This window comes from Lissotriton helveticus, chromosome 5_1, assembly GCF_964261635.1.
Source record: "Lissotriton helveticus chromosome 5_1, aLisHel1.1, whole genome shotgun sequence".
NCBI lineage: Eukaryota > Metazoa > Chordata > Amphibia > Caudata > Salamandridae > Lissotriton > Lissotriton helveticus.
The window spans coordinates 933,124,079-933,185,026 of NC_136065.1; the positions used below are offsets into that span (position 1 = coordinate 933,124,079).

Here is a 60,948-nt window from a genome sequence, read left to right on the forward strand (position 1 = left end):
AGAACAAAAATTGTCCTTACTTTCAATTTAAACAAAATTTGGTCCAGCACACAAATTTCTCTTTTCAATTATTCAACAGTAACCATAATTATTATGCACAGTAGTAAATCATTTGATGGCAGAATCAGTAACGTAGTTTTGAAGTTCATTCTTTATTCAATCTTCATAAAAACACTGTAGCCATAGCCAACGCGTTTTGTCCTCCACAGACTTCTTCAGGGCAAACAAAAGAACTGGCACTACGGAAGACGCCACGCGATTGAGCCGGCTGAAACCTACTCATAATGATTCATCAATAGCTTAACCTTCAAACGGGAGCGATTGGTAATTGTTAATACAGTGCTCTTTCCACTATATGAGAATAAAACTTAATGAAAAGAAAGGAAGTATATCGTCAAGACACTTTTAATATAAACTGGACTGGACAGAGGACACATCTCCGCAGGTTAACGTTAGAAGAAGAGTTCTTTTGTTTGCCCTGAAGAAGTCTGTGGAGGACGAAATGCGTTGGCTATGGCTACAGTGTTTTTATGAAGATTGAATAACGAATGAACTTCAAAACTACGTTACTGATTCTGCCATCAAATGATTTACTACTGTGCATAATAATTATGGTTACGGTTGAATAATTAAAAAGAGAAATTTGTGTGATGGACCAAATTTTGTTTAAAATGATTATAGGTTCTTTTATTTTTGAATTTGGGAGGTTTGAACAGTAGGGTGTTACAGCTTCTTAGGGTCCGATTCAAACCCGATGGTTCAAGTTTTATTGCCAGGTAAACCGGGGTGTTGCAGTGAATAGCTTTGTGCATCAGGCAGGCTATCTTGAAACGGATCGTTGCTTCGATAGACAGACAGTTTAGTTGAATTAGGTCTGGTGTGATGCGGTCATTTTTTCTGGAACCAGTGATGAGTCTGGCCGCAGAGTTCAGAGTGGCTCTTAGAGGTACCAATCCAGCTTTGGGTAACCCAGCTAGGGTACCCATTCTATACTCTATGCGTGAGATAACTAGGGATTGGACTGCGGACTGAATGTCCTCAGACGGCAAGAATGGCTTGATTTTTCTTAATGTGTTGAGCTGATGATTGGCTCCCCTTGTAGTTGCACTGATGTGATCTTGCATATTCAGGTATTTGTTCAGAGTTATGCCTAAAGATCTTGCATAGTCAACAACATGAGGGGTGCAGTTGAGAGCTGTAAGTTGTTTGAGCTGGTCTTGAGTGGGTGCAGAATGATTGTGGGGCAATCAGGAGGAATTCTGTCTTGAGAGTATATAGCAAAAGATGATTATTAGTTAACCATTGTTGAGTTTTTAGCAGCGAATTGTTTAGAGTTTTTATGACATCTGGCGAAGGGATTTTCAAATACAATTGAGTGTCATGGGCATACATATGGTACTGAATATTACAGTGGTTCAGAAATTTGGAGAGTGGTTCCATAAAAAGGTTGAAAAGCATTGGCGAGAGTGTGGAGCTTTGCGCACTCCAATTTAGAGCGGGGTTCTGGTTGCAAGGGAGTGGTTAATTTTTATTTCTTTGTGTTCTGTTTTGTAGGAATGAGGCAAACCAATTTAAGACAGGGCCCGATAGCCCCATCCTTTTTTGAAGAAGAAGAACAATCAGGTTTTCATGTTTGACCGTGTCAAATGCTGAGGACAGATCAAGTAGGATCAGTAGACAGGGTACTTTCGGTCAAGAGATCACAAGGCATTATCAACGATGTGTGCAGGGCTAACAACCCGAGGAGACCTATTTATTTTGAATATCTTCAAATTGTTCACTTTTTCAAAAATGTCAATGGCCTTTTTGAGTCTCCAAACAAATTGGTGGCAGCCCTTTATGGGGTCAAAATTAATGGAATAGGTAACTGGTACAGGCTGCTACACCACCATGGACAAACATCACTGATTGAAAGTCATCTGGGAAAAATAGGCCACGCAACACAGTGCGTTTTTTCATGTAGGGACTGGCAGACCGGAAACAAATCTCTGCGTGCGGCCAATTTTAAAAGAATGGCATTTTTATCAAGCTGGCTTGCCTATCTGACTCCAGAGGCCCTGGGGAAAAGATATCCGTAGGTTGAAAACAAGTGTTTTAGATGCCAAGCAAACTGCCAGGGCAAGTGGCACCACATTTTTTTTACTTGTCCACGACTAGAGTCCTTTTGGGAGGCAATTTTTCACGGATATAGAGCCGGCAATCGGGAAGAGAATTCAGCCTGAGTCGGCCCTATTTGGTATATGTAAAGATAGAACGAAGTTAACCAAGGCCGAAGAAATGTTTTTGTTTATCTCTTGTACGGTAGCCCGCTCGTTAATCCTCCAGAATTGGAAATCTAGTGATGTTCCCTCCCAATTGAAGTGGTTTAATAAAACGAAAAGGACTCACAATTTCGAAAAAGCATATGCAAGTCGGGCGGGAGCCAATGGGAAATTTGAAAAAATTGAAGTATTTTGAAAATTTAGAAGAGCTGAGGGGGGGGTGATTAACACTTGATATTGATATTGATGATGAAAATGTAGCAGACTTTGTGATGAAGAGCACTTGCACTTTCTCTTGATGACTGTACTTTAGAAGCACTAGCACTTTTTGCGGTCATTGCACTTTGTGATATTTGCACTTTTTGCTGCTGTATTTTATCGCTGGTTTTTGCACATTATCACTGTTTAAATTATTGATGATGACATTGGCTGCTACTGTTTTATATCTTTCTATGGAGGAAAGAAGCTATTTATTGTTTTAAAAAGGTTTCAATAATCATGACTTTGATTTCGATCGCAAAATGTATATCATGTGCTCTGCTCAACAGTTTTGTTTTTTTTAAACAATGTGTGTTAGGGCTGATTCAGTACTGTGACTCGCTCTGAAACCTGACTGGAATAGGTCAAGGAGCTGAAAATTCTCAATGGGGTTGCAGAGCTGTGTCTGAACGCATTTCTCAAGCAATTGAGTGCAGTTTGTTTCTAAAAGTGTTGTGAAGTGTAATTCAACATGTTAATAGTTTCTGTGTGCCATCATATACATGTTCCAGTCTTTAACACAGCTCATAATAAAAAACACACGTTTTTTGTGAAAACGTAGTGCCTTTATAAAACAGTAACACAATGATATCTCAATGTATTTGTCCAACAGAAATACGCTAATCCAATTTACCATTTCATCTTTATGTGTTTGTCAGACATAAGTAACATATTTGTGACACAAGTATGTCATCATTTAGAACCTTTGCAGATCAAGATGATCATGATGCCTTATGGCCTATTTATGAGTTTGGACCGCCAAACCTGTGATGGGGTGTGGCCACCATCACAATGGTGGTCTGACTGCCATATTTCAAGCTTGGCAGTTAGACCACCACAGGACCCCCAAAACTGCCGGGAAGCATGGATCACGCCACATGTGTCGCAGCGATCAGAGGCTGCAATATGCTGGTGGTGCCGATTCAGCACCGCTCAGCATATTATGACGGTGAGCCCGCCGTGGAAAGGGTGGCAGTGAGGCAACTCCTGGGGCCCTTACAGGGCTCTGTGTCACTTCTGTGCAGGAGGGTGCATACAAGGGGACACATAATGCTCCTCCTGCATGTTTGCACTCCCAGTTTCTGCACAGGAAGAAATGCATGACATGATGCATTTCTCCCTGTGCAGGAACGTGCTGCAGCGCTCCCACGGCACTGCCTTTCTCTGGCTCTTCTTTGAGCTTTAGAAAGTCACCGCCATTGGACCACCGCAGCAGGACTGTTCGCCACGATTAAAGTCGTAATCCAGCGGGCGGTCTGACTACCATTTGGCGGTCTCGCAGCGAGCCACTGTGACTGCCAAACTTGTAATCAGGCACTTGTCATCATGAAACACTGGGGAAAGACGAATCAATTGGATTCTGAAAAAAAACACAGATACTGTGCATATATTCAACTGTAAACAAATCTATCTAACTAATCTGACATATGGTAGTAGAAACAATAGGAAATTACATACAGTAGATTTCTTCCAAAGTCATCAACCATGCAAGGGCACATAATGACATTTCTACAGAATTATAGAAGTTGAACTCTCTAACACCTTTACATTTTTATTATAACTGTAACATTAAAACTCAGTATTTTGGATAAAAAATTAACACATATAGTCTGGCAAATTCTTAGGCAGATGGTGCCTAAAAGTAAGAGTGGTATAATCAAATTCTGTAGACCACGTGTTATTTTTTAAGTAGGTCTTATAGTGACCTGATGAAGTAGTCTCTCTATGATGAAAAATAATAGCAGTAGTAGTAAAGGTCTGTCCTGAAAAAGAAATTTGAGAATCATTAATGTTAGAAATGAATGTATTGATTTATTTGTTATTCAGACTGCATCTTTGAATCATGAAAATTACATATTTAGTTACCATTTCTAACTGAAGGCTAGAGACTACCTTTGATTTACAGTTTGGACAAAAGTTTGGTTGCACAGCCTTACTTATTAATTTTGAAATGGAACAGATGTATAATCAATTATTGGGGTATATACACAAATATGTCACATTTTGTAACAGTGGAGTTTGAATGAAGGCAATTTACGCATTCATGTTCCTAAGAGTAGCTCAAACTTCCATGGTCAGAATGGGTTGAGTTTCATTAGTTATGATTTCTAGAGCAGCCATACAGAATTTCTGAGCATCTTACTGTTGACTGATAGAAAACTGAACACCACCTGTACAGATATCTATCATATCTCTAATGTCACTTGTTGAGTGGCATATTTGGTTGTGTGATGTAATTTGTTCCTAAAGATTTGTCAAACATTTGCAGAAATGCTGATGTACATGCTGATGTACATGCTGCTGTATTACTTATTTCACTGATGGTAAGTATAAAAGCAAAGTAACAATCACATTGCTATAGCAATTAATCTCATTTAAGTTTGAAAATGACATTCTGTAAGTTCCATGTTTATATTTTTTGTTTTTTGTTCCCCCCAACTTTTGTTCATAATTGTAGCTTGATGTAATGTTTCTTTTGAAATAAAGTTTTGGTTTTGTAAAACTTTGATATTCACCAAGATGAGGTGCATATGTGTTTTGCAAACTATTGTATTCGCACACATAGCGGTTGTCTGAATTAATTCTTGCGTCATCTAAATAAAAAAAATACAGTCCTGTTATGTTTTTTAACGTGAGACAGAGCAACGTATGCCATAACTTCTTTGAATACTGATGTTGCTCACTATAGGTGTTCTTCAAGGTTCTTAACTTTCCCCTGCCCTGTTTAATCTTTACAAGGAACCCCAGACTGAAATCCTCAAAGGCTCTAACATCATCTACCATATGTACACTAATGATATGTAATTGTACATGAAGATTACCTCCCCTAACGACATTAGCACTCAATAACATCTTGATCAAAACTCAACACTGATTAACTCTTAACCACCTCAAACTTAACGTCTTCAAAACAGAATTCCTAATAATCTGGCCAGCCAACCCCACATCTAACATCAAAGACTGGCTCCCACTGCTCACAGCCTGGAACAGTACCCCACATATCGTTGTGTCAGCAAAATCCTTAGGAATAACACCAGACAACAACCTCTCCATGCTGAATCACATCAGCTCCATAACCAGAGGGGCCAATTTCCATCTCCACATTTTCAGAAAACTAAAGCCTTTCCTGCCCAATGCAGATGTTAAGGTGATTTCCAAACTTGACTATGGGAATGCTACCCTCGTTGGCCTACTGAAAATAAAACTGGCACCGCAGAGGGCTAATGCGACTGCATGGCTCATTACAGGCATAAAGAAAAATTATCACACACCCCGGCCCTTCACTCTCTGAACTGGCTACCCTACGGATCTAGGATCTACCTAAAAGAAGCATGCATAACGTGCAAAGCCATCCACCACAACACTCTTCGGTACCTGGCTCAGAAACTGGTTCTATCTGGAAGGAACAGAGCTTCTCATAGTACATGCTCCCTACGGCTGAAACCCAAAAATTATCACAAAAAGAAAACCTAGAAGAGAACTTTCTACAGAATTTCCCCAAGAAGTTAGAACTATCTTCCCCCAGAGATCACAACCATCCCTTTGCTCTTTTAAAAAATCAAGTAAAACTGAGACTACTGAATAATCTCTTTCCTATCTGAGGTGACTATCCGTGGCAATTTAATTTCATTGCTGGTATTTTCACTATGTTTCTTTGTATTATCTCTTCATGATGTATTTTTTTTCTTACCCTTTGTTTAGCATTCGGACTCCTCCCCATAATTTTGTAGTTTGCTACGTGCATACTTGATGCTATTTGTTATGTTGTGCAGCGCTCTGACACCAAAAGTTTGGTCTTGTTTGCCATTTAACAAACCTGATAAATAAATGAAATTAAAAAAGTAGATCTAATGTAAATAATTGCATAATCTAACCTTAGTCCTTGTGATTTATATAGTGTAACCGTATAAGCCAAATAAAGGGGAAGATGCTCTCTTTGAATATATAAATCTTTAATAAGTAAGACTCTTGCTGTACATCGAGATTTGTTTTGGATCTTCGATGTGACCAAATTTTACCATGATAAATTCAATGTCTTCATTGTTTAAATTCCACAACAGATTCCATAGCTCCATGTACTAGTCCATGTTAACAGACGTCATAGGCTTCAATGTTGCATTGACATTGCTGGTGTTTTGTGGGATTAGAAGGCTTACACCTCTGGTCAAGTGTCTTCTGTGATTTGGGCCACAGAATAATTTGAACTACATTCTTGCTCACCTGTGAAAAAAGGCTAGTACCTTAGCTAAATGTGTCAGGGAAGAATATACTGCTAGTTTTTATCAGAATAAACACCAGCAAGTCAATGAGTCTGACTTCATCATGTTCTTTTTTGGTGCGATGATTATTACAGGATGCTCCATGCTCGTTTCGAAGCGGCCCTGAAGGAATGGGGCTCCCATCATATGGAGACTGTGTGTTTGACTGTAGATGGGGAGCATGTCCTGCTTTCCCCCGTGTAACATTGTGGAATTTCCTGGCATTCTTCACGGAGGTGAGAAAGGGAGGGGAGGAGAATCGCCTTTTCCTGCCGATTCTGACTTAACTGTGTGTTTTAAAGAAACGTGGATTTGTTTTTGGCAGCAGGACATAAGCTGACTGACAATATAATGTTGGAACATTTACCTGACTATTTCACTTGCGAACATACACTTGGATGAAATATTTACACTACGAGACTGTGTTACCAAGAAGCTACCAAGCATAATTAACAGATGTCACAGTCTTCGACATTGCATTGACATTGCTGTTGCATTGTGGGGTTAGTAGGATTATACCACTGGTCACGTGTCCTCTGTTATTTAAGGCAGGGAACAATTTGCATTATGATCTTGTTCACCTGTGCTCAAGGCTAGTACATTAGCCGAAACGCGTCAGGGAAGAATATGTATGTGCTGCGAGTTTTTATCAGAATAAATGCCAGCATGTCATTGAGTTGGGCTTCCTCATGTTCTTTTTTGGTGCGATGTATATGTGTATGTGTGTGTGTGTGTGTGTGTGTGCGTGTGTGTGTGTGTGTATATATATATAAACACACACACACACACAAACATACACACATGTAACAAGGCCATCAAGTTTAACGATTGATGTATGTAAGGATCAGAGACATACTTCAATTATGGTGCCATGAGCGGGTAGCTGAGTGAGGCATGAAGAGTTCAAAAAAATTAGGAGTAAAGATATAGTCGTTCATCCATGCACCTACCATCTTCGTTAGGAGTGGACATGTTTTTCAGGCTTACCTATTTCAAAATGGTTTGCCCAAGTTTCTTATTCTTGCAGGAATAGAGTTCCAAAATGTGGCCTCTGGACTGAGGATGAGCTTTCGCCTATATAATGCTTTTTGAAGGCAGAGATGGTCAAGAGTCTGGGCAACTTAGAACCATTGCCAGTGGAATTATGCGGCAGGAGAGCACCAAATTATGTAGCAGGGTTCACTAAATTATGCAGCAAGAAAAGGCAAATTATGTGGTATTATGCAGCTCATTTATTTTTACAACATTACTTCATTATTTTGTCATTTTTATACATGGTAGTGCTGTCTGTTCAAAGATTTCACCTCATTAGTACTAGTTTAACAACCAAATTCTGAAAAATGCAAATAAAAGATGACCATTGAGCCTTTCCGATGGGCCTTCCCTACACATGAACACTTGCCGCCACGTTTTTAGGAACTTTTGATCCTTTGAGCTAGAAACATTTTCTTTTGTTAATATCTGCAGAATATGCTGTAGAGGATGGAGTCTACCTTATTCTTAAATACCGAAAGGAATATTAGAATAAAGATGCACATAGAAATATATTCAAACAGTAATTCATGAAGCAAACAAACGATCTTAATATTTAATAAACGTTTTACAAAACCCAGAGGCAAGGAACCATTATTGTGTAGCAACAAATGTGACCCTGGGCAATTACGAAAGGCATGTCACATGTCTAATATTTTGCCTTAGCTGTAAACTTGTGTAAGAGGCAGAAAAGGGAAGGTTGTGCTTGACCAAATGGAACAGAGATTTGCTGAAGTGGGCTATTAATGTATGTGAATTGGTTTTAAGAGAAAAAATGAAGAAAAAAACAGGAACAGCTGTGAACTTTTGAACCAGAGAAAAGACAATAACAGCAAATTAGACGTGATAGCTGCATGATACTTACTTACCACAGCCTTGTGCAAAACAAATATATTCAAGGACTGTTTTTTTTCTAATAAGCGTTTACCAAATTTAAGTGTCATTTATTAAATGTATAGAATATTTCTTGATTCTCAAGAGAGATTTAGAAAACACTAAATATGAGACAAAATTAGAAGGATTTAAACGCTGAGTTTAGCACTGAGAAGCAACTAAACGTTGCCATCTAGTTTCTTTATTCACACGTGAAATAAAAAAAGAAGATGCCTGCTCAAAGCCCATATCTTTAAGAACAGATGTTAAAATTGATAGCATTTGGATAATTTATAGTTTCTCGGAGATGGCTCTGAGTAAAATGAACACTCCATGTGTGAGATATTGCCTATAATTTGGGACAAAAACAGGCCCGCACAAAAACGTAAACGTGGCCCCTTTTGCGAACCAGAGAGCTAGAAAAGCATCCCATATTTGCAAACCAGACCAGTTTTTAACTTGTACAGATGTTTTGCAAGGTATGGACGACTACCAGTGGTCGAAGTGCATTAAAAAAAAGTACGGGAGCTGTGATGCTTTGCAAAGAGGGCAGGATGAGTGGGTCTGGGGGCGGGGTCAAAGGTGTGCCTAACAAAACAACATATTCTGTCACTTTTTTTGTTTTTTCACCTTAATGTAACTGCATATAAAATAAGGCACAGATTAAATAAAAAATCATTTCAAGTTAATTTAAACAGTGGGAAATGCACTATCATACATTATGAAACCTCTATTAGTTATTGCACTGCAGAGGTCTGTGTTTAACCAGAGAGCCACAGAATTGAATCCTGGGTGATGCAGTGGAGAACAGTCACTTGCATATGTTTAGTGCTACGAGGTCCCAGTCTGTAACAGAAAGCACTGGAAATATATGTCCTTATTTTAAACTTGCGTTACACACAGTATAAGATAGGCTGATATAACATGTACAAAAAGGTTTAAGAGAAAGTGCTTCCAAACAAATATAGTTTTTAGTAATCCCCAGACTGTACATAGTGCCATTTTGTTGTAACTATCCATTAAAAGCACACACTTCAACGCTCAGCTGGTAACTCCTTGCAATTCAACTGTCACCAGGAAGCTACAAGTGATTACTTCTATTTAAGCCAATACTGGCTTCCAAGAACCCTTTACGTTTGCTGTCTGCCCCTTGCTCGGTTTTAAAGCACAGGAGACTACCTGCACTTCTGCTGATGCGTTCCAACTATCTGTCCTGGGATATTTTCTCTGTTCTCAAAAGGTAGGGGAGCTGTTTTACTTAAATTAGAATGTAGGGGCATGTTGTGCCTCTCCCACTTCTACCTCTGACAACTATATGTATTTGTGTTTGCTGCAGGCAATATTTGTGGTAATGGCAGAGATATCAACAGTAAACACCGGCCCAACTAACCATAAAATAGGCTCACAAACTGCTAAAAAAAACTAGCCCTCACACTGATTGTCGTATAGGCCAGCTTGACCCCGGCTATGATAAGGTGCAAACATCCTCCTGCCGTGGTTGGCGGAGCCCTTACAGCCTATATTTACCACAGCGACGAAACACGTGTCAGCTGTTGGACGATCCGAGGAATAAAAGAAAAAAGAACAAGAACTCATTTATCTGTGTGAAATTTGGGCTCACACTGCGCACTTTGATAATTCTGTTACAATAATATTGTGTGCTGGGGATTTTTTCTTCTGATTATTCAAGTGGATTTGACCACTGGCTTTGGGGAGAGTAGTTGTTCTCCTTACCTTGCAGCACCGAGATCAAGATATTATTCAAATATTGATACTAGTGCTACTCTCCTGAGTGGCGCTGTTTGCCCTAATAACAATACCACTGTTCTTTAGCATTCCCTTAAAGCCTATAGGCCAGCCCGACATACAGGCCAGCTGACATTGGCTATCCGGAGGGTGTAAACATCCTCCTGTAATGGTTGGCCGAACCCCTAAAACTGACATCTAGGCCAGCCGGACCATGTTAGTAGGGTGAAAACACCCTTCTGTGATGATTAGTGGAGCCCATAAATGTAAATGTATGAAACTTATATAGCGCAGGACTTACCCTGGGGCATCTCCGCGCTTGCTTAGGGAACCCGTCCTGGTATTCCCCTGTGAGAAACCCCGGCAGGGTATCCACAAGGTGAAAGCCAGGCATCCCGCCGCGAGGGGCCGATGTGGAGATTAAGCAAGCTATTGCCCAGAGTCGCAGAGTGTGACCCCGTGAGTCGAGTAGGCACCGGAGCGAGAATTGTCGAGACTGTGGAATTTATGAGCCCGAGACCCGCCGAGGCGGGGAATCGAACCCTGGTCCACGGTCGATCTCAGATTCCGGGTCTGCCGCCTCTAACCACTGAGCCACACTTCTCCAGCTGACCAAAGGCACAGCCATGGAGGAGAATGCCTTCCTGCTACCACTAGGAGGAGCAGTAATGGTAGGCAGACATGACGTCATGCAAGTTAGAAGCTACTGAATCATGGGGAGCCAAGTGGGACAGAAACGCAGGCGTAACATCATGCAGGTTTTAATCTATCTAACCCCGTGGTTGTTAACCTGTGGTCCATCAGGGTCTGCAACTATTTTACAAAATTAAATAATACTAAAATTATCAATTAATTAACTAAATATATACAAATAAGGAAACAACATTGAAATGTGAAAACTTTTCTATATTTGATTGTGAAGTGTACAAAATATTTCAATATTTGAGCGTTTTTTGCTGTATACTTGTTTAAGTATTTTTGTATACTTTTGTGTATTGCTTTGAGGTCCAAAGCATAGAAACTGCTTTGCCTGGGTGCCCACAGCTTCGAATAATGACTCAGTGAGGCCCTTAGCTTCCACAAATGATTCAGTGAGGGTCCACGGAAGACAGACGGTTAAGATCCACCGATGTAACCAATTGGGAGTCCTTCTCTGGAGCAGGACAGAAGAACAAGTTACTTACCTTCGGTAACGCTTTTTCTGGTAGATACAGTATCTGCCTGTGGATTCCTCACCTTGTGAATATCCCCCTTGCGTCAGCAACATTCGGAAAAATCTTTGTAGCACGCCGGCGTAGACGACGTCATAGGAGCACGGCATCGCGAGCGACTCCATCTGACGTCACCGACTCCTTATTAGACCCACGTCGGCGTGATGACGTCAGTTCCGCCCTTTTTTCCGTGCCTTCGAGGCACCCGGACCGACCAATGACAGCAAATATACATATATACAGTGTACATAGTACATACAAATCAAAACTGCACACATAGTGCGTAGCAAAGGTATTAAAAACCCAAAATACATACAAATATGAATACATAAACTCAGGTATAGCAGAGCGGACAACGGGGAGGCGGGTGGGTCAGTGAGGAATCCACAGGCAGATACTGTATCTACCAGAAAAAGCGTTACAGAAGGTAAGTAACTTGTTCTTCTGATAGATACATCTGCCTTGTGGATTCCTCACCTTGTGAATAGAGTCCCACAGCAGTCCCCACTCCCGGAGGAGGGTGTCCACTCTGCTATACCAGGAAATCTTGGAGGACAGAGCGCGCAAAGTAGCCGTCCCTCCTCACCTCTGTATCCAAGCAGTAGTGCTTTGCGAAAGTGTGGAGGGAGGCCCAAGTCGCAGCTCTGCAAATGTCCTCAACAGGAACACCTCTAGTCAAAGCGGATGTTGCAGACTTTGCTCTAGTTGAATGTGCTCTGATACCCTCAGGAGGGTCCTTACCTGCCAGAGAGTAGCAAAACTTGATGCACAGGATTATCCATCTGGAAAGTGTGCGCTTGTGCACCGCTCTGCCCTTTTTGCAGCCAGCAAAACCCACGAAGAGCTGATCATCAACACGATAGTCTTTAGTCCTATCAAGATAGAAACTGACTGCTCTCTTAGGGTCCAAGCGATGAAGCCTCTCCTCCTCCTTGGAAGGGTGAGGGGGAGGATAAAAGGTAGGAAGGGTAATGGATTGTCCTAGATGGAAGGGAGTTACCACCTTAGGGAGAAAAGCAGCCCTGGTCCTGAGAACCATTCTTTCAGCATGAATGTTCAAGAATGGGGGCTTGGAACTAAGAGCCTGAAGCTCACTTACCCTCCTTGCTGAGGTAATTGCAACCAAGAAGACCGTTTTAAAAGAAAGAAGCCTCAAGGGACACTTGTGCAAGTGTTCGAAGGGAGAACCCATCAAATAGGTTAACACAAGATTCAAATCCCAATGAGGAACAATAAAAGGAGTAGGAGGGAACTTATTAGTGAGACCCTTCAAAAATCTTAAAACCACAGGAGACTTAAAAAGAGAGGGGTGATCCGGCAAACAGAGAAATGCCGACAAGGCCGAACGATAACCCTTGACTGTGGCAACAGCAAATCCTTGCTGCGCCAGAGAAAGAGCAAACTGTAAAATGTCAGACAAATGAGCCTTCAAAGGGTCAACAGCCCTCTCCCCACACCAAGAGACAAATTTAGACCACCTATAAGAATAGATGGACTTAGTGGAGTCACGCCTGGCAGAAAGAATGACATCCACCACATTGTGAGGGAGAGAAAAGGAATTCAAGTTGCCCCGTTCAATCTCCAGGCATGAAGGTGTAATGTCTGGAGGTGGGGGTGTAGAACCTGCCCCTCCATCTGAGAGAGGAGATCTACCCTGAGAGGGAGACGGGGAGGCGGGTGAGAGGAGAGGTGGAGTAGGTCCGTGTACCACACCCTTCTTGGCCAATCCGGGGCGACCAATATGACTTGGGCCCGGTCCTGGCGAATCTTCCTCAGAACCCGAGGATTCAAGGGTATGGGAGGAAACGCGTAAAGGAGTTGACTTCCCCAACTCAACTGAAATGCGTCCCCCAAAGCTCCTTGCATCGGATACTGGAGGCTGCAGAATGACAGGCAGTGAGCATTCTCGCGAGTGGCGAACAGGTCCACCCGAGGAGTCCCCCACATCTGAAAGATGTCGTGAACAACCTCCGGATGGAGCCTCCACTCGTGGTCGGCAGAGAACTGCCGACTGAGAACGTCTGCACATACGTTCAGAACTCCGGCCAGATGATTTGCCATCAGACAAATCTGATGGACCTGAACCCAGGACCAGAGACGCAGAGCCTCTCTGTAGAGACACTGCGACCCTACTCCTCCCTGATTGTTGATATACCACAACGCGGTTGTGTTGTCCGTCAGGACTTGAACCGACTGATCGCGAAGGGAAGGGAGGAAGGCCTTGAGCGCCAGACGTATCGCCCGCAACTCTAGAAGGTTGATGTGAAGCAACCTTTCCTCTGGAGACCAAAGACCTTTGACCTCCAGACCCCCCAGATGAACACCCCACCCGAGAGTGGATGCATCCGTTATCACTGTGGCAACCGATGGAGGCAGTTGGAAAGGCTTTCCGTGAGACAGATTGCCTTCCACGCTCCACCAAGACAGATCCGCCGCAGTTTCTCTGGAGATCCTCACTGACTCCCTGAGATCTCCATTGTGCTGATACCACTGCCTGCGGAGGCACCACTGGAGAGCCCTCATGTGCCAGCGTGCATGGTTGACCAACAGAATGCAAGAAGCCATCAGACCGAGCAGACGAAGGACCTTCAGGACTGGAACAACCGCTCCATTGTAGAATAAAGGAATCATTTCTTGAATGTCGCGAATCCTTTGAGGTGGAGGGAATGCACGACATATAGACGTGTCCAGTACCGCACCTATGAACAGGTTGCGCTGGGAGGACACCAGGTGAGACTTGGGTACATTTATCGAAAAACCCAACCTGTGCAACAACTGTGTTGTCTCTTGCAGATGATGGAGCACCTTCTCCGGCGACTCTGCTTTGATCAGCCAGTCGTCCAGATAGGGGAACACAGGAACCCCCGACCTTCTGAGATGCGCTGCCACCACTGCCATCACCTTGGTGAAGACTCGAGGCGCAGTAGTAAGCCCAAACGAAAGGACCGCAAACTGGTAGTGTTGAGATCCCACCGTAAAACGGAGATACTTTCTGTGCGACTTCAGAATGGGGATGTGAAAATACGCATCCTGCAAGTCGATCGACACCATCCAGTCTTCTTCCATCAGCGCCTGAAGAACCTGTGCAAGTGTGAGCATTTTGAACTTCTCCTGTTTGAGATAGAGGTTCAAAATCCTGAGGTCCAGGATTGGACGCAACCTGCCATCCTTCTTGGGGATCAGGAAATACCGGGAGTAGCACCCCTGACCCCTTTCCTGCTCTGGAACCACCTCTATCGCACCTTTTCTGAACAGTGCCAGGACTTCTTCCTGCAGGAGAAGCAGGTGGTCCTCCGAACAATAACCTTGGCAAGGAGGGTAATTGGGAGGGAACTCCTGAAAAGGAAGTGCATACCCATTTTCTACGAGATTGAGAACCCAAAGATCTGATGTAACCGATTTCCAATCCCGTAGAAAATGAGTAAGCCGACCCCCTACCGGACCCGCATGATCCGGAATGGCGGATCTAGGGCTGCTTTGCTGCTGCGGGTGGGGGATGATTGTTAGAGAAGGAAGTAGAGGAGGAGGAGGCTTGGCGTCCACGAGCACGACCCCATTTGTTTACCTCTGTATGACCTATACAAAGGGTTTTGCTGCTGCTGCTGCTGCTGCTGCTGCTGGCCTTGTTTATAGAAACGAAAAGTGGATCTACCAAATCCCCTAAACTTCCTAGTGGCAGAGCCTCTAGCCTGCAGGCCCAAAGACCTTGCCGTTGCCCGGCTATCTTTGAACCTCTCCAAAGCTACATCCGCTTTTTTTCCAAAGAGGCCTGTTCCGTCAAATGGTAAGTCCATTGGAGTAGATTGTACATCTGCTGAAAATTCAGAAGACTTTAGCCATGCGGCCCTTCTCGTGGCAACAGTAGAGCCCATTATCCTGGCCACAGAGTCCGCCGTGTCCATGCCACTCTGAATTACTAGGCGGGCTGCAGCTTGAGTATCAGAGACTACCTCATTGAAGTTCTTTTTATCTTCCTCCGGAAGCTTAGTTGACAATTGTTTCACAGAGTCCATCAATGCATGAACATATCTCCCTAACAGGCAAGTAGCATTGGTAGATTTAAGAGCCATGCTACCCGAGGAGAAAATCTTTTTTGCAGACTGGTCCAATTTTTTAGAGTCTTTATCTGCTGGCACCTGTGGAAAAGAACCTGCAGACCTGTTGGAACAAGCGGCCTGCACAACCAGACTTTCAGGAGAAGGATGCGAAGAGAGAAACTCAGGGTCACCAGGTGCCACCCTATAACGTCTTGCCACCGACCTGGACACCGCAGGAGCAGTCAATGGACTCTTCCAGACCTCCATTATTGGCTCAGTCAAAGCCTCAGTGAATGGGAGTGTAGGCTCTATAATAGATGAAGGCGAATGCAAAACCTCCGTGAGGATGTTAGGCTTGAACTCAACGTTAGGTAAAGTCAGATTGAGCAGATCCGCAGCCTTCTTAATGACGACATGGTAGGGTGCCACGTCCTTAGATAGTGCATCAGAAACTGATGGCAAACCCCACTCAGGAGAGAGTTCCAGGCCACTAGCACTATGCAGGTCCTCAAAACAGTCCCCTTGATCCAGAAGTTCTCCTTCCTCTACTTCAGGATCTTCATACTCCTTTTCCTCCAAGAGGCACTGAGCTCTGCGCCTCGACCACTCCAAACGAATCGAAGTCGTCGGATCCGGTAACGACTCCGACGGAGCCGGAGTCAAACGAGGAGCCGGGACAGCTGGAGGACGAGAATCTCGAACTGGCGTCGTACCTCGATCCAGTTCTCGAGGTCGCTCCGGAGCCGGCGAAGCCATGTGCGGAGTCGATGACCTCGGCGGCGCCGTACCGAGCCAAGGTGTATAAGGCGTTGGCATAAACGGCATAAAAGGTGCCGGAGCATAAGCTTGAGGGACACCCAAGTTAAAAGACAACGGACCCATGGGACCAGCCGGTGCACCAGTGGGGTACATTGCCCTCGCATAAACGCCAAACATGGCATTAAGGAAATACGAGGGGTCTTGTCCAGGACCAGGAAAGGGAGGGTACGAACCCATCGGCTGCTCCGAAGGAGGCTGCTCCGGCATCGGTTCATCTTGGCTCTCTTGATTCTCAGGGTCTTCCACCGGAGTCGGTGTCCGTGGAATCTCCCCATCTCCTTCATGCTCCGAAGAATGGCGCGACTCTGGATTCGGTTCTTGCTCCGGAACCGGGGAACCCTCATGAGGTCGCATAGGTGAAGGTGACACGAAGTCCTTGTGATGTTTTCGAGACGAAGACTTCCTCTTCGAGTCCGAAGACTCTTTACCAGAGTGATGTCTTGACCTATGCTTCCTCCTCTTGTGCTTCTTCCTCGAGGAGCCCGAAGCATGACCCGAAGCCGACTTCGATCCAGACCTTGACCTCACTCTGGACCTCGACCTCACTCTGGACCTCGACCTCGAAGCCGATCTCGACCTCGACTTCGATCGCGACTTCTGCCTCGACCTCGAACGTCTAGATGTTGACCTCGAAGACCTTCCAGCCTCTTTTCCCTTCACCTTGGCCAGCAGAAGTTTCGCCTCACGTTCTCGTAAAGCCTTTGGGTTCATCTTGAAGCATGATCGACAGTTCTTGACATCATGGTCCGAACCAAGACACCACAAACAATCGTCGTGCGGATCGGTAATAGACATCATCCGGGCACACGATCCGCACTGCTTGATCCCCGTCTTCCTCGACGACATCCTCGACGAAGAACAGACACTCGACAGAGAAACAGTAACACAAAATAGCAACAAGTTACTATCTGAATCACAGTAGATCCCAGAAACCGTTAGCGTCGACGACGCGGAAAAAAGGGAACTGACGTCATCACTCCGACGTGGGTATAATAAGGATTAGGTGACGTCAGACGGAGTCGCGTGCGATGCCGTGCTCCTATGACGTCGTCTACGCCGGCGTGCTACAAAGAATTTTCCGAACGTTGCTGACGCAAGGGTGATATTCACAAGGTGAGGAATCCACAAGGCAGATGTATCTATCAGAAAGAGGGGGTGGCGATTTTTGAACTGGAGAGCTAATTAAAAGGGGCCGGAAGTGCGGCCTAAGTGGGGTTTTCTGAAAATGAACTGGCTAGTTAATGTATAGGCTTTAAGGCCAATAGGCATCGCGCTAACGGGTGCCAAGCAATCTGTTCAATGTATAGTTGGGGGGAGGGGGGTCTGAAGACGGGATTTTGTTTCTAAAGGGAACAGTTCTCTAGTAGGGAACTCTCCAGTGGTTTAAGCACAAGAAAGGGGGGCGCTGACTCACCACATCCGCACATTTCCATTTGCTTAGGGATTTGTGTAGGTGAATACTGCTGTGAAACTGGAAATCTGTGGAGTCCTTACCGGTTGAAGCCGGAGGGGGTCGGTCCTGCGGGGAGGGGGGTGAGGGCTGGAGGTGTTCGGCCCCGTAAGATGCCTGGGAAGAACTGCATTCAATGCCTTAGGCATCTGCTGGGGTCTATCCAGAATCCTACAGTTTGATTCTTTTACATTTTCAGATATTTTAATTTCACTTCTCTTTCTCTCTGATTATACACAGCATTCTGTTACTTTTTTTGTTCATTGAGATCACTGCGGTGTTGCATTGCGGGTCTTGCATGTTTCACCTCTGCTGTGCGATGTTCGGGCCACTTGGAAATGTGCGTGAGTCCTTGTGCGGTGCCCAGAGGTGCGTGTGTGTGCCTCTCTTTGTGTTTGTAACCCTCCTCGGCTGCTTGTAATTGCTGGCGAGCTGGAGACATCCCCTGCACACTGACAGTACAATGTTTCTGGGCAGGACGTAAATAGTAGGTACTGGCAACAAAAAAAGAGCAACGCGCGTTCCATATACCATCAATCAATCTACCGGTAAAGGACGCGTTGTGTACAACAGCTGAGTGAACAAGCAAGCGCCTCGACGCCGTACAAGCGCTAGAAGTAAGGACACACACAAATACTGATGCCAGAACACAAAGGCTTCCTTCTCTGCTGGTAGCCCGTCTCCAACACCCCAGCCCTCACCCCCTCAGTGACATGTGCGCCCAGAGGGACACAACACGTGTTTGAAGCAGGCATCGGCGCTATACGAGCACAGGTGACAGTGGGAGAACGCGGTGCCTCTCTAGGACTGCCTGACTGTGTTTACTGCTGGAATTAGCTTAGAAATATGACGTCACGGGTTCCGATGCCGGCGGGGCTGACTCATCCTGTCATCATCCGAGGTCGAAAAGACGAGCATTAATCCTTCGATAGTAAAACTCACGCCTTCGGAGGCAGTGCGCTGAGTGCTGCGAGAGGTGAATAATGCACATCCTTAGCATAAGCGGCTCGCGCTGGAGCCCTGTTTGCTGGTGTCAGTCAAGGACTCGTCTCTGCTCGGAGCAGAATCAAGGCTGAGACATGAGCGGGCCATGCGAGCCCGAGGGCCTGTCACGCGGAGAATACTGTGTTAGGAGGTCCTATTAGTTTGCACATGGCATATTGCACTATACCTCTTTATCGGAAAAGCCTTGGACACTGTTTTGTCTTATGCAGGGCAGGTCTTCACTCTTTTTACATTTATGAAATAATATAGTTGTCATTGTTTTTTAAATCATTGAAACTCCACTCTGATTGTAGTATCCATCGTTTTATCTTAAGCGAAAATGTATTGTATGATTCTTAGTCATGTAATGGGTTTACTTCGTTTAAACAATGGAACATGCATTAATAAAGTCAGTACAGAACAGGTGTGAATGGGAAGAGGTGAAGCTTATTGACGCCTTCCGGTCAATGTTTCTAATGCGGATCAAATTGTTCGAAATTGGTTAATGCTACTTAAAAAACACAACAGCAAAATGAAAATAACATTGTAATGCAGCAATAATAAAAAATATTAGTAACAACAGAAATAATAATGATGATAATAAAATAATATTATTGATAGTAATAATCGTAATAGTAATGCCAGTCATAAAATTATAATAGCGATAACAATACCAATAATAAAAAAAATTGAAGATGATGAAGAAAAAGACTGCTGTGAAATTTGAAATATAAAAAGGGAAAACTCAGATAGACGGGGGCCTTTTAATTATTCTAAAGAGGTTCTTCCTCGTTTGATGTGCATATGCTAAATGTTCTCTTGAAAAGAGAAATCGTTTTTAAATCGCATTTTAAGACCTTGATATTGCTCTAGTAAGGAGGCATGGGACTCTGCTCAGTGGACAAACTAACACACTTTGTAGCAGGATTTCGACAATAACGCTTTAGTCACTCACATTAAAACAAGGATTTACTCGTGTCTCGCGAGAGTTTGTATGTCCGAAACTCCGTACCCCTGCGCCTTCTATATGACGCGGCCGCCCTTCCAGCCGTCATTCTAGAATCAAATGTTAGACCCGGAGGAATTGCTCTGTTTTTACACTTTCCAAATATTATTAATGAAAGTCGTGCTTTTTAACGGCCTACTCAATTGTTTTATTTCCGTCTCCATGGTCTGAGAGGATTCAAAAAGAATGTTTTACCAAATTTGTTTCGTATGAATGTTGTATTGCAGTTGTTTCTATGAACTTGTCAGTGCAATTATTATGGAAGCATTATAACACCAGTGTATATTATTACTACGAATAAGCGTCGATGCTACCGGGGTTTATCATTTTCGTTACAATATAATTCCTTATTCTTAAAAGTGCGTTGTTTTTAAATTTCGACTTATTCTTCAATATGCTTTCATTTAATAAAGAATTGTATTAAACTTGTAAACCATAAGAATTGGTTTGATTGGATACAATGATTCCCGTGTGCGCTTGTTCCCTCTTGTTTCTTTTTTCACATGGAAATCATGTGCAATTTTCTCCTCGCGGGTGTCAATATACGGGCCACAGTCCTCTCTACCTGTTAATGCATGAAGAGCGACCCTCTTCAGGGCGTTAACGCATGGACGGCGCCCACCTCAGGGTATTGAGGCGTGGACGGCGCCCACCTCAGGGTATTGACGCATGGACGGTGGCCACCTCAGGGTATTGAGGCGTGGACGGCGCCCACCTCAGGGTATTGACGCATGGACGGTGGCCACCTCAGGGTATTGAGGCGTGGACGGCGCCCACCTCAGGGTATTGACGCATGGACGGTGGCCGTCTCTGTGTGTTGCTGCAAAGACTGCGGCGCTCTTCGGGTGCTAACACAGGGACAGCGACCGCTCTTTGTTATTACGATACAGACCGCGTCTCTATTCGAAGACGGGCAGCAGGGGTGCAGTGCGCGGCCGCCGGTGGCGCTCGGCCTCAGAGATGATAGCCTTCTCAGAAGAGGCTCATGTTCACAGAAACCCCGGTATCTGCCGCTGACTGGAGCGGGGTCAATGGCAGCCAGGCCCGGTGGGGCCACCGTCTGCTCAGGGACGCATCGACCACTGTGAAAGCGCCCTACCCAAAGTAAATTATTAGTTAAAACGCGCTTCAACAACATTGTAGTACTGGGCAGGAAGGGTCCCAAAGTTTTTTCAGGAGTTGGTTTTTTCTGGCTGTGGAAGTAAAGAATTGTTGCTCCACACACGGGGAACAAGGGTTCACATATGTTGTGCAAAGAAAACACACAATAAATAAACACTCGGATTTGCTAGGTGTGAACAAGTGTGTGAATTAACAAACATCCCTTTTCTCCCTAAGCGTTGAGTGTAACTGCTGCTGTCCCTCTGCATCTTTAAGGGGCAATTGTTTGTGCCAACGAGATTTATGTTGTAGGTGGTTTCGCGAATTTTTATCTACAAGTGAGGATTTTTAAGAATGTGGCAATGTGAATTATGCTACACTTCAACATAGTTTTATGAACTAAGGCTTAACATATTGTACTCACAGTGGCAGAAAACACTTTTTTAAGGTTTCTTTTAGCGGCACCCAAACGAATTTCCACATTAGCCTGTCATATGGAATTGGGGATACCATATTTAGGGGACTTAGTAAAAATCCAACCACTTTTACTTTGGCGACGAATTTGGATTTCTGAAAAGAACTTAATAACAAAGGAAATCATGGCAGATTGCATGGAATTAGACTACTCACTGAAAATTAGTTGGCTCCTCTATGTGAAAAACTTTCTAACTGACTTAGGGTTAGAGTCTTACTACACAGCACCTGATGAAATTTGTGAAATCTCGAGGAAGGACCTGAAAGCAAGGGCACTGAGCTATCTAGAAGGCTTAAGGCTTGCTAGTGATGCCATGAAACCTTCTGCCCAACATGTAATTGCGGTTCAGATCACCTTGTTAATTCAGCCCTATTTAACACATGAGTTTAAAGTATTCGAGCGACTCCTCTTGACGAGATTTAGATTAAATCTCTTCCATCGATTAGTAGCATTCCCAATGAGAAATAGCTGGGATTTAACTCTTTCGCTTTGCCCTTTGTGATGATACATCAGAGCAGACGACTATACACACCGTTCTGTTCTGTAAGTTTTATCATGTTCATCGGAAACTCTGGTTGTTACCTTTGTTAAAACAGTGGGGTATTAGGCAATGTCGCCCAGCTATGTTGCGACTGCAGTTTTCAGAGTCTGAATGTATTTGTTATCACATCGTCAATTTTTTGAAATGTATTTTTAAACATAGAACACATTTGTAGAGAATCTTTCCTACCTATGAATTGGATAATTTTTATCGTTGTCCAGATAGTGATCTTCAATGCTAGTGTGGAAACTTTATTTTTAAATTGTAATGATTGCGTATTACTTGTTAATTTGCTTTTTATCTGACTGTAACACTGCTTTTATGGTTTTCTATTTTGCAAAACCGAATAAAGAAATATATATATATATATATATATATATATATATATATATATATACTCACAGTGTGCAGCGAGAGGTTTTTTTTGGGGGTAGATTATGTTGTGCAAATAATCTCCAATTAAACTTTTAAGAGTAAAAAAACCTGTCATTTTATAGGCCCCGGATCCCCCAGCATGCTCCACACCCGCCTACCCACCAAAACAAGCACTTGAGAACAGGTGGGTTTAAAAGGCCATGTTTAATTACACTTCATAAACATGACAAGTAAATCGTTTATACATTTCTCAAATTATGAGCAACCTCCTTCCTTTATTATCAACTCTTCTTCATCAACTTTATTATACGTTTCAACTTGTATTTATTTGCTCATAACTTCTTGCTTCCCCCAGCACCAAGGGGCCCTTAGGTTCGCATCCCCCAAGTACGATGCCCGCGCCAGGTGCCACCCACCTGCGCCCCACGAGCGATGGGCCCCAGCCCTCGGGTCCTTGTCCGCCATTTCCAGGGCCCCACCTCTCATCCACCACGCTGCTATGAGGCTCGTACCTGACGCCCTTGCCTCCCCAGCCGGTGGTCTCCATCCCCCTGCGGAGAGCTTACCCTCTCTCCCCTCAGTGCTGGCGTAGGGAGTGCGCAAGGCGGACTCCACTCCATTTTTGCAGTCTATCAGTGTTCAAATGTCTCTTTTCCGCAACGCACCCTTCAAATCACTGCCTCAAGGGACGGGTGGGTGGGAGATTAAAACTAGCTGACTAACGGACAGGGAGTGGCGATCAGGTCCGGCGCAGGCGGGGAAAGAGGCCGAGTTGACCGTGACCCAGACCTAAATAGGTCATGGCCTCTGCCCCACGCCCCCACCGGACGTGCGTCACGCGCCCCCTGACCCGGAAGTACTTCCCAGGATGGCTGCCCATAGGGCAGCCTCCTGGGCCTATGAACCAATGGCGGCGCGGTGTGGGCCGGGGGGCCGGGCCCTAAAGGCGGGCTCGTCTAGCCTCGCCCTTGGTATAGGCCCCGGATCCCCCAGCATGCTCCACACCCGCCTACCCACCAAAACAAGCACTTGAGAACAGGTGGGTTTAAAAGGCCATGTTTAATTACACTTCATAAACATGACAAGTAAATCGTTTATACATTTCTCAAATTATGAGCAACCTCCTTCCTTTATTATCAACTCTTCTTCATCAACTTTATTATACGTTTCAACTTGTATTTATTTGCTCATAACTTCTTGCTTCCCCCAGCACCAAGGGGCCCTTAGGTTCGCATCCCCCAAGTACGATGCCCGCGCCAGGTGCCACCCACCTGCGCCCCACGAGCGATGGGCCCCAGCCCTCGGGTCCTTGTCCGCCATTTCCAGGGCCCCACCTCTCATCCACCACGCTGCTATGAGGCTCGTACCTGACGCCCTTGCCTCCCCAGCCGGTGGTCTCCATCCCCCTGCGGAGAGCTTACCCTCTCTCCCCTCAGTGCTGGCGTAGGGAGTGCGCAAGGCGGACTCCACTCCATTTTTGCAGTCTATCAGTGTTCAAATGTCTCTTTTCCGCCACAAGGGAGACTAGGGCCCTCAGGTCCGTCGCCCTTCCCCCCTGCCGCCAAGTTCAGCACAAATGACCAAATGCCTTGAATCCAAGCATCCATACCAATGTCCGACAGATGCACCCCGTCCTGGTGAAACATTTCAGATCCCGAGATCATCCTGTGCGGGAGATGTAGCAAGCGGCCCTTTCCTGAGCACATCTTTGCCAATTCTCCGTTGAGACGCCTCACAGACACGTTCACCGGGTACGGCCGGATCCCATTGCCCCACCATCGTCGTGGGATCATGCATGACCATGCTATCCTGGCCTGGGGGAAGGTTCGCCCCAGCCAAGCAATTTCCGTAAGTAGTGCCTCTTTGACTGCGAGGCGGCCCCTGTCGACCATGTCGTTGCCGCCCAAGTGTAAGATGACCAATGCGGGAGACTGCCTCTCGCGCCCCTTGATGTCTTCCACCAACCGTCGCAGGTGCCGAATCCGCATTCCTCCCACACCATGCCACAAAAAACTCCGTCCCTGCCAGCCCGGGTGGCTTCCGCACTCGCCGTTGCCGCAGTCGCACCGCTGCCCGTCGAACGAACGAGTGTCCCAATACCCACACCACCTTCCCTGGCATACTAGTAATCGGAGAGGAAATAGAAAAGTCAGGCATGGGCATGGCAATACACGACGTCATAACAATTCGGGCCTTACATATCTTTTAAAGCAGTCGGACGACCAACGGCCCACCTTCTTCACCGCCTTGGAAGAAAACCCTGCCCCTGCCGCCAATGTGGCGGCGCCTATCCTGAATGAATGGGATGAATAGCCCGAATCCCCAAGGCCCAGGTCACCCAGAGCCTCCCGTAGTACAGCCTTGAATTGGTATTGCGAGACACACTCACCCCCCTCATGAATGAACAAGGCCTGACTCTTCTCCCCAGGGCGGATGGCCAGGTATGCCCGCATACAGGCTACCGGGCACACAGGCGCATCAGGCGCAGAGCCCAACTGGATCCAGGCACCTTTACCCAGCTGGTCGGTCTTAGACTTTCTGAGGCATACCTCCATGGTCCCTGCTGTAAGATTGAGGTCCCCAAACTGCAGCCCCCCATTATGATCAACGCGAGAGGACCCCACTATCTCCCCCAGACGAAATGCCCCATAAAAGGCTAACGAGAAGACTGCAGAGAATAACGTGCTCTCAAAGGCCGAAGTGCACCGTCTAGGGAGGGCGTCTAGCATCCTCCTCAGAGTCCCCACGTCCAGGGGCCTCCTACTGTCCCGCTTAGGGCCTTCCCTCCTGGCCCACCCAGTCAGAGCTCTCTTGACTACATAAGACATCCCTGGATCATACAGGCCCGCTAATCTAGCAAAGAAACCCACAGAAGTGACGTGCGTCCTGGCATAAGAGAGCGACTTGCCCTGGTCATAGATGTGCTGCAGAAAGTGAAACATAGCTTGATCAGAATGCCAACATGAGAAACCCGCCTCTTGCACTAATGTCCTGTAATACAAAAAACACTGCTGATACGTTTTCCGAGTGCGGTCACTCAATGAGGCACCTACCAGCCCCGCTAAAGCGGGGCTCCAATCCTCCACAGTGATGGTGGGAACACCGTCCTCTGATCCTCCGCTGCCGGATGGAACCTCCGAAACTCCTGCAGCTTGGAACGAGACAAAGCATCAGCAGCATGATTGTCGACCCCTGGAATGTGTGCTGCCTTAAACGTTAAATTCAACCTCAAACATGCCAACACCAACCGTTTCAACAATCTCAGCACATTCTTACACGTGGCCCCCTGCCGGTTAATGGCTTCAACCACAGACATGTTGTCTGACCAGAATATCACTGATCTGTTCCTGAAGTGCTCTGCCCAAACAGACACCACCACCAGTATGGGGAACAACTCCAAAAAGGCTACATTTCTTGTCAAACCTGTTTTGTGCCACTCTTCCGGCCACTCCGCCCCGCACCACTTAGGCCCGAGGATAGCCCCAAAGCCAACGCTGCCTGCCGCATCCGTAAATAATCCTAACTCAGAGTTGGACACCGGGGCGGACGGCCAGACAACCGTGCCATTGAAATTCGCTAAGAAATCTCGCCACACTCTCAAATCACCCTTTACTTCGGCCCGTAGGCGCACTCTGTGGTGCTTCTGTGTTAGGCCCACCATCGCCCTGGCAATAGATCTAGAAAAGGGGCGTCCCATGGGGATGATCCTGAGGGCGAAGTTTAGCTGTCCCACCACAACCTGAAGCTGGTGTAAAGTCACCTTCGTACAAGCCAAGACCGCGTCAATGGCGTGGGAAAAAGACTTCACTTTGTCTTGTGGTAACCTGCATTCCCCCGCCACCGTGTCAATTTCAATCCCCAGAAATGTCGTGCATGTATCAGGACCCACTGTCTTGCCTGGGGCCAGCGGAATATTAAATTCCCTGAATAAGGCCACCAATTGGTCCAACGCCTGATTACAAGCCGTGGAGGCGGCCGGCCCCATAACCATGAAGTCATCTAAATAATGCACAACCTCCCTGCAGCCTGTCTTATGAGAGAACAACCATTGTAGCATGCAACTAAAGGTCTCAAAATACCTACAGGAGACAGCACACCCCATGGGCATACACTTATCATAGTAAAACTGCTGGTTCAGTTGGAATCCCAACAGGTGATAATCCTCCGGGTGAACAGGCAACAGGCGGAAAGCGGATTCTATGTCCGTCTTGGCCATGATGGCGCCAGGCCCTAGTGACCTCACTTTATTCAAAGCTACGTCAAAGGACGAGTAAGATACTGAACACAAAGTTGGGTCGATAGCATCGTTCACAGACTCTCCCTTGGGGGCAGATAAGTTATGGATCATCCTGAATTGCCCCGGTTCCTTCTTCGGTACTACCCCTAGGGGTGAGCAGACAAAGCCTGGGAGCGGGGGGGCCCCGAACGGGCCAGCTACACGCCCCGCACTAAGCTCCTTCTGCACCTTCAACTCAACCACCGCAGGCATCGCCCTCGCCGATAAAAGATTATTGCAAAACCTAACCGGGGGGACCCCAAGAGCTGGAATGCGAAACCCCTCTGAGAACCCTGAGTACAAGATTTTGGCTGCTGACCGGTCTGGATACTGATTCAGCCAAAAAACCAGTTTCCCAATGTCCACCGGGGTGGGCAGCTTATGGCTGGGAGGGCTTAACCTCTCTGCCCCCCCCTCCCCGTTCCTTGGATTTTTTAATGCACTTGAATTCGGGATGCGAGGGGTGCCCGCAAAAGGAGCATGCGTGCCTGAACTTGCACTTGTCCGGCGGCCAGGTGCACACCTTCCTGTTAAATTGCCAACATGTCCCCCGCTTATCCCCAGGTCCCCCCTGGGATGTCCGAAAGGGCTGTCTATTGTTTTGCGACCCACATGCTTTGGCATTCACACTTTCCAACCACACATTGACCTCCACCTGGTCCCAACCCATGTCTGGGTCCTGCACCTTCTCCCATCTGAAATCCCTATCATAATCCAGCCAGGCTGTCCCTCCATGCGTCGTGTGCGCTTTCAAAATCCTGTGCATATAGTACACCAATGGCCCCGCCAACTCTGGCTTCTTCTCAATAACTACTGTGATGAACACCTGGAAACCAAATAGCCAGTTCGTGATAGATTCTTCCACCCTCGGTCTCCTATCCTTGGAGGAGTTATCCTTGCCCTCCTTGTCCTTACTCTCCACCTCCATTCTCTTGGGCCTAATCAAAGCAAATATATCTACGAATTCCCCCTTCCAAATTTTTTCCTTCATATCGGGAGATACGTGTGTAGCCAGGCGGCCTGGTTTAGACAAGACATAACCCTGGCCACCCCCCACCATCGCTCCCGCCCCGGGCTCCGGGCCCTTCATCTCAGGCTTACCTCCTGGAGTACTGGGGGCACAAGCGGGGGCCGCCACCGCCGATGGGGCCACCGGGGCATTCAGAGCCTGCGTCCTGGCTAACAGCGCCAATTACTCCTTGATCTCGCCTAGTGGGCCCTCATCCTTATTCCCCGGGACCCAAGGCGTGACTGCCGGGACCAAGGTCGGTGCCACGGCTACCGGAGGAAGAGGGGGTGCTGCGCCCGGAGCTCGAGTGAGCGCCTTCAGGGCATTTAAGATTTCCCCCAAAGCGCCCCCAGTCCCAGCGCCCTCGAGTTGGGGCTGGGCGGGTGGGCTTACTACCACTGGTGGGGACACTGCGACCTTCTCAGGAAGCACCGGGGGAGATCCCAGCGCCGCTATGGCCCCCAAGATTTCCTTCAAGATGTCACCCGTAGGCACAGGGGCCGGGGGTATCGCCGGAGCACCTGGTGCCGCTGGGGGAATAACAGGCGCTTGAGGCGCGGGTAGAGGGGCCCCTGGCGCTAGTGGTGTAGGCGAAGGAATTACAGGCGCTTGTGGCGCAGGAACAGGAATTACTGGAGCTAGAGGCGCCGCCAGTGGGATTACTGGCGCCTGGGGCACAGGAAGAGGCGCTACGGGTGAAGGAATTACAGGCGCTTGTGGCGCAGAAACAGGAATTACAGGCGCTTGTGGCGCAGAAGCCGGAATTACTGGAGCTAGAGGCGCCGCCCACGGGAGTACTGGCGCCTGGGGCGCAGGAAGAGGAGCTACGGGTGCAGGCGGCGCCAATGGGGGGGCACTCGGCGAAGGAACCCTCGGAGGGGGGGGCAGCCCCGCTCCCCCACCGCTCCCTTTCTTCTTCTGCCCACGTGAGCCCCTAGGATTCTGTGCCCTCGGTTTCTTGGGCAGGGGAGGGAACGCCGCTTTGGGCGGAACACCACGCCTGCGTGGGCGCTCCGCAATGCTCGGGGTCTCTCCCTCCGGATCGGAATGGGGCCCCTCAGACTCTACTTCACTGCACTCGTCGTCCCCGTTAAACTTCTGGAGGAGCAAGGCCAGTAACTGCGCAATCTCCGGGTCTTTGCCCTTGCGCTTATGGCTCTGCCCCCTGGGTGCCATGGTACCTTCTTTGCACCGCTACCTACTACTCTGAGTCCCGCTACCCTTCTCCCTCGCCCCCACACCCACCCTGCCGCCAGGCGACGGCGCCGGAGCTCTGCTGCCCTTTCCTAAGGCCGCTGCAGGCGAACGCGGGCCCGCACCACGCTCTCCGCTCCCAACACCTCACCGGGCTGCAGCAGGAGGAGGCGTCAAACAAGCCCCGGACCCGCGCCCGCCCCCAGCCTCAGCTAACCCCGGCACCTCACCTGGCGACCCGGTCGGCGCTCTCTCCTCCGCTGCACGTCGAGGTTCGTCGGCACTCCGTCAATGTCCTCGGGGGTCAGACTATGGGGCGGGGAAGCTACTGGGCAACCTAAGTTTAACTTAAAGTTTAAAGATTAAAACTAGCTGACTAACGGACAGGGAGTGGCGATCAGGTCCGGCGCAGGCGGGGAAAGAGGCCGAGTTGACCGTGACCCAGACCTAAATAGGTCATGGCCTCTGCCCCACGCCCCCACCGGACGTGCGTCACGCGCCCCCTGACCCGGAAGTACTTCCCAGGATGGCTGCCCATAGGGCAGCCTCCTGGGCCTATGAACCAATGGCGGCGCGGTGTGGGCCGGGGGGCCGGGCCCTAAAGGCGGGCTCGTCTAGCCTCGCCCTTGGTATTTACGAGACTATACTGTAAGCCCCGTTCCTAACACGTTAGTTCCCCAAAAAGCAGAGCTAAATAAGTTTTAAAAATACCTTCAGACTTCGACGAGCGAGCAGTTTGTGAGAGCGCACCTCCATCACACAGGGGGCTTCATTCAGTATCTCGCATCCCACTCTGAAAGGGGGAGCACCATTTTGCTTTACGTCACTCCCCTCACCCTCACTATGCCTTGTGTCTTGGTGACACCCAGAAGACGGCACAACGTGACAACGGGACCAAGAGCCAGTTGCGGGAGCTCATTTGCGGAGGGTTGATGGGAGAAAACATAGGGGCCCGTGGTCAAAGCTACCAGGGACAGTGGCTCTGAAGCAGCTTCCGCGCATGCACAGAGCACTAAGGTGGACAGCGTGGAGCAGTCGACAGGTGCTTCGTCTTATGGAACCTCCCATTGGCTTGAGCAGCCGCAGCCGCGCATGTGTAGTTCACGTCGTGCCCTGACAAAGCTTTACTTTCAGACACCTCCACCCCCCGCTTGCCAAGAGTACGGACCCCCCCTAAAAAAAACACTTTCCCCCAAACTGTGAAGGACTGACGTTCCGTCAACGAATAATCAAACCTTTCAACATATGGACTAGATGTATGACATAACTGTTTTATATCCATTTTACTTTTTATTCGTTATGTACTTCTTAACGATGTGATTTTGTTTATGGTTTTAATTGACTAATAAACTAAACTTAACTTCCACTTTCAACATATGGAGGTATTTCCGTTCCTCTCTTTGATTACTAGAAGAAGCACATACATATAATTGCTGAGCTCTCAAGTTTTGAGAACTCCTTGGAGTACTTCCTGTTTGCCTTAGTGCTAACACATACTTTATGCTGTTGTCCAGATTAAATGCTGTCTATATATTTCCCCCAGGTAGTGAAGATGCAGTGGTGCATCCAAACGATCTTCTCCCATTAACTGGGGTTCTGTATCAGGTCTAACTCCTGCAAATAACAAAAGAACATTTTTATTTTTTATTTTTTTGCCCTCCCTGGTATAGGCGGGGGTCTACCACTAAGGGAGTAAGCACAGGTAACAGGGCAAGTAAATAACATCTTTACCTAATACATTTCCACCTACATATCACCGTGACAAAAACCAAAAATGAAATAGCCAAAGCAACAATTTACCTACTTGTTACATATGCTTAAGTGCATACATATATCCCACAGCCCATGACAGTGACTGTGTGCTTATGAATCAGGGTCAGTTTCCATCAAAAAGCAGTTGTATTTTTGGCTTCTTATAAGTTTGGCACCAGGACAAGGCTGGCGATTTTGCTGCGCTGGCATTTTCCTGGTGGGCTGTAGGCTAGAAGGCCAGTTTCACAGCAAAACAGGCTGCTATCACCTAACCATTATGCCACTGCCCATTTTTTTGCTACGTTGGTTTGTATCACGCACTAATCGCCCGAGAGGGTATCCAGGCGCTTGGGCAAGGTGTGTGATCCCAAGGTGCTTACATGACGAGCCAGGTCCTCCGCTTCTTCCGGAACTCAAGAAGTGAGGAGGAGGCTCTGATGTGTTGAGGGAGGTCGTTCCATATCTTGGGTGCGATAAAGGAGAATGAACGACCTCCAGTTTTGCTTTTGCAGAAGCAGGGCTTGTATGCGAGTGAAGGTGAGGCAGAGTGTAGGTGTCTGGTGGGTTGGTGAAAGTATATGCAGGTGTTCCGGTGTTCTGGTCCTGTGTTGTGTAGGGCCAGGAATGTGTGCGTGAGAAGTGTGAATTGAATGCATTTGGGAAAGGAGAGCCAGTGGATTTTCCTGAGGTGCAGTGCAATGTTGGTGTGGCATGAGAAACAAGTCTTGCATTGCATTCTGGATGGTCTGGAGTCTGTGTATAGTTGTTTGGAGATTCTGGTGTAGAGTTTTGCCATAGACCAGCCAGCTTGTGATGAATGCTTGCATGATGGTCTTTCTAGTGTTCTGAGATAACCATTTGAAGATCTTTCGCAGCATGCTTAGGATGTGGAAGCAGGAGGTGCACACTGCGTTGACTTGAGCTGTCATGTTGAGCTTGTCATCTAGTTTTAGCTCTCCTCACTAACCTGTGCTACCGGTCCTCCAAGTGCTGGGAAACCCCCAGGGGTAGCTACGCGCTACAAAAGAATTCACTAATAATAGGATGATCCCTAGATTTCTTGCGTGGTCTGTGGGTGTGGGTCCTAGGTCCGAAGACACCAGGCGGAGCCCAATGGGGCGGTCTTGTTGCCGAAGACCAGTACTTCCTTCTTGGCATTGTTGAGTTTCAGGTAGTTGATTGGCATCCAGTATGCCATTATGGTCATACAGATATGAAGTTGGGTCTGGTGGTGTTTGTCTTGTTTGTCAGGGAGAAGATATGTTGGGTGTCATTGGCATAGGAAATGACAGAGATGTCTTGTGATCGGATGATATTGGCAAGCGGAATCATGTATACGTTGAAAAGAATGGGACTGAGGGTCGATCCCTTTGGGACACTGCATATCAATTCCTTGGTTTCTGATGTCAAGGGTGGCAGCCTGACCATTTTGGGTTTGAGGAACAGATCTATTTGAGAGCAGATCCTTGTTTGCCACTCTTGTGGAGTCTGCTGATGAGGGTGTTGTGGGAGACAGTGTTGAAGGCCACAGAAAGAGCGAGCAGGATGAGGGCTGCTATTTCCCCTCATTCCAGGATGTTTTAAATCTTGTTGGTGGCTGCGATGAGTGTTGTTTCAGTGTTGTGGTTCTTTCTGAATCCAGAATGTGTGCTGTCTAGAGGACGGTGACGTTCGAGGTGGGTTGTGAGTTGCTTGTTGATGACCTTCTCAATCAATTTGGCTGAAGAGAGGAGCAGGGAGATGGGTCAGAAGTTGCTCAGTTGATGCAGGTCTGCTGTGGGCTTTTGGAGGAGGGTGTTGATTTCTGCAAGTTTCCTTCCGTCCGGGAAAGTGGCGGATGTGATGGAGATGTTGATGATGTGGGTCAGGGTAGTGCTGATTGGTGATGTTCCCAGGCTGTAGATGTGTTGGGGACATGAGTCAATTGAACGTCTGAGTGGATGGTCCCCATGATTGCACAAGTGACCTCTTGCAGTGTGGGGCAGGTTTAAACGTGTTTGCCAAGGCTGTTTTTTGGTTGTCTAGTCAAGTCCTCCTTGGCACCTTTTGAAGTTTCTCGAAGACATCTGGCACTCACTTGGTTCGGCTGGCTACGCTTTGGCATGTCATATTTTGTACAGATTCTATCATGGGAGGAACAATATGTTTGTTAGTTAGGCTTCCGAGTGAATTTTCACTCACCACAACAACAAAGTCTTTCTGGTGGAATTACACTAAACTTGGCAAGGAAATAGAACTTTACTCAAAATAGGGACTTTCGTGGCTTCTTGTACATACGTCCTGTAGTTTTTCCAGATATCTTTGTTAGAAAAGGTGTTGGGTTCACTTAAAAGGGAGTGTAACTTGATTTTCTTTGGTGTGTTTGCAGATCCAGATCCTTGGGTCCTCGGAGTATAAACACATTCTACTGAACTACAGAGCATTTTTCCATTTATCCATTGTGGATTTGATAAATCCTTAGAGGAGCTGAAGAACTACACAGTCTGGTTGGCTAGCAGCAACTGCAGTTTTTGTTGTTGCAGTGGTTGATTGGATGCCAGTCACCAAGGCCTCTTTTCTAAAAAAAAAAACTATGACAGGGTATAGGAGTGGACAGAGAAATCCCCTAATCTCAGGGAGGATGTAGGGGGTCCCAGAGAGGCATAACCATAAAAATAAAAAGTGCTTTTTTTCTCACAGTATTCGCTGATCTAGACTTACAGGTGGATCTGCATATTTTTTTTAAAATCAACATTTTTTATGACTTCTTATTGTTGCAGATTTGCAAATCTTGCAAAAATGCATGGCAACGTTCTGAGACGTACTGTGGCCATGCCCGGAGGTTAGAGCCCAATACACATGGCCTACAGCCAGCCTCTGGCTCCTGACCCTGGACAACGGCCATGTGCAGCAGGTTTAGGTGAAAATGGTGCAGATGCAGGGCCCGGTGCAGACTACACTCAGCATGTGGCTGAAAAACTGGCACAGTGTAAGATGGTCACAGGGCCTGGCCGCTGGCCGGACCTACTGTCCAACCCACAAGCTGGGCGCAGGCGGGTTGATGACAGGGTGGGTGCCAAGACCAGGCCTGGCTGTCACACATGCTGCACAAGAGCTGGCATTCTCCATAGTGTGGTAGACCACATGGGAGGCTGAGAGCTGGGCCGGGATACAGGCCAGACCATGTGTGACTGTCCCCAGCTCTATGCATGGCCAAAAAAGATGGGAGTTGGATGTATTATGTAATTGAAAAAGAAACAGAATCCACTGAAATACCAGGACAGTTAAAATACCATTAAATTTGGGAAACCACACCTAAAAAAAACACTGAAATTGGCATTTGATGGTTAGCAGACCAAACTATAACTCGCCCCGATGAACTGCTTATGACTTCATACATTCTTCACTTACGTCTACTGCAATAAAAAGTATAATGAAAAAAAGACTAAACTACTTTCTAAGACCACAGACTTGCAAAAAAATAATTGCACACCACCATTAAAGGCCCAGGCAGCATCATACAACAATGACAGACAAGTTGGACTTCGGCCACAACCTTACCTAAAATGCACAATAGGGAAAGCTTGCCTGACCCAAATCTTGACAGTTAGGATGCTAGCATTACACGTCAAAGACTTTAATCCTAACTGGCCGCTGCTTTCTAAAATAGTTAAGTGTAGACTTTGCGGCTACAAATCAGAAACCTTTTTACATCTACTTTGCAGCTGCCCGATGCTGCTGGACTCCCACCGATCCTTATTAAAGCCACTCTTTTTAATTCATGGTATAAGAACCTGCATTCATGCAATGAGCTGGATTTTTAGCACCATGGTTTCCCTCGAATTGGCAAGAATTTGCAAATTTTTCAAAGCAGTGCATGGCTTCCTTAAAAACTCACAACAAAGCACTGAGATGATCATGAATCGTTAACTCTTAGCTTTTGGATCACGGACATTAAGCATTGTAGAGTTTGACCACTTTGTAATTGAGTTTTTTTAACATTAGTTGAAACACCTAATCCATTTTATGGTGGATTTTAACTCATTTGTATTCATTTTTTCTACAAAAGATAAAGGAAAGGGAAGAAGGAAAAGAGAAAGCCTGCACACCCAGAGTTTTATTTTTTTGGCGTAATATGCCAGCTATGCTATAGAGTCTTGCAAGGAACCATTATTCTATTTTGCCTTTGTATACTATGATTTTTTTTTTATTTTATTGTCAGGGTTTTAAGAAATCTATACAATCATTTTTTTTTACACTGTTTTACACTGACTTTACACATGGTGTCATGGCTGACAGTACATCACAAATGACAACGTGGACTGCATCGGTTGGGACATCGATGGTGGCTCTCCAGAACACCAGAGGGTACTCATTTCTGACAGAAATAAGCAACACTTTTAAAGGAATGTAAAATTGTAAACAGCTAATAATAGGAACTCTCTGGTGTGTCTTTTGTTGTTAAGAGAGGGGATCTGGAGGATGCTTACCAAACCCTGTGTAACTATGTAATATAAAAATAAAGCATGATGCCGGTAGTGTAGCACAGGTGTGATAGGCACTAATGGAGGCAAAGAAAGTAGGCCTTCTTGCTCCCCTTTTGAGTAGTAAACCATAGTTCGGTCCAGTGGGCCTCTAAGTGCCACTGCGCCTACTTCATTAATGACAACGTTTCTGACATAGGATATGCAGGAAACCACACGTTCGACAGAATTCGGATTTATTCCAGAAACTGAACACTGGCATTAAATATCATTGTTTGGAATGATAAAAAAATATGTACACAATACATACATTCAGGAGAAATGAAATCACTACACTTCCAAAGCATAATGATTTCATGCCCACTCTGTGAAACGGTCGAAGTGGGTCTACGCTGAGAAACCACTGTTGGCACAGTTCTTTCCTTAGGGTTTTCCAGCCGGGGAGAAGGGCGTACACGTGTTCACAGTACCGTGCAGCATTCACCACCAGCCAGCAAGGCACAGACCGAGTTTAACTCTGGGGAAAACAAAAGTATTTCCACGCTGGGGCTGGCAGATTCCACATTGTGTGTAAAAAGAGTCCACTAATTCCAGTATACAGAATAATGTTGTCACGCCAGGCATCGAAAAGTGATCAAGGCACAAGGAGTGCCCCCCCCGCATCCTGGTGCATGGAGTCATGTTTGCAGGAGGGCACAGGAGGTACAGCCAGGCCTGGCTTCGGTTACTGTTCCTGGCAATGTGTTGACAAATGTCCAAACAAATCACGAGTTGATACAGTCAAACTAGAAAATCAGTCTTTGTACAAAAATACCACTGCCATCGTTTTTACGATAAATACAAAAATCCTCTGTACAAAATATAGGCATTTGAATGTACAAGAAAAAGCAGTTGTCCAGGCTGCGTTGGGCCCTGGTGGCAACTTCCCACGAGGGTCCAGCTAAAGTGCAGGCTGAGAGGGGTGTGTCCTGTTCCCATGGCTAGTGGGCCGCCTTGTAGTAGCCCTTGTCCCCCTCAATGTCCAGCTCCTGGTCCGAATCATCGGAAATGTCCGAGTCCAGCTCCTCTGGGGAGCCCGGGGAGGGCGAGCGGCGGACGCCGCCCAGGGCGATGTCTTTCGTTTTCATGTCGGGGGGCAGGCACCGCTCCTGCCTCTGCTCGCAGGGACTGTCCGCAATGTCACACTCGTCTTTCTTACTTCCCTGGGGGTTTTCCTACAGGCAACAGAAAAAATCTGATTTAATGACAAGAACAGTAAAACCAATCGTGAGCATCTGTAAATAATGAAACAAGGTGGACATGGGCCGAGAGGGACAGTGGGACACGACTTCTGGCGTATGCTTAGCAATTACAAGGCCTTGTCGACAGGGTGCTGTGGTACAGCGCCCCGAGTACATCAGACCATGAATAAAGCTCTGCAATAGCAATACATGTCACGCGCAAGAAGGAGTTCGAAGTCTCATAATAATTTACACTGAGGAATACATTAAAACTTGGTGTCCATCCCGACACAACTGAATTAGTAGGGTGTCCTTCTGTATGGGGAAACTGCAAGGGCCGTAGAAATGCTGCTCCAATGATTCCCCGTGCCCTACAGAGCAGAGTGGTCAAGTCTGATGGTGCACTTGCAATAGGTTTTGCGTCCACAGTAGAGAGGTGAGTCCACCCCCTCCCACCTCCCCCCACCCCCGTTCGCTGAGTAGCCAGGGTGCTTCAGTTCAGTATCTTCTCAAATATTGGGGTTTGTAAACCGCCCCCTTGGAGTTGGAAATGTCATTACTATTTCCGACAGTGCTCCGAAACAGGCATAAGGGATGCGGTCTCAGGCGGCCTCTCATGTTAGGCGATGCCACCATCATTAGTAACATACAAAACGTCGGCACACTCCCAGCGCCGCGGTTCGCACTGGAGTGACCCGTGTGCATTTATGCACACTATACCCACCAAGGGAACTGTGCTACAATTAGATGACTGCATGTATGTATGTATGTGTGTATATGTATATGTATATAAATGTACATACATACATATATAAATATATATATACACATATGTGTGTGTATAGATAGATAGATATCAGCGCAATTGAATATGCAAAGCGCCCAGTGGTTTTTGAATGGATTACAGGCGCCTCATGTTGTCACCGTTTGGAATGAATAGTTTTCTGCATCGCTTTATGCCGCAGTATCCCCGCCTCTACACACCGTTAAGTCATCGGGGTTGCTATTAAATAACACCCACCCCCCGGCTGGAAATCGTGTCAGAAGAGCAATGCCATCAAGTGCAATTAGCCCCGGCGCTTGTGGGGAGATACCGCCGATTGTCTCGCAGGCAGAAACGAGATTAGTGCCCGGCCTGTTTACCTGGCAGCATCAGCAGCGGCCCTGCCCCGTCGGCCTAATTGGCCAATTAAATGAATCAATAATATTTCACCGAAGCCGGGCCTGGTAATGCGCCGACAATGCCCTTATCTGGGCGCTGAGTGGATGGGGACATGTGCTTTGCTGAACAATCAGGGTGCGTGTAATCGGCGCGGTGTGGACGCAGCTTTTAGCATCAGTGCCGCCCGAGCGCCCCCGGAACCGCCGCTGTCTGTGTATCTTTATCATCGAGGTGGAGAGGTTAAACAGCCTTCAAATGACTTGTGCACACTCCCTCCCTCCCTCCCTCGCTCGCCGCGACGCGCGCCCCTTACCTGCTTCAGCCGCCTCCACTTGGCCCTGCGGTTCTGGAACCAGGTCTTCACCTGCACAGAGAGAAGGGAACCGGGTTAACAATGTAGATGGATGGATGGATGGGTGGAAGGAAGGATGGATTCATCCATCTGTGAGTTCACTCAAACTGGATTTGTGGCTGGGTAGATGAATGGATGGATGGATGGATGGTTAGTGGGCTGGATTCATACATCCGTGTGATCATTCTCAAACTGAATGGTTGGGTGTGTGGAGCTGGAATGAAAGGTGGATGGATGGATGGATACATCTGTGGGTTCACTCTTAAGATGGATGGTGGGTGAGTGGGATGGATGGGTGGGTGGAAGGATGGATAGATGGCTGGATTTGTGAGTTCACGCTTAACCTGGATGGGTGGAGCTAGACTGGATGGATTGATGGATGGATATAATCCGTGGGTTCACTCTAAAACTAGATGGATGGATGGGTTGTGTGGGTAGGTGGATGGATAGGGGTGGGTTTGGGTGGGTGGATGTATTGGTTGCTGGGTGGGTGGATGGATGGATGAATGAAAGGGGTGGATGGATATATCTGTGGGTTCACTCTTAAGATGGATGGTGGGTGTGTGGGTAGGTGGGTGGATAGGTGGGTTTGGAAACGTGGGTGGATGGGTTGTGTGGGTAGGTGGATGGATGGGGTGGGTGGATGTATTGGTTGCTGGGTGGGTGGATTGGTGGGTGCATGGCTGGATGGAAGGATGGATAGATGAAAGGGGGTGGATGGATATATCTGTGGGTTCACTCTTAAGATGGATGGTGGGTGGGGTGGGTGAGTGGGATGGATGGGTGGGTTTGGGTAGGTGTGTGGATGGCTGGATGGATGGGTGGGTGGATGGATGGGTTTGCATGAAGTGGCTCTGGTCAATGCCCCGTAGCTCTCCAGTGAATCACAAGACCTGGCCTTGGCCTCTCACCTGTCTCTCGCTGAGCTGCAGCACCTTGGCCAGGCGCTTCCTCTCGGGAGGGGACAGGTACTTCTGCGTCTCGAACTTCTTCTCCAGCTCGATGGTCTGGTCGTTGGAGAACCTCACCTGCCCCCCTTTCCTCTTATGCAGCGGCCTCTGGATGAAGGGGCTCCACAGGAGGGGCTTACCTGCGAGAGAAACACTAACCATTAGCTGTGTGCATTGAAACCCCTCAGAATCTGCGTCATGATACAATCAACGAGGCCCGGAGGCGGGAGATGAAACCACGAGATCAGTTACAGTTAGCAGCGGGCACAGGCAGACGGTTAGAGTGCACCTGCACTGGCGGTGCAGAGTCCGGGGCAGGTACAACCCTGCACATGAGCAGCGGTGTCCCCTCACTACGCCTGCGCCAGGGCTGCAGAGATTCCCTCACCGACGTCTGCCGAGCTTACCGCCGCCTGCAGCCGTGCTAACCCTACATCCCTACATCCGTGGCAGCTCGGTCTCGGCCATCCCAGGGGGTACTTACCCCAGCCTGTAGCCCCATCCATGGCACATGGGCCCTGACCACCCCAGGCACATGGGCCCCGACCACCCCGGGGCCACTGACGCCAGCCTGTACGCTCCCCCCCCCCCCCCCCATCCATGGTACATCGGTCTCGGCCACCCCAGGGGCTCTGGCAACATTTCCGCCAATGTGTTTCCTGAGGGCTATCTGGCAGACACAGGCTTGCTTCCTCCTGCCGTTGTACACTAATACCAGGAACTCGGTGCCCCGGCACCCCTGCAGTGCCCGTCAGCCACTCTGCACACCCCGCAGCCCCGCCAAGCGCGGGAGGGAGGCTCTCAGAGTTGAACGCTCACCGCTGACAAGTAATGCGATCTTAAAGTTCGACCCCCAGCATGGCAAACTGAACCCCCCATAATTCCGAGGTCGGCATTGTCGGTCTACTTTTAACATTCATTAGATAAAGCCCTTAGCGAGTGCGGTAGGGAGTATTTTGTTGTGGTTTTTTGTGGTTAGTATTGAATGAGTGAGTGCGCTTCTGAACTTGAGCGCGCACTCACAGGTAATAAAGTGGACTTAAACGCGGGTGATTCCCGTGAGGAGTGGTTTACGGTGTGGCTGGATATGCTGCCCGGTGGTAGTGTCTGCTTTATTGTTGCACTTCAGACACAAATCCTGCCAGGGGCCGAGTCACCCATGGGCTGTCGGATACAGTGCCACACAGTTGGCTTCTGCCTGGTTTAATGCTGTTACGTATGCTGCACCGAGGTGCTCGTCTAGCAGCTAACATTGTTATTGCAACACAATTAAACGAGTTACAGACTGACAAGCTGCGGCCATTAACGCCCAATCATAATATTAATAATCGCCTCTGCTCAAGCACTGCAGGGCCTTTGAGTCACCGTGTTTTCGTGTGTTTTCTGTCTGAACAGCTTGAAAGACTGCATTGTTTTTCAGGATTTCGTTTGCGTCAGTGCCCAGCCGGGCTGCTGCAAAAACACACAGCCCCACAAAAAATAGGAAGCGGCTGGTTATTTTAGCTGCAATAAACTCCCATCCAACACAGAGGAAATGAACAATATCAGAAAAACGGATCCCGGCTATCAGAAGCCGAGTGTTTCCTGAATTTGTCTGTATTGAGGATGTCGATAAAATAATCAGCAGTGTGCACGACTCCCGGGGAAGAGGCCGGCAGGAAAACACTTAACAGCTTCTGAGAGCAGATTTACTCCTATCGAGAGCGCAAGGCTTCCGGCCCGAGCGGAAAGAGGCCGGGCCCTGTCACTGAGGCCCCTCCGGAGGCAAGGGGGCATGCGAGGCTCACAGAGGGTGCCAGGGCCGAGGGCTGTGACTATACTGAGGACTGGAGGGACCCTAGAAACAGTGCACTATTACTGTACCGAGGGCTGGAGTGACCCTAGAAACCGTGCACTATTACTGCACTGAGGGCTGGAGGGGACCCTAGAAACCGTGCACTATATGTTACTGCTCTGAGGGCTGGAGGGGACCCTAGAAACCGTGCACTATTACTGCACTGAGGGCTGGAGGGGACCCTAGAAACCGTGCACTGTTACTGCACTGAGGGCTGGAGGGGACCCTAGAAACCGTGCACTATTACTGCACTGAGGGCTGGAGGGGACCCTAGAAACCGTGCACTGTTACTGTACCGAGGGCTGGAGGGACCCTAGAAACCGTGCACTGTTACTGTACCGAGGGCTGGAGGGACCCTAGAAACCGTGCACTATTACTGCACTGAGGGCTGGAGGGGACCCTAGAAACCGTGCACTGTTACTGCACTGAGGGCTGGAGGGGACCCTAGAAACCGTGCACTATTACTGTACCGAGGGCTGGAGGGACCCTAGAAACCGTGCACTATTACTGCACTGAGGGCTGGAGGGGACCCTAGAAACCGTGCACTGTTACTGTACCGAGGGCTGGAGGGACCCTAGAAACCGTGCACTGTTACTGTACCGAGGGCTGGAGGGACCCTAGAAACCGTGCACTATTACTGCACTGAGGGCTGGAGGGGACCCTAGAAACCGTGCACTGTTACTGCACTGAGGGCTGGAGGGGACCCTAGAAACCGTGCACTATTACTGTACCGAGGGCTGGAGGGACCCTAGAAACCGTGCACTATTACTGCACTGAGGGCTGGAGGGGACCCTAGAAACCGTGCACTGTTACTGCACTGAGGGCTGGAGGGGACCCTAGAAACCGTGCACTGTTACTGTACCGAGGGCTGGAGGGACCCTAGAAACCGTGCACTATTACTGTACCGAGGGCTGTAGGGACCCTAGAAACCGTGCACTGTTACTGCACTGAGGGCTGGAGGGGACCCTAGAAACCGTGCACTGTTACTGCACTGAGGGCTGGAGGGGACCCTAGAAACCGTGCACTGTTACTGCACTGAGGGCTGGAGGGGACCCTAGAAACCGTGCACTGTTACTGTACCGAGGGCTGGAGGGACCCTAGAAACCGTGCACTATTACTGCACTGAGGGCTGGGGGGGACCCTAGAAACCGTGCACTATTACTGCACTGAGGGCTGGAGGGGACCCTAGAAACCGTGCACTATTACTGCACTGAGGGCTGGAGGGGACCCTAGAAACCGTGCACTGTTACTGCACTGAGGGCTGGAGGGGACCCTAGAAACCGTGCACTGTTACTGTACCGAGGGCTGGAGGGACCCTAGAAACCGTGCACTGTTACTGCACTGAGGGCTGGAGGGGACCCTAGAAACCGTGCACTGTTACTGCACTGAGGGCTGGAGGGGACCCTAGAAAGCGTGCACTATTACTGTACCGAGGGCTGGAGGGACCCTAGAAACCGTGCACTATTACTGTACCGAGGGCTGGAGGGACCCTAGAAACCGTGCACTGTTACTGCACTGAGGGCTGGAGGGGACCCTAGAAACCGTGCACTGTTACTGCACTGAGGGCTGGAGGGGACCCTAGAAACCGTGCACTGTTACTGCACTGAGGGCTGGAGGGGACCCTAGAAACTGTGCACTATTACTGTATCGAGGGCTGGAGGGACCCTAGAAACCGTGCACTATTACTGTACCGAGGGCTGGAGGGACCCTAGAAACCGTGCACTGTTACTGCACTGAGGGCTGGAGGGGACCCTAGAAACCGTGCACTGTTACTGCACTGAGGGCTGGAGGGGACCCTAGAAACCGTGCACTATTACTGTATCGAGGGCTGGAGGGACCCTAGAAACCGTGCACTATTACTGTACCGAGGGTTCGAGGGTGCAAAGAGACTGTGCGTTATTACTATGCTGAGGGCTGGCGGGCACCCAGGCACTGTGCACTATTACTTTGCTGAGGGCTGGAGAGCACCCAGGCACTGTGCACTATTTCTATGCTGAGGGCTGGAGAGCGCCCAGGCACTGTGCACTATTTCTATGCTGAGGGCTGGAGAGCGCCCAGTCACTGTGCACATTTACTATGCTGAGGGCAACCAAGCACTGTGCACTATTACTATGCTGAGGGCTGGAGAGCACCCAGGCACTGTGCACTATTACTATGCTGAGGGCTGGAGAGCGCCAAGTCACTGTGCACTATTACTATGCTGAGGGCACCCAGGCACTATGCACTATCTCTATGCTGAGGTCTGGAGGGCACCCAGGCACTGTGCACTATTACTATGCTGGGGGCTGGAGGGCACCCTGGCACTGTGCACTATTACTATGCTGGGGGCTGGAGTGCACCCAGGCACTGTGCATTATTACTATGCTGGGGGGCTGGAGGGCACCCAGGCACTGTGCACTATTACTATGCTGGGGGCTGGAGGGCACCCTGGCACTGTGCACTATTACTATGCTGGGGGGCTGGAGGGCACCCAGGCACTCTGTGCACTATTACTATGCTGGGGGCTGGAGGGCACCCAGGCACTGTGCACTATGCTGGGGGGCAGGAGGGCACCCAGGCACTGTGCACTCTTACCTTTGTGTATGTAAAGCGCTCTGATACCTCGGGTCTAGCTAGCGCCTAATAAAACTTTATAAATAAATAAATACTATGTTGAGGGCTGGAGGGCACCTATGCACTGTGCACTATTACTATGCTGGGGTCTCCAGAGCACAAGGAGACCGTGCGCTATTATTACACGGAGGACCGGAAAGCTCGGATAAACCGTGCACTATTACTATCCTGATGGTCGGCGGAGTGCGCCTAGAAACCATTATTACTGTACTGACGGCTATTACTACCCTGGGGGACGGAGTGCACATAGAAACCGTGCACTATTACTATGCTGAGGGCTCCGGAAGACCGTGCACTACCCAGAGAGATTGTCTCTAACACTCACAACTCAGTGACAGAATTGTTTTCACAGGAACTCATAAACCTGTTACAGTTGTATTATCTCACACACTCACAGCACGCAGAGACAGGTCTGTTTTCACTACTACACCTTGAAGATACTTTATAAAGAGACTGAATTATTTTCACCCCTGCTCACAACTTTATCATCCCTGACTCTCACTACTCAGTGGCTAATATATTTTTACAGTTACTCACAACTCACCCACGGCTTTATTATCTCTATTTCTCACAACGTAGCTTTGTTATCTCTAATTCGCACAGTTTAGTGTCAGATTTATTTCCACTATTGCTCAAAACGAAGGTATCTAGCTCTAACTGCCACGTGCAAAGATGTAGAGATATAATATCGCCACTACTTTTAAACCGGATTTAAATGTATGTTTTCCCACTAATACCTAAACGCCATTACTTGCATTCAGAGGCAAATGTATGTACCCTCTCACTATTACTTACAATGCAGAGCTGCTTATCTTGGTCTACCTCACTATTACTTAAAACTGAGAGAGGAGGGTCTTTTTCCTGCGTTGTACACCTTACGGAGACGCACGGATTGTGTCCTATCACTACAACGTGCAACTCAGTGACAGATTGATTCACTTCCACTACTGGTTACAACAGAGTGCAGTTTAAGAGTTGTCTTTCTTACAGGTAACTAAGAGGTTGCTTTATAGATTATTCTCGCTCACTGCTCGCTACTTCGGTAAATCTGGGGAGAGAGTTTTCACTTCTCTTCAAAACATAGCACCTACAAATGATTCGCTTCGGAGAGAGCACTATAGGCAACTTGTGAATAATCGAATACACGAGCAGTGCCAGTTTTGTCAGCCGCGTGCTCCCGGACTGCAAATCTTCCACCACAGGGTCAGCTTGTGGGACTGTCTCTTCTGATCACACTGAATACATAGCACACCTTAGACAAGCCGTCTCTGCAACAGCAATAAGCGCTGCGCTCTGCACCCTTCATGTCACCAACACAAGTGGTGCTGTGTGTATACCACATGCACGCACCGCCTTGACGTTTATGGAAGAGGGTGGGTGGCAGAAGGCTTCAAGATATTTACTTCATTGCAAATTGAGGCCTTTATCCAGCACTTGTTGCAGTTCAATATGCTAATAGAAAACGTACTGTAGATATAATGTGAGTCCACGGCAGTAGTTGTAATAGTGAAGTGCCACTATTTATTGATTGCTTTCTAGTATCGAATGTACTTAAACACACACACACTACAACCACGCCAGAAAGCAGAAAGACAAGAAGGTTCTTAGCGCCCGTCTCACAACTGTCCACGCTGTACAGACAACATCTGATACACGGGAGTCTAGTGTTCAATGTTTCTTAAAACAGCAAGGAATCTGGGCACTCCCTCCGCCTCTACGCACACACTTAGGAAAATAAAGGAACGGAACAATTTGTGGGGTCCTAAAAACAAATGTTTAACACACCAAGGGGCGCAACGCAGGCTCCTGTCGGGGGGGGGGGGGGGGGGGGAAGGGGCATGTAGCTAATAGTGGTGACATATGGAAGACTCAGGGGCCCCCATCGCATTCGGCAGAGCGGTCACTATTTTGCGTTAAATCACTAAACACACACGGGGGACCACGTGCTTCTTTTTTGGTAAAACAGGGTGAATGTAATTTCGAAATCTTAAAGTCCAGCTTACCAACAAACGTTTGAAGTCATTCCCAGCATCATTTTTAGGCCCACTCAATTAAATTTTTTTTGGGGGGGGGGCAAATAAGGGAGTTGTTATGTATGCAGACGAAGTGATTTGCTCTAGTTCATACAATTTTGGGTCCACGGTCAAACAAGGTACAATCAAACCACACCTGTCCCCTTTAAACACCTCTACCTTTTGGGCAGCTTGCTGTGATGGTACGGTGACTGTCAGAGGTCTGGTGCAAGAACACTTCCAATTTAAAGCACTAGTTACATTGTGACAGATGCATATTGGGGCCTTTCTGGGCGGAATGCAGACCAATTGAAAACAAACTATGACACACAGGTATTTCCGAGAGGCCTCCAGGGCTGGGCAGAGCCAGGCTCCTGCCCCAGCCCTGCGCGCAGCCGCGGGTACTCACCCAGTGGGTCGTGCCGGAGCAGGGCCTGCGTGTAGTCGCTGAGCGGCCGCGGGAAGGAGTAGAGGTGCCCGGGGAAGCCGCCCCCGCCGTAGAGGGCCGCCGGGTGCGGGCCGAAGGCCGGGTGGATGGGGGTGGGCTCGTAGATGGGGGTCCGGTAGGAGGGCGCCAGGGGGCTGCTGAAGGGGGAGCCAGCGGAGTGCAGCCCCGGGGGCCCCGCCGAGCCCCGGCCCAGGATGTCCTCGATGTAGAAGGGCGTGGGGTGCGCGGGGGGCAGCGGGGTGGGCGCGTAGAGCGGGGCCCCGAGCCCCGGGGGGCAGCCGGGGTGGTGCTGGTACTGCATGGCACCGAGGAGCGCCGGCGGAGGGGGGTCGGCGGCGGGTCTCGAGCCCCGCACAGTCCCGGTGTCAGTCAGTGGTGCGCGTGTCCAGGAGTCCCACACTGGTGTCCGCGCGCGGCATCCGTCACTGTCCGGCCGCCTCTGCCCGGCTAGACTTCTACCGCCGGTGGGCGGGGCCTCGCCGCGCTTCCTGCCCCGCCTGACGCGGATTGGCGCGGCCGCGCTAAGCACCGCCTTGTTTGGTGAGTAAACTCCCACGGCGCCAATCAACAATGCTATCAACCTGGCGGCGCGTGCTCAGGTACCGCTGACTGACAGCCCGCGTGCCTGCGCTGCCAGGGAGACGTGGGGGCATGATGCCCGCATCACATCCCAGAGGAGACATCACACAGCTCAGGGACACTATGAAAGACCCTCTCATGCCGGAGGCCACCAGTGACAGGCACTTTCTTTACAATTCAGAAGATCCCCTGGTCATAGCCCATGAACACCAGTCAGAGACATCCTTCTGGCATCTCAGGGACACTATGCGAGAACATGCCTGCTCGATCTCACGAGGAGACAGCAGCGAGCGTTACTCTTATTACGTCCCATGAGCATAATGAAAGATGCACCCCCTCCCCCGCTCACTATCAATGGCGTTGCAATACTGCCTTGTTTGTCCCCTTGTGCAGTCAGGAAAACTGGGGTCTCTGCCTGATGTATGCGCAGTAAAATAAAGGAATACTCAGGGTTCAAGGAACCCTTGGCGCATCTGTGCACCGATGACACCCTCCTACAGCACTCTTACATGTGTCTGGGTGATCAAGAGAAGACACTTGACATTATTGGTTTACTGGGACGAGGATATAGGAAAGACCTCACATGAAAGTCTAACGAGTACTCTGTATAAACCCCCAGTCTCTCTTTCGCGATCTCTCTGGGTGGATGGCCCCTCTCCGTCAGAAGGTACACGCAGGCCCCGTGTCCCCATACGCATTTTTACAGTAGCATTGATGTGACTTGTGATATTTTCCTCGGCAAAAAAAATAAACACTCTTTGGGCTCATGATGTGTATCCACGTGAGCAAGTCCTTTTGCATTTAAACGTCGCTACGCCCAGATGTATGTTATGTTTACTTTACAATGCGAATTGCTACGCTTTGCTTCTGATCAGTCAGCATTTCCGAGCTTTTGCTATTTTATTACTATTCTCTAATTTCAACATTTTAAGCGTCCGTGGGCTCGTGGCTCCTTCTTCCTCCGTCTTTTCGGTATGGCTGATTTAGTTGTATATTTAAACAGTTTACTTTAAATTATTCGTTAAATTATTATTTTCTACAGAGCACTAACCCAGCAAGCTAGCATTTTACGTTTTGCATCATTGCGTCATGTAGGTCTATCCAACACTAACGATAGGACTCCTGAGGCGGAAAGCCGGGAGCGAGAAAAACGCTGTCTTTTTTAAAAAAAAACTTTTAAAATTGTTGTGATACTATGCTCTGATCACCCCCCCACCTACCTGCACTTTGTGACCTTTTGAACAGCGCTTCACGCTGCAACGACTCTCTTCCTGGGTAGCCATTCTCGAGGGCGCGGCGCCTGATTGAAACACGCCCCCTCGGTTGGCCACGCCCCCCGCTGATCATTTAAATAGAGCGCGCCAACACTAGGCGTCGCACTAACGATAGGACTCCTGAGGCGGAAAGCCGGGAGCGAGAAAAACGCTGTCTTTTTTAAAAAAACTTTTAAAATTGTTGTGATACTATGCTCTGATCACCCCCCCACCTACCTGCACTTTGTGACCTTTTGAACAGCGCTTCACGCTGCAACGACTCTCTTCCTGGGTAGCCATTCTCGAGGGCGCGGCGCCTGATTGAAACACGCCCCCTCGGTTGGCCACGCCCCCCGCTGATCATTTAAATAGAGCGCGCCAACACTAGGCGTCGCACTAACGATAGGACTCCTGAGGCGGAAAGCCGGGAGCGAGAAAAACGCTGTCTTTTTTAAAAAAAACTTTTAAAATTGTTGTGATACTATGCTCTGATCACCCCCCCACCTACCTGCACTTTGTGACCTTTTGAACAGCGCTTCACGCTGCAACGACTCTCTTCCTGGGTAGCCATTCTCGAGGGCGCGGCGCCTGATTGAAACACGCCCCCTCGGTTGGCCACGCCCCCCGCTGATCATTTAAATAGAGCGCGCCAACACTAGGCGTCGCACTAACGATAGGACTCCTGAGGCGGAAAGCCGGGAGCGAGAAAAACGCTGTCTTTTTTAAAAAAAACTTTTAAAATTGTTGTGATACTATGCTCTGATCACCCCCCCACCTACCTGCACTTTGTGACCTTTTGAACAGCGCTTCACGCTGCAACGACTCTCTTCCTGGGTAGCCATTCTCGAGGGCGCGGCGCCTGATTGAAACACGCCCCCTCGGTTGGCCACGCCCCCCGCTGATCATTTAAATAGAGCGCGCCAACACTAGGCGTCGCACTAACGATAGGACTCCTGAGGCGGAAAGCCGGGAGCGAGAAAAACGCTGTCTTTTTTAAAAAAAAACTTTTAAAATTGTTGTGATACTATGCTCTGATCACCCCCCCACCTACCTGCACTTTGTGACCTTTTGAACAGCGCTTCACGCTGCAACGACTCTCTTCCTGGGTAGCCATTCTCGAGGGCGCGGCGCCTGATTGAAACACGCCCCCTCGGTTGGCCACGCCCCCCGCTGATCATTTAAATAGAGCGCGCCAACACTAGGCGTCGCACTAACGATAGGACTCCTGAGGCGGAAAGCCGGGAGCGAGAAAAACGCTGTCTTTTTTAAAAAAAACTTTTAAAATTGTTGTGATACTATGCTCTGATCACCCCCCCACCTACCTGCACTTTGTGACCTTTTGAACAGCGCTTCACGCTGCAACGACTCTCTTCCTGGGTAGCCATTCTCGAGGGCGCGGCGCCTGATTGAAACACGCCCCCTCGGTTGGCCACGCCCCCCGCTGATCATTTAAATAGAGCGCGCCAACACTAGGCGTCGCACTAACGATAGGACTCCTGAGGCGGAAAGCCGGGAGCGAGAAAAACGCTGTCTTTTTTAAAAAAAACTTTTAAAATTGTTGTGATACTATGCTCTGATCACCCCCCCACCTACCTGCACTTTGTGACCTTTTGAACAGCGCTTCACGCTGCAACGACTCTCTTCCTGGGTAGCCATTCTCGAGGGCGCGGCGCCTGATTGAAACACGCCCCCTCGGTTGGCCACGCCCCCCGCTGATCATTTAAATAGAGCGCGCCAACACTAGGCGTCGCACTAACGATAGGACTCCTGAGGCGGAAAGCCGGGAGCGAGAAAAACGCTGTCTTTTTTAAAAAAAACTTTTAAAATTGTTGTGATACTATGCTCTGATCACCCCCCCACCTACCTGCATTTTGTGACCTTTTGAACAGCGCTTCACGCTGCAACGACTCTCTTCCTGGGTAGCCATTCTCGAGGGCGCGGCGCCTGATTGAAACACGCCCCCTCGGTTGGCCACGCCCCCCTACTTCCCGTCCAGCAGCTATAAATCATGTGTCTTGGTAGGAAGCGCAGCGGACGAGCGCAGCGGGCGCGTCGATTGCGCGCCGAAGGCGCGCCTAAGGCAAGCCCGTCTGCGCCCGTCCGCGACCGGCCGGGACTAGGGGCGCCTCACTCTACCCCACTTATCACCTTCACCCCGGACCTACTACGCACCTACCAGGGCTCCTGGCCCATCTCAGCTACAACAAGCTCTCGCATTGCTGCTCTTGGCATAGCTCCCCTCACTCCCCCTCCCCTTCTTACTCCCACTGCTGATATTCCCCCCACGAGGTGTGGGTCTGTTTCTCCGCAAATCCTTAATAATCTTACTGCCTTTTACCTTAACACTAGATCTGCTGTTGCCCATGCGCACGAACTTTCGGTTCTGCTGGACCTCCATGCTCCCGACCTTCTCTTTTTAACTGAGACTTGGTTCTGCGACGACTCCCTCCCGGCTCTCCTGTCCACCCTACCGGCCTCCTATTATGCCCTCAGGGCGGATCGTTCTTCTGGTAGAGCCGGGGGTGGCGTGGCGGTCATCGCACGTACCACTCTCCCTTTTCAAATTTTACCCTTACCGACCATCGCTACTACGGAATTCCTGGTGATTCGCACAGTCTCCACTTCCCCCCCTCTTACCTGCTTCCTCACTTACCGTCCCCCTCAGTCCCCTTTACAGTTTCTCCCCGACTTTTTGGAGGTCCTGGCCACCATTACAGTCAACAATTCTTCCATCTTGCTTCTTGGCGATTTTAATTTCTGGCCCTCTGATCCCGCCGAATGCTCATCATCTAAGGAATTCTCCGATACCCTTCACTCCCTCAACTTTGCCTCTCATGTTCACTCCCCCACCCACATTAAAGGTCATCGGCTCGACCAGATCTGGTCTCTGAACTGCCCTGTGGAATCACTCTCTATTTCTCCCTGCTCGTGGTCTGACCACCACCTGATTTCTTTTCATCTTTCCATTTTCCCCCCAGCTAAGCCCCTCCGGCCCAAGAATACCTGGGTTCGATCATGGAGCCGTGTCAGCCTCGAGCATCTCTCCTCTCTCCTCACTGGCTCTCTTCCTTCTCTTCAGGGCCTCACCACTACCTCCCAGGTTGATGCCGTAAATCAGTGGCTTTCTCATAGCTGCAACTCTGTTGCCCCGCTCAAGCGCATTACTTCCAAACGCGACAAAGACGCTAATCGGTGGTTTAACAACGAGCTTAAAACCACCAAACTAATAGTCCGCCGCGCGGAGCGGGCCTGGAGGAGAAATTACTGCCCCACTCTGAAACTGGAATACATCAACATCCTGAGCCAGTATAAAAAAGCCATCTTGGAGGCTAAAACATCTTACTTCTCCTCCAAAATCTTAGCAGCAGAGAACCAGTCCAAAGAGATCTTTACCATTGTCCATAACTTGGCTTTCTCGGACAGAGCTACTCTAAAACCAGCCCCGTCCGAAGATCTCTGCTCCTCTCTTAATCACTATTTCATTCAAAAAATTGCCACTATCAAGGCTAACATCTCCCCACCGTCCCCATCTTTTGTTGATCCTCAATGTCCTCCCGCCAAGGGCACACTGACCTCCTTTCCCCCTTTTACTAGGGAAAGTCTGACTTCTTTGGTGCCTTTGGTCAAATCTGGTTCCCCACTCGACCCCTGCCCTGCCCACATCCTCCGTCACGTCTTTATTTCTTGTCCAGATCCTCCCCTCCACCTTCTCAACAGCTCCCTCTCACAAGGCATAGTTCCGAACTCCTTGAAATCCGCGGTCATTGTCCCTATCTTAAAGAAACCTGGGGCAGATCCCTCTGTCCCGGCCAATTTCCGCCCCATCTCCCTTCTGCCATTTCTGGCTAAGGTGCTCGAGCGCCATGTAACCTGCGCTCTGAGCTCCTTTGTGGAGAAGCACGGAGCTCTTGCCCCCCGCCAAGCCGGTTTCCGCCCCGCACACTCTACGGAGTCCGTTGTCATGTCGGTCTTAGACACCCTCAGGGAGGGTATGGACACCGATCAGCACCAGGCCCTTGTGCTCCTCGATCTCTCAGCCGCCTTTGATACGGTAGATCACAACATCTTACTCTCCCGTGTCGGGGCGGCGGGGATCGGGGGGAGTGCCCTGGTCTGGTTGTCCTCCTTCCTGAGCGACCGCACCCAGGCAGTTCGCCTGGGTGACTTCACAGCGGACACCCGGAAAGTTCAGTGCGGGGTCCCCCAAGGTTCCTCTCTCTCTCCCCTCCTGTTTAATCTGTACATTGCCCCACTGATTTTCTCTCTTCAACAGATGGAGGTCGCCGTATTTAATTATGCGGATGACCTCCAGCTGGTCTTCAATCTTTCCTCTCCCTCGGCTGTCCTCAACTTTCAAACTGTCATGCTTCACATCAGGGACTGGATGAACCACAACCACCTTAAACTCAACCCTGATAAAACAGAGTTGGTGTTGACGGGTGGCTCGTCCAGTCCCTGGTCCCCTCTTTTTTGGCCCCCTTCTTTTGGTTCTTCTCCTGTTCCCTCCTCTTCAGTTAAAACTTTGGGTATAAAACTTAATTCTCAACTCACCCTACACTCCCAGGTTAGTTCTGTGGTGTCTTCCTCTTTCCTTTCACTGCGTACTATACGTAGGGTGTCCCGTTTCTTCACTTTTTCTGCCCTCAAACTTATTATCCTGGCCATGGTGGTGTCCCGCCTGGACTACGGGAACGCCCTATATGCTGGGATCCCTGCCTACAGCCTACGCCGCCTACAGCAAATACAAAACCAAGCGGCCCGCCTGGCCTTCAATCTCCCCAAGTTCCACCACTCTACCCCACTCCTGAAATCTCTTCATTGGCTCCCCGTGCGAGCTAGAATTCAATTCAAGCTCGCATCCATCACCTTCCTGGCTCGATCAGGTCTGGCGCCGGCCTTCATCTCCTCTGAAATTGTCTCTTATGCCCCCACCAGGGCCCTACGCTCCTCCTCCCAGTCCCTCCTTTCTATCCCACGTTTCCGGAGAAAGAAGTGGGGTGGTTCCAAATTTGCTTTCCTTGCCCCCACCCTCTGGAACTCTCTCCCCCTTGACCTTCGCTCCATCCCCCTCTACTCACAATTCCGTAAATGCCTTAAAACCCATTTATTCACCAAATCCTTTGAATAACTGTTCCCTTCTCCTTCCTTCCCTTTAAACCTCAGTCCCCGTTAGCTATAGCGCCAAGAAACCGCTGGTATACGTCGCGCTTTACAAGAACTTTTAAACTCAAACTCAAACTCAAACTTTCACTTATGATTTAAAGTATCCCTAATGGGCACATTTCTTCCAAAATGCAATTTAAGTTTGCCTTTGTCGCCTTTGGCAGTTGTTTACATGGCTGTATATTAGCTGAAAGGCAGATCACGCGCCCGCAGGACACAGCCCGAAGAATACACATTGCATAACACACTTCAAAAGTACTGTATCACCCGGACACAGAAGGCACTCGGGCTCCCGCCCTTGTAGTTCCACGGAAAACTAGTGGATTGCGCTCTTCTGACAGAGAATGCCGCTCCTTCATCCCGAGTGCGTCCTGTGATCAGTTCAACAAGTGTGAGTGACCCCCGGGCCGCATACACGCACCCCTTTGAAAGGCATGCGTCAAAACATTACCGAGTGCTCGAAACACACGAAGCACAACAGCCGCTCGATGAATCACCTACGGTGCCCGATATTTATTTTTTCAAGTGTACTTGTTAGTGCAGCTATGAAACTATATCTCATTTTTTTGTTGCTGAAACCGACAAGAGCATTAGAACGATTTTACATTTCATTCAATACCTCCAACCCAACAATCCAGTTTGATAACTAAACCGTGATAACCAGCTGAGAAATTCAGAGTGACCGTGCACACAAGTGCCAACACACACCGATTGATTTAGATATTTAAAGAGCAAGCACACAGTACGTGAAAACGACTTGATAAACCCGTTAACCACAAGGTTTATAAAGTTGCCTAAATCCACTTTTGTTTTATTTGCGAGAACAAGATTCTTCAGTGATCAGAAGGGTAAACTTCTTCAGACAAGTTGGTGTGATACATAAAGTGCACGCGCCATGATGTAACGTGTGTGTTTATGGTGTCGGTTAGCTTCGACGGAGCTCGGTTTTATGACTGCAGCGGATCCAGTTGATTGTCTCGTCCATGTGCCACTGACACAGAAGACAAAGCGCGGATTGTGCCAGGTCCCGAGCGCAGACGCCTCTGGTCAAAGGTAACGTTTATTCCCTGCAGCAGTAAAAGGGACTCGGCTGTTGTCGGGCGCCACCAGGTGTCAGCCCGAGGAAGTTCAAGTTCAGGTTAATCAAAGCCCGGAGCCCTGCGGCGTCAAAGCTGCGTCAAGCTGGCACCAGCGCCCACCCGCAGACCTGTACCACAAACCGCATCTGCGCAGCCGCCACGCGTTTTGTTGCACACCATTCTGCAAGAGGGTCAAATGCATTCTGGAAGTAGAGAGCACCTTTGACTGTAATCATATTGCAATATTGTCCCCGAGCAACAATATATCTCGTTTGTTAATCTCTAAACGGACGTAAAACATACCAAAAGCACGCTTGCTTTGTACAAGTTTCCAGTTTAATAACGTTTGTTAAAGAAACAAGCAATCTAGAAGAATGAGACATTTATAAGGGTAACGATTTTTTTTCGTAAATGCTAGGTGTTATCATCATCAGCATTATTATTATTAACGATAAGAACAATAATAACAGCAACAACAATAATCATCATAATAATACAATTATTTATACAATTTATTAATACAGCTTTTTTCATTTATATCCGCCCATCGATTGTTCCACTACAAATGAGGAAGATGCTTCCTCTTTTGGAAAGAGCAGTCTAATTCCTTCTCATAATTATAATAAAGAAACATGCATTATGCTGTAGCACATGCTGAGGCCGAGGATCCCATATGCCGCTTCTCACTGGCTTATTTATTTTTATGCGATTTTATATAGCGCGAACTTTACCCGAAGGTGTCGGAGCGCTTTACATACGTCTGTTTCTGCCAGACTACAGCTCCTTACTGCATAAACTCATTCACTGTCAAGATACGCAGTTTAGCCGAACTAAATAAAGCAGGGACCCTGAAAGGATAGGACACCTTGTCTGCTTAAACCGTTTTAGGGCGCCCGCACAGCACTGAGCCCATCTCCCAGGCCGCTGGCTGGATCCGACAGCAGGTTGTGCAGTCTGGTATATGACACAACATGGCCGCCGTCCAACAACCCCCTCCCTCCCCGATATCAGAGAAGGCGTAAAAAGGAGTCGTGACGCCCCCATGCGGCTATCCTACACCGGAAATGCGAATTGTATGTCTGTCCTAGATTTCCTGTTTGTACAGTCATACTGGGGAGGACCGGAAACCCAAATCAGGGACCACCAAACATTCAGACCAACTCTGGCTAGAGTGAAAGGTGTGTGGAAGTAGTGTGCCTGACACCTCCAATTTGTGGTACAATACTGAGGTTTTAACATCAACCCACAACTATATTGACACCAAAATATCGACTACCACTACATTATCGAGGTCAGTATATATTAACCTCCAAGGTGTGGGACAATAATATGGAGGATTTACTATCTACCTGCAACAATATCGACTCTACCTCGACTACCACTACATCAATAAAGTAACTATATATAGACAAGGGTAGGTTACTGTTCTTAATAGCACAAATACTTACCTTGACAAGGAAGGCAGATATTGCAAGTCTATATAGAGTTCCCTTCTTTTTATATATAAAAGACCCTCACCAGTGCACCCTGTCACACTGAACTGGCACTGAAGAGGCAATCCAAGCCGAAACGCGTCTGCCAGAGGGACAGTGATGGCGACTGGCCATTATCAGTAATATTTATTTATTTATTTATTTATTTCGAGGGTTTTATATAGCGCTGCTGGACCCTGGAGTATCAGAGCGCTTTACAACAAGGTAGAACAACAAAATATAGGATAACAATAGGTGCAAAATTAGCAACGTGATACAGTATTGCAATACGTCATTTAAAAGGGGGGAGAAAAAGGAAGGTAAACTTACAAAAGGGCGAAAACAGCAAAAAGTGATAAAAAGTTGCATTCAGAATGGAAGGGGGGATAAGAGAGGAGAGAAGAGTGGACAAGCTCAGTGACAATATTGTTATATACCCCAATATTTGTTGCGGAGAAGTGCTTTGAGTTCACTTTTGAAAAGGGAGTAAGAGGGGATGCAGCGAAGGTCCTTGGGGAGAGAGTTCCAAATGGTAGGAGCATTACCAGAGAATGCGCGTGATTGGGTTTTTTGACATTTAAGTCTAGGTGGGATCAAGAGGAGGGAGTTGGTGCTTCTCAGGGACCTGGAGCAACCTGCTTTTTTTAGTTTGGTTGCAAGGTAGGAGGGGGTGTTTTGGTGAAGAGCTTTGTGGGTGATACAAGCGGTTTTGTAAGCGGATCTTCCTTCAATTGGGAGCCAGTTAAGATTTTTGAGGACGGGGGATATGTGGTCAAATCTTTTGCAGTCAGAGATAAGTCGTGCAGCTAGATTGAGGACAGATTTAATCGGAGCAAGATGGGTTTTAGGAGAGCCGGTAAGCGTGGCGTTACCATAGTCAATCCTGGAGAGGACAAGCGATTGGACAACGATTTTGAAATCATCGGCTGGAATGAAAGGTTTGATCTTCTTGAGGTGGTGAAGGGTGAAAAGAGCACTTTTGGCTGTGTTTTTAATGTGGGGGATGAGATTGAGATTCTGGTCGATGCTGATGCCTAGGGATTTAACAGAATTAGAGGTGGAGAGGGAGCAATTTAGAGCTTTGATATCGTCGATCCAGATTTGGATGGGAAGGGTATTGTTTTTGGGGGTGAAAAGAATGATTTCAGTTTTTTTAGGGTTCAATTTGAGATGGTTGAGGTGGAACCAGGCTTGTACTCTAGTCAGGGTGTCATTGAGGTGAAGGATGTCATTGTGGGATTTGATCTTGTAGTATAGTTGGGTATCGTCAGCGTAGAGGTGGTAACTTATTTTAGCTTGTTTGAGAATGAGGGTGAGTGGTTCCATGAAAAGGTTGAAAAGGGTTGGGGATAGGATAGAGCCTTGAGGGACACCGAGGGAGACAGGTTGGGGTTTAGAAAGGAAGTGGCTAAGCTTGATTTGCTGAGATCTGTTTTGAAGGAATGAGCAGAACCATTTATGTACCGTGCCTTCCAAGCCAAATCGAGCTTTGAGAGTGTTGAGAAGGGTGGGATGATGAACAGTATCAAATGCCGCCGATAGGTCAAGGAGTATTAGCAGTGAGGATTCACCTTTGTCAAGGGAGCGATGAATGTCGTCTGTGATGTTTAACATTGCAGTTTCTGTACTACAGCCTTTTCTAAATCCAGATTGAAAAACATCAAGGAGATTGAAGGCGAGGATATGGTTCTCTAGTTGAGATAGGACACATTTTTCCAGGGCTTTAGAGAGGAAAGGAAGGTTAGAGATAGGGCGTAAGTTGTTAAGGTCATTTGGGTCGGCAGAGGTGTTTTTCAGGATGGGAGAGATTTGGCCAAGCTGAAGGGAGGCCGGGACGCAACCAGTGGCAAGGGAGGAATTGATGATATTGGTCCATATAGGGGCAATGGTAGATTTGAGGTCTTGGACCAAATGAGCGGGAAGAGGATCCTTGGAGTGGGAGGAAGGTTTGAGTTTGGTGATGATGTTAATGATTGATGACTCTGAAACTGGACAAAATTCACTCCATGAAGCATTGTTTTTGGCTGTGAGTTCATTAGGAGGGGGGTGTGGATGAGCGGGGGTAGGAAGGGTTATAGAGGGGTCGCGAAGAGTGGGAAGACTGGACGAGAGTGACTTAGGAGTGTTAGGGAGGGTGTGTTGTGTGTAGGAGGGTTGGAGTGATGGGGGGAGAGAGGAGAAGGAAAGTTCGATCTTATTGACTTTGTTAATAAAGAAGCTGGCGATTTCTTCGCATTTGTCAATAGAGGCTGATATTTTAGGGGGGCCAGTAGAGGTTTGTTTTTTAACAATGCTAAAGAGTTCTCTAGGTCTGTTTCTAGCCTGGTCAAGTTGTGAACGGAGGAAGGAGGCTTTTTCGTTATAGATGTGTTTTTTGTATTGGGCTCTAGCAGTTCTGAGGAGGACCAGATTGTCAGCGGTGGGACGATTTCTCCAAATACGTTCAGATTGTCTAAGGGACCGTCTTTCATTATTGAGTTCAGAATTGAACCAGGATTTGGGAGGGTTGTTTTTTTGTTGTTTGAGTTTAATTGGAGCAATTACATCAAGGGCTTCGAGAATAGAGTTATTATAATGGTTAGTTAGGTCATTGGTGCTGTCAGAGGGAGGGGGGAGAAGTAAGCGGGTTTTAATTGTGGATTCCAGTTCACCAGGAGGAATAAGGTGAAGGTTGCGTGTAGGTTTCTTAGGTAGGGTGTTTATGGGGGCGGGACGATTAGAGGGTCTGTTCACGTTGAAGAGGATGAGGTAATGATCAGACCAATCGACAGGAAGTATACAAGAGAGGGAGGCCAGGTCGTTGCTGGTTATGATAGCATCTAGGGTGGAACTTTTGTTGTGAGTGGGGGAATGGCAGAGTTGGGACATGTTGGTGATGTCCATGGTATTCTTCAATGTGATGACAGCAGGGTCATCACTTTTGTTCCAGTGGATGTTGTAGTCACCAAGGAAGAGATTCTTAGAGTGTGAGAGAGAAGCTTGGATAATAAGGTCAGACATCTCTTCAGAAAAAGAGATACAATTTCCAGGGGGGTGGTAGATGGTATGCAGCCGAGTGGTGGGAGAGTCGTGCATAAGGAGATCTGCGCAAAGGTATTCAAAGGATGAAGGGTTTTGTGATTCGACAAGCGAGATGTTATGTTCAGCTTTAAAAATTAGTGCAAGGCCGCCTCCCGTTTGCTCTATTCTATCTTTCTTGATGATAGAGTAACCTGGGGGAATAAGAAAGTCGAGAATCGGAGTGGAGTGGGCGGTTAGCCAGGTTTCGGTTAGGAATGCTATGTCGATGTTTTCGCTGAGAATGGTTTCAGCAATCTCAGTGGCATGGCAGGAGGCGGATCGGCAGTTGATCAACATGCAATGTAGGGGAGAGGGGTCAGGTTGTTGAGTTGAGGGACAGGGGGGACAAGGGGGGATAGGTCTCAATTGTTGTGGAGGTCTAGGGGAGGTAGGAAAAAGGGGGAGTCTGCTTATACTTAGGAGAACTGGGATAGTAGATTGATGAGTAGAGTGCTTAGTGTCAGAAGATTGGTGAATGAGTGGTGTAGCGGATGAGGGTAAACAGGGGGCGGAAGGTAAGTTCGTGTAAGGTTTAGTTTCAGAGGTTCTTAGGCAAGTATCAGGTTGTGGGTGGGGGGGCGTGATGGAATTGTGGAGTGAAACGATTGAGGAAGGTTGAGCGGGTGAGGGACAGGTTGAGGAGCTATATGCGGGCGGAGAAGAGTTGATGTTGGTAGTCTCAATTGTGGGGCAGTGTGATGGTGGGTTGGAATTGGTGTTAATGAGCGGAGATAGTGTGTATTGGGAGGGGGTGGGAGAATAGGTATGGGTAGAGGCGATGGTATTAGTAAGGAGAGAGATAGCGTTTCTGAGTGAGGAGAGTTCAGAAACGAGGGATGAAAGGAGGGGTTCAGTGTAAAGGGGTGTCAAAGTGTGGGTTGAGTTTGAGTTTGGAAGAACAGTATTAGTTGGGTAGTTGTATGGGTTAGGATTGGTCCGAGGGGGGATCAAGTGAGGAGTAAGGGGAGGAAAACCAGGAGGGGGGTGGAATTATAGTGTGGGGGAGGATCCTTATTGGAGAGTGGGAGTGTATAGAAGGTGGATGTGGGAGGGGTAATCCTATTAGGGAAGCAATTAAGTGAAGATGGCAAGGGGGCAGTAGGAATTGGCGTCGTTGGAAGAATGTGGGTTCTTGGGGATAGCAAGGGTGTGTGTGAGTGGGGTAAGGTTTGAGGAGGTGTGGGGGCAGTAAAAGCAGTTTGGGGGATGCATGAGAGTGGGGTGAGGGGAAGAGGAGTGAACGGAGGAGAGGTGGTAATTGAGTCAGCGGAAGGGAGGGGCGTAGTAGAGGGAGTAATATTGGAAGGTTGGGTTACCAAGGGGTGAGTGTTAGAGGGCGAAGGGACATGGGAGTCTGGGGGAAGGGGGAGCATAGAGGAGAGGGTTTGTTTAGAAGGGGGGGAGAACTGGGGGTAAGTGGTAGAAGGAGAGGTGAGGTGGGCGTCAAGGGGTGGGATGGACATAGAAGTGAGTGCATTGTTTGAGTCAGGGGAGATAGGGGGGAGAGTGAAGCGGGCAGAAGATAACATTGAGGGGTTGAGTAGTGTGGAGGAAGATGGGGGAATGTTAAAGAGGAGATCGAAAGGAGAGGAGTGGGAGGCGGCCCTGAATATGCCCTGAAGGTGATAATAAAGCTAACCTGGAGTACCGTCGAGCATGTGTCAGCCCGTTTTGAACGGAAGCGGGATTGGTGGAGTATGTATGGTGGAGTATGTAGTCAGGTGGTTGGTGCCTGACGACTGGCGCGCCTCTCGTTCTGGTGCTCTGCGCAAAACCAACAGACCTGTGGTGAGAGCGTACCAAATACGCAGCGCAGCGCCCCCCCAGCAGGAGCTTTCACGAGACCCGGCAGGGGAGAGAGCGGCGGATCGTCCGCCGTAAGACGAGTCTCCAGGTGAGCAGAATCACCTTCAAAGTGCAGCGACAGTGTGGTAAATAAATAAATAATACCCTATTTTTGAATGAATAAATGAATAACAGATAGCTCAATAAATAAGAGTCAAGATTCGAGGTAGTAGGAGTTTTGCAGGTTTAATACAGCATAAGGACAGGAACAGGACGACCTGCACGGGAATAGGATGGCAGCTGCCGGGGACAGGATCGGGAATGACGGCGTAACTTTTAATAACAGTACATGAGCATATATACATAACGCAAACACATAGCATTACATTGCAATAGGCGTAGCGGTGGGTGGAGCAATAGGCGTGACGCGTAGCAGTCGCGAAAGATAAGGGTGAAAAGAGGTGTAACAGGGCGTATACATATACATGTGATGCAAACGTAACAGAATATGTCATGAATGGGGCGGAAACCATGGAGGGGGCTACCTGAGGAGCCGGGACCTCTAACCTGATGGTGCGCGCAAACTGGCAATGACGTATCACTAGGAGAAGCTGGGGGCTTCGAACTCTGTGCTAGGAGCAGAGACTGAAGTCTGGAGAGTCAGGGCGACATGTACCTAAACAGTATCTAGTATCTGATGTTTAGGGAACATGTTGATATAAACTAGAAGTCAGGAGGGGAAAGGCTAACAGACACTAAGACTGGACCATGCATTATTCTACATGTAGTGCGTGATGAAGAATATTAAATGACCATTAATACAGTATTTCTCTAACATGGGGCC

The 60,948-nt window shown here is 48.3% G+C and overlaps 1 protein-coding gene across 1 annotated transcript; it reads right to left on the reverse strand.

Moving 5' to 3' along the window:
- Positions 1-35,341: 35,341 nt before the first annotated feature.
- Positions 35,342-46,162, reverse strand: HHEX (hematopoietically expressed homeobox). Its single transcript, XM_078643406.1, has 4 exons — positions 45,675-46,162; positions 38,768-38,946; positions 37,818-37,868; positions 35,342-36,336 (listed from the first exon to the last, which is right to left on the reverse strand). The coding sequence occupies exons 1-4, from the start codon at positions 46,012-46,014 to the stop codon at positions 36,103-36,105; spliced, it is 804 nt and encodes a 267-aa protein (XP_078499532.1). The 5' UTR covers positions 46,015-46,162; the 3' UTR covers positions 35,342-36,102.
- Between the last annotated feature and the right edge of the window lie 14,786 nt (positions 46,163-60,948).

Bases quoted from the DNA above. Each gene is read 5' to 3' on its own strand.
- HHEX (XM_078643406.1), bottom strand. From the start codon at position 46,014: ATGCAGTACCAGCACCACCCCGGCTGCCCCCCGGGGCTCGGGGCCCCG. The intron at 37,869-38,767 runs GTGAGAGGCCAA...CTCTCTGTGCAG, and splicing joins TGCAGCTCAGCGAGAGACAG to GTGAAGACCTGGTTCCAGAA. The intron at 36,337-37,817 runs GTAAGGGGCGCG...TGTTGCCTGTAG, and splicing joins AGTGGAGGCGGCTGAAGCAG to GAAAACCCCCAGGGAAGTAA.